The sequence below is a fragment of the Eschscholzia californica genome, unplaced genomic scaffold (assembly GCF_041429995.1).
Source record: "Eschscholzia californica isolate CP2 unplaced genomic scaffold, dmEscCali1.0.p SCAF_4, whole genome shotgun sequence".
Lineage (NCBI taxonomy): Eukaryota > Viridiplantae > Streptophyta > Magnoliopsida > Ranunculales > Papaveraceae > Eschscholzia > Eschscholzia californica.
Genome location: NW_028238461.1, coordinates 24,700,470 through 24,772,558, shown reverse-complemented (window position 1 = coordinate 24,772,558; position 72,089 = coordinate 24,700,470). Strand labels below are relative to the sequence as shown.

Here is a 72,089-nt window from a genome sequence, read left to right as displayed (position 1 = left end):
AATCGGAAGACTCAGCGATATAAGCAGAACTAGAATTATTATTAATTTCTGAATCGACGTTCACTACAAAGAACCCCCCGCTCAGATACCCCTTCCCAACAAAGACCCATTCTTAGAAATTATAATTTTGTCAGACTCAAAAACTAATTTTAAACCAGCTTTATTGAGAAGAGATCCTGAGATGAGATTCCTCCTAAGGGTGGGCATGTAGAGAACATCATTGAGAGACAAATTCTTTCCAGAGGTGAGTTTCAGAAGAACCTTTCCTTTGTCCATGATTCCATCCTTTACAAAATTGCCCATGAAGACGCTGGACACATCTCTTGGAAAGTCTGGACCATCTCTCTGTTAGCACACATGTGCCTAGAAGCTCCTGTGTCCAACACCCATTCATGTTTGCAGTCCACCAAACAGGTCTCAGCTACTGCAACAATGATCTTTTCAGACTCAACAATAATCAGCACAGCACCAGAGTTAGTGGTCCTTCCTCTAGTTGCATTGGTATGCCTTATGTCCTGATTTTCCACAGACATAGCATAGACCCTTCGATTTCTGGATCTTTGAGTTGGACTTGACTTCTCCCGTCTTTTTGTTTCCTTTTTTGTCTTTCGCATACTTCTTCATCTTAGTAAATTTTGACCTGTCTTTAATTCCAGAAGGGACAGTTTCAACTTAGTTTGCATCAGAAGAATTGAAAGAAAGGTTAGCAAACTTATCCTTTATCGCGATTTGCCTCTTCAGTCCTCATGTGACCGATCAGCTCCTGAAGGGACATGTCCTTCTTCTTGTGCTTCAGATGGTTTCTTTAGTCACTCCAGGATTGGGGAAACTTCTCCAGAAGAACATTAACTTGAACGATTCCACACATCTTCATGCCTTCATCAAGTATTTTGTGGCAACCAGGTTCTCAAAGTCGACATGAACCTGATCCATCATTGAATATCCATCATTGATTTGGAACTGCTACCACTTTCTCATGATGTACTTCTTTCTTCCAGCATCATCAGCTCCATATTTCTTTTTAGGAGTATCCCATATATCCTTAGCAGATTTGTAGTTGACAAACAAGTTGAATAACTTGTTATCCATATGATTCAGAAGGTGACCTCGAACGATTTTGTTGTCTTTTTGATGTTTGACAACATCACAATTCGAGACAGAGGACCTATCCTTGATAGAGGTAATGTAGATGTCGATAGGAGAACCAGTAGGTAAGCTTTTAAACAAAACATAATCAAGTTCGAGTTTTGAGGTTAACAACAGTCATTGATCAGAGAATCACTTTTAAATTATTGAAAAAATAGGGTTAGATCAATGGAATAGACGAATAGATAAAACTTCTTCGTTGTCTCGTGGTATGGAAGCCACTGCCTTGAAAGTGATTTCGGAGTAACCTCAGTGCAAATTACTTAATTCCGATCACTTCCCAAGGATTTACCACAACTTACTTTCTTTGACTGCACTGAAGAAGATAGTAATGAAGATTGTAGAATTCTAAACTTAGTAATCAGAGAGAAGATGGTAACCAAATTTCTGTGTGTCATCTCTATTGATTTCGACCAGAATATATAACAACGAAGGAAGACTTAACCGACTAGGAAATGTGGTAGAGAAGATAGGTAAGTTGGAGATAAACTCGGAAACTGAATAGATCAATCCTACGAAATCAGTTAGAGATTGTCTCAAACACTGATTAGGTTAATCCCATTATCTCAGTTGTAATCCGAGTTAAGTGAAGTTGTTCTTCGTGGCAAAAGAGTCTTTTCACTTTAAGCTCCCAAGCACCCGAGCACTTGGGCACCCGGACTCATGGGCCACCACCTAAAGGCCCGAATGCCCAAAAAGCCCAGCAGCCGCGCGTATGTGTGTGCGGGTGTGGGAACCTTCTCTACTCCACCAAGTTCTTTACAATGAGTTGTCAAGCTACTCATTATAAAGGCTCTCTAGTTTCTCTAGTTCAATGATGCGGGACAATGGATTATAGGAAGAAATGGTTTTGAATGCCATCTTCTCTCTAGAGGTGGACCCCACCCATGTTCTAGATGGACGACAAGATAGTCTTGACTAGTAGTAAGTGAACGAGGCTCACTCTCAATTAATTTCAAGAGGGAAATGAGCCCAACATGAAATAAACCCAACATTTTTCACCCCTTTAAGGAGATGTCCTTTGACCAAAGATGCAATGCGAGCAATTTGTCGGATAGGACAATTGATGAAGAAGATCATCAAGTCCAGATGATTTAGGGGTCGTAGTTTTTAGCTAGAAACCAACTACGATCGGCGAATCGCAAAGCGATTCGCGGCTAACTTCGTCTGGATCCTACAACGGGTTACACAAAAGAATGTCAACTTGATCGAAAGATATGACTAGAAGGATGAGACATATATGCATGGGTAAGACCCATAGATATGTCCAAAAGGCTTAAAAGAAGTTTGGGCAAAGATAGTACAAAGGGCCGAAATAATAGGGTTTTAGGTCGGGCACTTAAAGGAGTTTTAAGGCCCATTATAGGGGTCGGCCAAGCTTAGACCTCGTGATTTCAAGAAGGTAAGTGGGAGTAACAAGCTTTCTAGGTCCGGTATGCAGAGTATATACCAAAAATTGAGAACAACATACAGATGTTGTAAAAACAGTTAAGAACTGACTCAGAAGGACCACACACAAAAGGATAAAATGCTTTTGGGCATCAAAGATCTATAAGCATATATCGAAAAGATGATAGGATTGAGTTAAGAAACTTGGTACGCTAAAATTCTTAAAATCCGAACTCGAAAACTCTATAAGAGAAATTGAACCTGAAACTCATGATAGAGAACAAAGCAACACTCAGAGTCTAATAGGCACTGATGAGCAAGCACACATGAGAAAGATGTTTATGCTCAGAACATAAAATCTGTCATGTGGGACATGATTAGCATTTAGACATCTCGAATACTGAAGAGTAGATGAGACGTCGACATCCGAAGTTAGATTAGATAATCTGAACCACTACTTGAGAGCATCCTAAAAGACTGTAGGATGAAGTAGTATAAAAGTTAACATGTCACACATTGGAAACTTCAAAACATGGAAGGAAAGTAGGCTAGAAAGTGTTTCGAGCCGGGAACTATTACAAACTCTATAAAAGAATGAAATTAAAGCCGTAACGCTAGTAAAGGGTTACTAGAATTTATCAAAATTGAAGAAAGCGAGCTTCAATTAATTGATAATTAGCAAAGTTTAATCAGATTACATCCATTGTCAACTAAACTGTCACCTAAGACAAAGTATGAATGAATTCATACATGGGTCTAAGACATAAGGTATATTTTGAGAATAACCTTGACTGGTAAATTGATTGAGTAAAGGAGTTTACGGGAGAGACTCAACTTTACAAACTCTCGTTATCGGAAATAAATTAATTATTTCGTCGTCATCTAAATTTGGTTTAGTATTTAAACGACAGTCCATGGATAATAAAACATTCCAAATAGGTTTGTCATATACTTGATCTGATGACTGAACCCCTATTAAGTGAACTTGGAATATTTCATTATCATCTCCCTAGTCCAGGTCATTGCATGGACAACAATGACTCACGAAGACTAACACATGACGTCGACGAGATAACATTTTTTCATGGGCTATAGGAATAGATTATTCAACTCGACTACGTGGGTGTATTATTAGGAATATACATTAGATAACCCACTAATGAGAAGTACATCAACGGTGATGAACGTCAAACACTTCTCATTGACAAAGTTGAAGAGATTCCTTAAAACATGAGTGCTTCACTCATCTTATGTAAGGAATGTCTGGCTTCAGTTCCGTTAAACGCTGCGCCATAAAAGGAGGTTATAAAGGCGGACACTAGGTCATGCATGATAGATATGAAGCTGAGTGGGAGTACAAGAATGGATTATGTGGCCCTAATTAAATTAGGAGAAAGTATATCAAGGCCACTTGATGAGTAGCAACTGAAAATGCGTGGCCTTGCGTAAATGGATTAAAAGTTAATCATTTGTTTTGGCAGTTGTGCTCGGGATCAAGAAAGTCTGAAAGATGTGACGTATCAGATGGGATACAAATTGACACGGGAATCGAGCATTGCACTTGTTCTAAGTACAAGTGGGAGACTGAAGGAGATGTCCTTCGACCAAAGATGCAATGCGAGCAATTTATCAGATAGGAAAATTGATGAAGAAGGTCATCAAGTCCAAATGATTTAGGGGTCGTAATGTTTAGCTAGAAACCAACTACGATCGTCGAATCGCAAAGCAATTCGCGGCTAACTTCGTCCGGATCCTACAACGGGTTACACAAATGATTGTCAACTTGACCAGAAGATATGACTAGAGGGATGAGACATAGATGCATGGGTAAGACCCATATATATGTCCAAAAGGCCTAAAGAAGTTTAGACAAAGATAATACAAAAGGCCGAAACAAGAGGGTTTTGGGCCGGGCACTTCAAGGAGTTTTAAGGCCCATTATAGGGGTCGGCTAAGCTTGGCCAACCACACTATATGGACTGGAAATATCTTCCTTTCTGGGGCATTTGTTGGCCGGCTAGAGTAAGGGAATATAGAAAATGGAAACTAGTTTCTATTTTCGACTATTTCCTTAATCTTATTCAAAAGGGTCTTTTAGGAAACCTAATTAGGATTTTACTCTAACTTAGCGTTTTACATAATGTCTCTTGAGTCTCATTAATTCTCCTCTGACTTGGTCAATTCTTAAGCCGCGATTTGACGCCTAGTTATTATGACTTAGTGCATTACCGAGGTACTTTATTTAATGTCCTTCTCTCGTTGAGAAAGCCCTTTGATCTCCTTCTTCCACTTTAAATAGCCTCCCTTGTGTTTGAGTTTTCTTCAAGAACTAATTTTCTCAGTAATTCTTTACCCTTTGATATTTCTTGTTAGCTCTTGATCTTCAACAAATTCACGATGAAACCCTTGTTCGAGTTTCGACTTGAAATTTTTTCGAATGACCTTTGTCTGTTATGGTAATAGCGAAAGATGGAATCATCCGCAACGGGAATGGCGACCCAGGATGCCATTGGGGGTCTTCCCACCAAAGGAGGATGGTTCTCGACGCCACTCACATTTCGGCCATTGGAAGGAAGGTGGTGCGAGTGGTGGGGAATTTTTTCCACAGTTTGATCTCTTCACGGAGTTCAATCGACGGAATGTTTTCTAGGACCAGATGAAGTAGGTAGTCCATCCGAGCCATTTCCCTGCTGTTTGGGTTCCTCCCTTTCTCCCTTTTGCTATGTTTCTTCATTTTCTCCTGTTTAGTGGCTCTTGGGGGAATGATCAATTCTCTTCCCTTCTGCAATTTCTTCTATAACAGACCTAAGCGGTCGCACTTGCTTTGGTGATCCTGATTGGAATTTCTTCTGTAATGGATTTTCTTGAGGATGAATAAAAGTTGTAGTAGTTGTTCTTAATCACCGTCTTAATTGCTTTGTACATTTACGCCTCTTCGTCTATCCACGCGGAAGGTTCATCGATCTTAACTTTGGATTACTGTTTTATTAAGATCTTTCGGGGGCAGTTCGATCCGCTCCGACTCCCCTTCTGCCTGGCCCTATAAATATTGCCTGAATGGAGGAGGATAATTTCATCTTTCATTATTGTTGATCTAAACTCTTTCCAGAGGTGGTATTGGGGTAGGCTTCTACGTGACCCTTGAGGGTCCTGACCCTTGATAGAATTAGAGAGAAGAGATAATTCTTATTCCATACTCATTGTTGATTATCACCAAAATATATATTGTCTCAGAGTCACTCTATAAGGTAAGAAGACAACTAAGATATATTCTCAATATTACAATATATCTTTCATAGATACAATAGAGAATAATATATTTGAAAGATGTATAGATAATATTATGTAAAGTCTTCATCATCTAACGGTAGATGTGGTTCATGTCTTTATGATCCAATGGTAGATATTAATCTAATTTACACGCTGTTACCCTTATTTTTCAATATATGAATCTGGATGAGACGATTCATCAACATATTTCTCATTAAGGAAATTGTGGAATTGGTTGATGAACCACTTTTATTTGGTTTAGATCGGTAGAATTATTATGGTAGTATTAACTAATAAAAATGGCGTAATCACTCCGAATTCAGAGGCCAGTTACGAAAACATGAGCTTAATTAAATTAGATTTGGAGGCCCTTTGGACTTGAGAGACGACTAGTTCGTGAAGAGAAACGAAACAAAAAAACCAACTAGAAGACAACAACCTTGCACCTCAAACCACGATAACAATGACGACCGATGCTATCGACTAGCGAAAAAGAAGACCAAATTATAGCTGATACTTTTTTTCTTGCGTTCTTGCACAAAAAATGAAGTAATTTTGAACCAACTTGAACACCAGTGTAACTCTCGAAGCATCCACGACACTCGGTAAGATTGAAGATCCCCTTCCCACGATAAATAATCCATCCATCATTATTATATAGTCCAAGTACATAGAAGAATTGTCATCGTCAATGTTATTTTTGTCTCGATAACAAAAACCTTCAAAAATCACAACTGTATACTATAATAATGATAACTTATAAATCTTCACCGTTGAAAACTTATTTAAAAACATCAAACTTTGGCGGTAAACCTTGACTTAATTTATTGAAAATGTGAACTAAACTAATTTAAAAACTAGAGAAAAACGATACTTGTTAGAGTCTTTTACGCTCAGAAACAATAAAAGATTTAATTTTTGGTTGAGAAAAACGATACACATTCATGTTTATTTGTAATAGAAAAGTATTAGGGTAGATGGAAACAAATAAAGAAAGATAACATAAACATAGAAGCAACCCTGATTCTAGTGTGTTCAATCAGTTTGTAATTCCGGAGATATATGTGGGAAAATTCTCCTTGATTTGTATCTTGGGTAGGACTCTTTTACTTGAGTACTCTCACCTTCACCTACATTACCTAGAAAAATACTATTATTACATCAAATGTCATGAAATGTGACGTCTTGGAGGAGTTGGTAAAATTTTATAACGTTTGGTGAAACTTGCAAACCAAAAAAACTCCCAAAATAAAACAAGTGAAAAAGATCATAACTTTCGTGAAACTTTTTGTTTCACTACTTTTAGATAATAATAATACGACGTAGTGCAGTCCATTATTAGTGACGTTTTGTTTTCAATTTTAGCAGTCAGTTTTGAAGTAACACGCCAAATGAATAATATGACATGATGTTTTAAAGCACTAGGTTCCCACCGCGTCCTACGGACGCGGTAGATCCCTTTTGGCTGCGCCGTCGTGTTTACATTTAGATAAAACAATAATTATACATTAAACAACCAAGAGGAGCAATCAAATATTAAGCTATTTACATTTATTATATTTAAAAATGAAAAATAACATTTCATTGTACATTTAAAAAAAGAGAATTACATTTAAAAAAGAAAAATAATATTTCATTGAAGCCTGAACTATAAAATAGATCATAGATGTGAGAGATTGTTTTTTTCTTACAGTGAAAAGATATCAGTCTGGCAAGAGTTCTATTTATATATTTTTCGAAGTAGTTACTTTGAGAAGTTTTTCATAAAAAAACCGATCAAGAATGTGGAAGAGAGACTTTCTCCCCACTAATTTCTCATCCTCCCACGTTTTTCTACTGAATAGAAAAAAAAAGGAGAGAAATATATGGGTAGTAGTTACTCTAACCAATTTTAGTTGATTTACATAGATACCCTTCTTTTTGTAGTCTATTTACATAAAAAAAATTATATCATCCGTCGGATATGTTCCCAACCAAATCTCTGAAATAAAATGGACGGTCAGACTTATCCCCTGGATAACCGACTGACCTGTTTTAATATAATAGATTTGTAGTCTATTTACATAAAAAAAATTATATCATCCGTCGGATATGTTCCCAACCAAATCTCTGAAATAAAATGGACGATCAGACTTATCCCCTGGATAACCGACTGACCTGTTTTAATATAATAGATGTTTTAAACCTTTTGCCAAAAGAAATCGTGACTCATTTAGGTGCAGTCTCATGTTGCTGATATTTCGTACTTAGGTTTAGGAGTCAAATGTGAAGTAAAATATCAAATTAATGATATAACATGATGTTGTACTATATAATGCGGGCAACATTGGGTAAAAATTAAAAATCACTACTTTACAAAAATATTTGTGTCAATCAATATCTATAACTAGTAATTGCACCTCTTCATATATAACATTATAGGACTTTTAACCCTAAACCAAATCCCAGGACAACAAGAAACTACTGAAAACCATAAATAAAACGAAAATCGCCACTCAAACGACCTAAACAGTGGAATGCAGCATCAAAAGTGGAAAATGCATGACATAGTCTTGATCAAAATACTATTTATTTTCCATCTAGACAATTGGTTTTTTAGTTTTTTTAATTAATAATGGTAATTAAAAGTTAAGTTAGGCATACTTTAACTATACCTTATGCCATCTTTTACGTAATATTTGGACGAAAACTTCAATGCATGACTTTAAGAACAATCAGACCTTAGACATATACGATATACCCAGGTTTTAGTTATGACACAATTATCTTACTACCATCGTTGAGCTATTGAGTTTAGAGCCAGGAAGCACTCGAGTCTGATTCTGGATGAATGAGATATTCACGTTTAATTTAAAGTTTTGACGAAGTTTAGTGGTTTTTAGGGACATATCCAAGGACTTACATTTCTTATGTGTTTTTTAGCCGCATCTAACAGTCAAGATTGCAGCCGACCATGATTAAGTGAATAGTAACACTCTTCCAACAGATATGTCCTAAGAACTTATATATGTGTCCCTAAATTAGGTTTTTATTCCATTGTTATAAATTGGACTCGAAACAACTCTAAAATCCATTTTGTTTTTTCCTAGTCCGTTGAATACTAAGACTTTTATATTCTTGGGTTTCAAGAATATCAATTCTATGGAGAAAGTCAGAAGCATTCTAGTGTGTCTAAATTAACACCAGTGGAAATGTTAGAAGGATCGCATTCACTATCTCCTATTCTCCTTCTTTGCTAAACTATTTCTGGTGTTTGTTTTTTCTAATTGTCTGAATCAGACTCCCCAAAGAAATGGCCAGGAATTTTAAACACGAAAGAGCGCTTTGTGCTTCTGATGAAGGAACAACACTTGGTCTGGAGACCTATTCATATGTGCACAAGACTGCTAAATTACTTGTGTGGTGTATCTTTTTTTTTCTCATTGTTCAACAAAAAAAAATTGTCCAAATACGACTCTGAGTCCCACTTGTAGTAACCTGACTAATTTAGAAAAACACAATAATAATTTCAAGTTCATACAGACGACAAGGCTATTTTATATATGACTCAAATGAGCTCGAAACAAGACTAAATTTTTCATTTGAACGAGTGGTCAGACTTTAAAAAGTGAGATGAAAACAAACATTCTGAAATTAATTTGAGTTAGCTTGAAGATTTGGAAGAATTCAATCTAAATTAAGAAAAACAAATAACACTTAAAAGAATAAACATCCAATCAGAATGGGGTCCACTCTCTTTCCCTTCTAGAATGATCAACGTATTATCTGAAACTTTGAACAACAAGCAACAAGACAAAGTTCCAACACATGTGTTATTATTAATTGCTCTCTGAATGGAGAACTTAATTTGATCTTCCTTGTTATAAAGATCTTAAAAAGCAATTAACAATCACATATGTATGTGTCGAAGTCTTTGTTGTCGTGTCCATTTGAAGTCAAAGCTGAAAAAGTCTATAAAGGTTGGCCATATTTTATGGGGAAGTTCAGTCCCCATAAAAAAAAAAAAAAAAAAGAAAAAAAAAAATCTCCCATCTTAGTAGTTTATTGTCTTCGATGTATTTATTTATTTTATTTTTTTGTTGAACTAATTGTCTTCGATGTAAGTAAAGTAAAAATAATAAATTAAAGGTTGTTATCGTTGTCTGTAGGGTGTTCCGGCTAGGGGTGTACTCGAGTCGAGCCGAGCCGAGTAGTAAAATGTTCAAGCTCGGTTCGTGTATTTGACTGTCGAGCTCGAGCTCGTTCGAGTAATTGTCCACTTGTTCAAGCTAGGCTCGTATAAGTTTGAAAGAGCTTGAGCTCGAACTCGAGCTCGCATTGTTTTAAGCTCGTTTATCAAAATACTTCAAATTAAAACTTTCTAAATCATCAAAATACTTCAATGATCATTTGTCACATACAATAATAATGATTAATGATTCATATTCCGATAATTTTTTAATGGTTGATATTTCATGTACAAGTTTCAATACTAATACGTAATTATGTACTATACTATCATAAAAGCATGTTAAACGAGCTGTTCACGAGTAGCTCGTGATACACTAAAGAATGTTCAAGCTCGGCTCGTTTATGTAAACGAGCTTGATTTTGAGCTCGTATTAAGCTCGGGCTCGTTAATATTCGAGTCGAGCACGAGCAATAGTCGAGCCGAGCTCGAGCAGCTCGTTAAGAGCTCGGCTCGTGTACACCCCTAGTTCCGGCTGGAGAGGAGTTGGGGATAGACGGCAAATACCAACGACCCTTACAAAAAAAAAATCTTCTCTTCCTCCTCCTCTCCTCTGCCATCACATAATTGGCAAATCACCCCCACCATTGCTCTCCTTCTCTTCCCACCCATCCCCCCTCCCTCGCCTCAAAACGTTCACTTTCTCGCCCTCTCTTGTCACTGTTTTGGTTCTTATTGTCGGAACCCCTTGTTTCAAATGAAAGGGATTGGTTTCACGTGAAGTAATTAATGCAGGCGTATAACATGTGGGCCCACGTCCACGCGTGCCCGTGTCCCGGTCGGCCACAATAGTTGTCCTAGTTAGTATAGGATTAGGAAATTACCTTAAGTTGGTATTTCTATTATTTAGGAGTTTCTATGTTTTAAGTATCTTTAATATTTAGGAATCCTAGTTTGAGTCTATCTAGGAAAGTCTATTATCCTATAAAAGGAGGTCTAGTCTATTTTGTTATTCATATTGAAGAGAAAAACCATTGAAGTTAATGAAGTTTTAGTTTATTTATCGTTTTCTTTACCGTTCTTCGTTTATTTTATGTTCTTATTTTAATTCCGCTGCGTCTACATCAAGTGGTATTCAGAGCCATTTGTTTTTAACCAATCACAATGGTTAATACTACCGTTCCTGCTACAACAACTAAAGAGAGGACACCAACTTTTGCCTCCGAATGGGACAACATCAACAAGAAGTTATCCTCGGTTACAAAATTGGAAGAAGCTTTCGATAATTACAAGAAGGAAAACATGGAAAAATTTGACCATATCGATCATCGATTCGATTAAGTCAATGAATCCATCATGAAGTTATCTAAACAACTCGAAAGCATATGTAAGTCTCCCTCTTCTACCACCATCCCTTCATCTTCCACTACGATCCAAACCCATCACAACAACCACCTCCAAACACCACCAACACAACCGTTGGCATTACCACACCAATCCCAAAACCCATATTCGGTCACACTATTACCCACCCGTGCCCGACAACTCCACTCCCACCGGTTTTTCCGTTGACATACACCAACCCCCTTAACCTTCCAACCTCACCACCATTCTCCTTCACCGACTCATCTCTTCCAACTTTCGGTACAAACCGACTAGACAACATCTCCTCACCACTCGAACAACTTACACCAATACGACCCGACAACTTCTCCCCTCACCAATACATATCCCAACACCTCACTCCTACCCGAGGGGCCTTTTCCTCAAACCGACAACCCGAAATCAACCAATCCTATCACCCTCATGAACCGGAAACTTTCACCCACACCGACCACCGTCTACCCGACAACCAACCACCATACCGAACTCGTACAACCGAAACCCTCACCAACCCCGATCGTCACCTAACCGAGACCCATCACCCTACCCGAACTCGTTCAACCGAACCTTTTCACCACCTCGAAAACCGTCTCACCGAGACATACCCTCCTGTCTGAACTCGTCCAGCCGACTCATTCCTCCACCACCAAACCGAATTCCCATCTCCTCATCGACATCAGGAAATCTAACTTCACCCCAACCCGTATCCATTCTCATAACCGAGACATTGATCCCTCCTTCACCAATCACCATAACCGGGAATTAACCCACAACACCAACCGAACCACCTACCGTGAACCAGCCCCTCCCTTTCCTCGCCATTACACACGACCAATGGGGAACCAAACGGCACTTCATTACTCGAGAACTGACACCGAAATCCCTCCACCGGACTACGACAACGATTACCAACAAATCTCTTCTTATCGTATCCGAATGGACGTTCCTACTTATGATGGTTCAATTAATATTGAACACTTCTTGGATTATATTTCCCGTTTGGAGATATTTTTTGATGATATGCAGGTCCACGGACAAGAACAAGTACGTTGTGTTACCGGATATTTATCGAAAACCGCTCTTACTTGGTGGAAACATGAAACCGAACAACGACGACTGTTGAAACTGCCACCTATATCTTCTTGGTCCGAACTTAAGCCACTTATGATGGCTCGATTCCTCCCTCCTGATTATGAGAACCAATTATGTTTGGAATATCTTCGTTGTCGACAAGGGCGACGATCAGTTGAAGAGTATGCTTCCGATTTTCACCGTTTGAGTGCACGGCTTAATCTTCCAGATACCGAAGCCATGAAATTGGAAAAATTCAAAGATGGTCTTCGAAGTGACATAAAAGATCTTCTCAACCTACGTCCTTTCTCTTCCGTCTCTGAATGTATTGGTGTGGCTGGTTCTTTTGAGTCCGATTCTCGATCAATCTATCAGGGAAACTACAATCGTTCCAATTATGTTAGGCCACCTCCAGATGACTCCGATCTATCAAAACCAACGGATGACGGATCTAAGAATATAATTGAGAATCCTTATAAAAAACCACCTCCAGTTAAGTGTTTTCGTTGTTTTGAAACAGGTCATTATTCTAATAATTGCCTGTTACGTGGTAAAGCAAACTTAGTGGAGAAACATCCTCCCTTGGATTCAGACGGTGAGGAAGTCGATCATGTCAATATTGACCCCGATTCAGGTGAACGTGTTATGCTAGTGACTCGTAGGGTACTTTTTACTCCACTTGAACCCGATTGTTCTCAAAGGAAACATTTGTTTGTTACACGATGTACAGTTTTAGACAAAGTTTGTACTATCGTTATTGATAACGGTTGTGTGGAGAATTTGATTTCAGCTAGACTAGTTGCTTACTTGGGTATAACTACAATTCCAAAACCACATCCTTATCAAACTGCTTGGATTCAATCTGGTACTGCTACACGTGGTGATCGCATGTGTACATTTTCACTTTCTATTGGCTCTTTCTATTTGTCTGATATTACTTGTGATGTTACCGACATGGATCTATGCCACATTATTTTGGGACACCCTTGGCAATCGGATGTGGATGCTATTTACAAAGGACGTTTGAATGTTTATGAGTTTCCATGGAAGAAGAAGATTATCACCTTGTTACCGATTGCAGAAGGATCTACTGAACTAACTTCCATCCAATGATCGGTTCGGGACGAACCTTCTGGGGAACGGGGAGCTGATGCAGGCGCATAACACGTGGGCCCACGTCCACGCGTGCCCATGTTCCGGTCGGCCACAATAGTGGTCCTAGTTAGTATAGGATTAGGAAATTACCTTAAGTTGGTATTTCTATTATTTAGGAGTTTCTATGTTTTAAGTATCTTTAATATTTAAGAATCCTAGTTTGAGTCTATCTAGGAAAGTCTATTATCCTATAAAAGGAGGTCTAGTCTATTTTGTTATTCATATTGAAGAGAAAAACCATTGAAGTTAATTAAGTTTTAGTTTATTTATCGTTTTCTTTACCGTTCTTCGTTTATTTTATTGTTCTTATTTTAATTCCGCTGCGTCTACATTAGTAATGGAACCACCGATGAGGATTCCTGGCAAAATCCTTTTTGAGGTTTCAGACCTTAGATCGAGGAGTTCGTGGGTGGTTGACCGCGAGATCATGTGTAGCCGACTGGCCACGCAACATCTCCTGGCCAGTCGACCACAAGATTTTTTTTGCTCGGTTGCCCATCCAACCTTCGAAGAGGGTTCCGTCAGATATTTTCCTCGAGGGTTTTAAGATTTCATACGAAACCCTCCATGACGGTTTAAGGCGAAACCATCCCCCTTCGTCTGAAATGAAAGGGGTTCCTGCGGAATCCTTCCCCTCTTTAAAGATGAACGGGTTTCGGTGCAGGTAACTTTTCCTTTCGTCGGAAAAGTGAGAAGAGAGACAAAAAAAAATATTGCTGGCGAAGATCGAAAGGGGAGGTGGTTGTGGTTGGACAGTGATTATGGTGGTGGGATTTTTCTTAAATAGGCTACCTAGTACCTATTTCTGACATGAAAAGAAGAACTGGTGGTGAGGGCTGGCTGGCAACTAATATAGTGGTGGTACATCTAAGATTTTTTCCAACAAATTTTTTTTTATATATATACATATATATATTTATACATTTAATAACCCAAGTAATTAAAGGGGTCTAAATCCCAACAACATGAGACGTAAAACTCGACAAACTTATTACTTATTTACAGAGCCGTGGCTGAGGGGGGGCGGCAGGGCATCCGCCCTGGGCCCCCACCACAGCAAGGCCCATTTTTTCTAAAAGTCTACATATAGATAGTTAACAACATCATCTTTAATAGCAAAAGCTTAAGAGCTTTATTGGTAATGGTCACGGGTTTCCAAAGAATTGAACTGGGATCAAATCCCGTTATGCTACTTTTTTTTGTTTTTTTGTTTTTTTTTTTCAATTGCTAAAGGAGCCTTTCTTTTTGCTCAGTTATACTTTTTTTTTTTTAATAATTTTATTATTTTGAGTGAATTTCTTTCATTTTTTTAAAGTGTTTTTAAAAGATAGAAATCTAGGTGTTTTAAAAAAAAAACACCTAGACTCTAAACTACACAATCTACGAAGAAATTATATTTTTTTTATCATTTTGTTCGTTAATTTTTTATTGTACAAAAGAGTCAAAAACAAATTTCGCCCAGGGCCCTCAAATTGTCAGCCACGGCTCTGCTTATTTATACATATAATAACCCAAATTTAATAACCATGGATTCCAGTTCATTTAAGAATCGAACCTGAACTTCTAGAATTTAAAGTTTATGTCAACACCATCAATCACTTGGTCAACCCAGTGCTGACTCCAACCAAAAGATTGGAGGCATCACAACCAAAAACCGGTTGCTTTTATCAAGACTACCATTGGGATTACCAACCCAATTAGGATTCTTTTTGAATTTTTTGTAGTTGACCAATCATTTCCCGTGGCATAATCGTTAAATTGTTTACCTCATGACACCATTTTGATATCCACACAAATATAAATTCAAACCGTTGAACAAACACGCTAACCACCATTTCACACTAGTAGAAAACTTCCCGGCAAAACCATAGCTCTGTCTCCTTTCCTAAATGTCGAAATTGCCCTCAGTTTCTTGTCGAATTTTCATTTCTTACCCTCTTCTTCTCCTTCTCTACTCTCAACTCTTCTTCTTCTTCCTCCAAGTTCAATCCCTATCAGAAACTGAAGAACAATCACTCTTACTGAAACTTAAACAACAATGGGGAAATCCACCTTCAATTCAATCTTGGGATCCATCAAATGGATCTCATTGTAAGAACTGGATTGGAATCACCTGTGTTAACAATTCAATCACTGAAATCATACTTCCTGATAAGAACATCACTGAAAAAATCCCACCCTTTATTTGTAACCTTAAGAATCTCACGAAAATCGATCTCCAATGGAACTACATCCCTGGAGAATTCCCTTTCTCTCTCTACAATTGCTCCAGCTTAACTTACCTCGATCTCTCTCAAAATTATTTTACCGGTAAGATACCCTCAGATATTGACCGGATTTCCAATCTCCGGTACTTAAGTCTCTTAGGCAACAACTTTTCTGGTGATATCCCAGTGGAAATCGGAAACTTACAGTATTTGCAAAGTCTTCTTCTCAATCAGAATCTTCTTAATGGTTCTGTTCCAGCTGAAATTGGTAAACTCTCATCCCTTCAGACTCTTCAATTAAATGATAATCCATTAAAACAGTGGAAAATTCCATTAGAATTCAGTAATTTGAAGAAATTGAAGTCTTTTTGGGGGGCAAAATCGAATTTGACAGGAGAAATTCCGAATTTTGTGAGTGATTTTGCTGATCTTGAACAATTAGATCTTCACTCGAATGAATTGATTGGTAAAATACCCAATCGATTACTTTTACTTAAGAATTTGAAACAATTGTTTCTCTTTGATAACAAATTATCTGGTGAAATTCCTCGACCAATTCAAGCTCTGGGTTTGACTGATCTTGATCTTTCAATCAATCAATTAACAGGAACAATACCAGAAGATATAGGAAACTTGAAGAATTTGGCTTACTTCTTTTTATATTATAATGAATTGACCGGCCAAATACCTCAAAGTATAGGTCGTCTTCCATCTTTGAAACAGATTAGACTCTTCAGAAACAAATTTAATGGAACCTTACCTCAAGAACTAGGGCTTTTTACAGAACTCGAAACTTTCGAAGTATCAGAAAACAATCTCAGTGGAAAATTGCCGGAAAATCTCTGCTTTAATGGTAAATTGATCGGAATTGTTGTTTATACTAACAATCTCAGTGGTGAATTTCCTAAATCACTTGTGAATTGCAGTAGTTTAACAACGATTGAGCTTTACGAAAACAGATTTTCCGGTGAAATTCCGGCCGGAATCTGGTCATTAAAGAACTTATCAACTGTAATGATTAGTGATAATTTCTTCAATGGTAATTTCTCTGTTGATAAGTTTGCTAGCAATTTGAGTAGAATTGAGATCAGTAACAATAAAATTTCAGGGAAAATTCCTTCGGAAATTTCTCAAGCGACTCGACTTTCAGTCTTCAATGCTAAGAACAATCTCTTTTCTGGTGAAATTCCTTTAGAACTAACCGAATTGTCGAATCTTCTCACTTTATCACTTGATGGGAATCAGCTTTCAGGTTCAATTCCGTCGAAGATAATCTCATGGAGTTCTTTGAGCAGTTTAAACCTTAGTAACAATCAACTTTCAGGCGAAATACCCGAAACTGTAGGTCTACTTCCTAACCTAATCGCTCTCGACGTGTCCGAAAATCGATTATCCGGTGAAATTCCATATCAACTTGGGAATTTAAAGCTTACTTTTCTTAACCTATCTTTCAATCAGCTCATAGGAAATATACCAAGTCAGTTTGACAATCTTGCATTTGATCAGAGTTTCTTGCATAATTTTGGTCTTTGTAGTAATAACTTTCAACCAAATCTTCCTTCTTGCATTACAAAACCCTACCAAAACCCTAATAAGTCACCTTCTAAACTTCTTATAGTGATTTTAGTAGTTGCTGCAGCGATATTTATACTCGCTTTGTCCTTCGCGTTTTTCGTGATCAAAGATTTTAGGAGGAAAAAGCTTGGAAGAAAGATTTCTACTTGGAAACTAACATCTTTTCATAGATTACAGTTTACTGAATCAGACATTATATCTAGTTTGATTGAAAGCAATTTGATTGGAAGTGGTGGATCAGGAAAAGTTTATCAGGTTGCTATTAATCAATTAGATGAGATAGTTGCAGTTAAGAAGATAACTAACGGAGGAAAGTTAGATAAGAATTTGGAGAAAGCATTTAATGCAGAAGTTGAAATTTTGGGTACAATTCGACATTCGAATGTAGTGAAATTGCTTTGTTGTATTTCTTGCGACAACTCGAAGCTTTTGGTTTATGAATATATGTCGAATAGAAGCTTGGATCGATGGCTTCATTCGAAGAAATCCGGGGTATTAAACTCAGGTTCAATCCCTAATGTTGTTTTGGATTGGCCTAAGAGATTACAGATAGCCATTGGAGCTGCTCAAGGACTTTCTTATATGCACCATGGTTGTTCTCCTCCGATCATTCATCGTGATGTAAAATCAAGCAATATTTTGTTGGATTGTGAATTCAAAGCAAAGATTGCTGATTTTGGGTTAGCTAAGTTGTTGTTTAAGGACGGCGAGACTCATACGGCGTCCGGAGTTGCTGGGTCTTTTGGGTACATTGCTCCAGGTAAACTTCTTCCTATAGCCAAGGGTTTGTTAACTGTTTTCGCTATCATTTTGTTTTCAAAATTTTAAATGATTTGAGCTTTAGATAAAATTTTGTTAACTAAAGATACTTGGTTTTAATTTCAGAGTATGCTTACACAATGAAAGTGAGCGAGAAGGTCGACATTTATAGCTTTGGGGTAGTTCTTCTTGAACTAACAACGGGGAAGGAAGCTAACAAGGAATATGATGGAAACCCAAGTCTTGTTGACTGGGCATGGTATAAGTACAAAAATGAGGAATCCATCAATGAGGCCTTCGACGAGGAAGTCAAGGAACCATGTTACTTGGATGAAATAAGTGTCGTCTTCAAACTAGGCCTCATTTGTACCAATACATTGCCTTCGACTAGACCTTCCATGAAAGAAGCATTAGAAATCCTTCTTCAATGTAGTTCGCCGAACATAGCTAATGGATTTAAGAAAATAACCTCGCCCGAAGATGATGTCAATCCTCTCCTCGGTACCACCAGTGACTGCCTCACTCGTTACAAAAGTAGACGATCAATAAGACATTCAAATGATTATGACGATAGTTTGGCATGTAACAATGTGTAACGGTCTTAAAGACTTCTATTGTAACTTGTAAGACATTGCTTCATTCACGCTGCCTCTGTTTGAAGCTTCAGCCAACGAGTATGCAACACCAAAGACATACATGAAGATGAACTGGTCTTATGGTTACTTAGATATAGCAGCTTTTGGGTAATTAGTTCCTTGTAGTAGGTAGTAAGAATATCCAGTTGACATCTTGTTCTACTAGGGATTTATAAAATTTAGGGTTTTGGTTTGAATCATCATTTGTATAACAGAATATAATACAAGCTATATAAAAGCAATTCTAGGAATTAGAAAAATTTGTAGCTTTATTAACCTCAGAACCATCTTCTAGCTCTCCCTTTTATTCTACCAGCTCAGGATACACCGAAAATTACACTCAGTCATACCAACGACGAGGCAAATCCTCAAAAGAAAAGGGAAGAAATGCAGGCTGAAGTGAGGACAGTATTCAAGGTCACTTCTTGATCCTGCAATTATACAGCTTAGTCTAGACTCTTGTTACAATTACGTTCTGCATGAACCGTAAATCATGCTGGAACTTTCTTGCAACTCTGGCGACAAAAGATTGCAAGTAGAACATAACATATGATTATATGAGCGAACAAAAAAGAAGACAAAATTGAAAGGTGAAAAAAGTACTCGATGAAAAGAACAGGCGGACTTTCCTGCTTCATTTTGACTGTTATTTTAGCTTTCTTGAATGGCGTCGTCGACTTCGGGGTATTGGGAATGAGAAGCAGCAAGAAGGGCAGCTCCGATTCCTGAGCCATCATTAGCATGCTCAACAACAATGTTTGCTGCAACTTCATCTCCAAGCAACTCTTTGAGTGTGCTCTCTAAACAATTGCTAAATTTCGTATAATGCTCAAAAAGACCGCCGTCCATGGCTATCACGGTTTTCTGTTGCTTCTCTCCCTCTTTTACTGTGTCTCTTCCCAATTTTTTCAAGATACCAATAATCCCTGCTGCTGAAAGTCGAGCTCCACGTGTTGCTACAATGTCACATAGTTCAACCACTGCTCTTCTTGTTTTCAGGGATGTATTAGATATCTGAGGTATACAAAGGAAAAAACAATTAGATAAACAGAAACAACTACTAGAGACAAACTAGATAATTTATAATGTAATTTTTTGCTTTTGGCGTTTTCTGCCACAAATTTTTACAGTACATAATGGTTTTATAGGTTCCGAAACAAGAAAACATTATACCAATACAGAGAAAGTCCCATGTTGTTTGAGCAAGAAGCTAATGTCGGGTATTAACAGCCATTATGATGTTAAAAAAAAGGTGGATCAATTAGTTCATAAAACATACCAAAAATTGAAATCAGAAAAATAACTTTAAATCGGCTCAATTTAAATTTTGGTAACAAAATTCATAGCTGCAGCAAAACATTGAGCAAACTCAGATCTTCGTGGATGGTTGGAACTAGTACATTCTTATAAAACACTGCCGGAGTAGCAAACATCAAGTGCCAAGTCAAGTAAATGGTTGATGTTCAAATGAATGAAAGCTATTTGAAAAAGGCTTACCCCTAATATATCCTTCAATTTGCTCCCTACCACCCTGAGATCGGCCGAAGTATCATGATGCATTGCTGACATTTCAGGAGTCCTGCAAATTCCACAACTCAGAAAGTACGCATTTTGCAGACTGAAAATGGTAGAAGACATATCTACAGGCCAGAAAAAAACTATGTCTACCACTTCCAAATATCACTCTACAGACTAAAACAAGCTCCAAGAGTTCGGTTTGATAGGTAAGTTCTCTAATCATTCTATGTTTATCTACAAGTTCGGTATATATCTTATTATTCTCTTACTATATGTGTATAAGCAACCGGCCCCCTTTTTTTTTTTTTTCTTTGCCTCTTTACTTTTCATGTTCAAAGAGGAAGTCCTTCTGTCTACAAGTTCGGTATAGATCTTATTTGGACGATTCACATATTGCGCACTTACTCTCTGTTTTAAGATGGGTCAAGCGAATGACGTACCTTAATACGAATGGAACTTTAAGTTTCTCAGGAACAATATCACCAAAGAAAGTAGCTTCTTCAGCCATTTTGAGTAAGACTCTGCGCACAATGTCTCCCAAATACATTCCTGAAATTATCTTCTCAAAAATCTGTTGACATTAAACATAGATGTCATCATTCAATGTGTCTTCATGCTATTTTGGTTTAAGAATGACATACAAGAGGACCAACTAAACCAAGACATGTATAATTACCTGTTCACCAACATTTAGACTCTCAACATCCAACGCGTGATCATATTCGGTTACAGGAAGATGCGAAGATCGGAAGTTGCCCCACTCCATATTGATTACCTGCCAGGTGACCACGAAAGATATAAACTTTTCAATCTGCCGCTTTTGATATTAACTAAGATGACATCGATTAGAATTTTACTAACCATCTCTCCTGATTTAGGTAAAAGACCGTGCCACTTAGGAATAGCATGAGCACGTTCAACATATGCTGCATTTGTTCCAGTGCCCAATATCACTGCAGCAATGACATCGTTATTGAAGTATCTTCCTCCAGCTAATGTACCAATAGTGTCATTAACCTGCATCAGCATCCCTAAGAAAATTTGTTTTGATAGCATAAAAAAATATATTTTTAGATATCTAAACCAGCTTAGAAGACGAAATAACATTACCCACTGAACTAAACACTGTTTACCAGAATATCTCAATAAGATGAAGCGTTTAATAGGTTTCAAGCTAAAAATAGGTCATAGTAAACTTACCAGGGCAGCCACACGCATATCAACACCCTTCCTTTCCATGGCTTCGGTCAGTTTGGCTACCACATCTTGGTCAAGCTGTCATGAGAAAAGAATCCAAAATGAAACTTCTTGACTTGATCAACGTTTATCAGCTTTACAACAAAAAGTATGCTACATTTTTCAATAGGCAGCAAGCCAGCAAGAGCTGGAGGCTTGCACCACCTTGTACAAAGCCTTCGACAGTGGCTTGGACAGATATAATGAGCTTAGCGGTCCCATAGGACAAAGTGACACATCCTAATGGAAGGTACCTCCGATATAATCTATTATGGTAGGTAACCGTCGGGGTATGATCCCCGACCTCGGGGAAAGGGAAGTCGACGCCTTATTCACAAGTGGTCATTGGCCACTTAGATAACAACATGTGAGTTTGGGTATTAATATGTTCTATACACCGATTTACGGTATCCTCGTCAAGGATTAGTACTTTGCTCTAAGTAGATTACTAGAATAGCAGGTGAATACGTAGAAACACGTTAACTTGCATATATGGCACAATTGATAGGAGACAGTTAAGTGCTGCCTATGTGCTCTGTTAGAACTTCGACAATCGGATTCTGTATTCACATACTCTCACTGACATGGTTCCCAAGTAAATCGAGACCTTTACTCTATATCAAAGATTCAAGACTAAGAAATTGTACTTTGTTTCCAAACTTAATGTCGCCTCCATATAGTAAAAAACAAAGAATTAGGTCCCAGTAGGTAAGGAATGGATCAATATCTCATAATAGGGAAGGAATGAAAGTGGCCTCAAAAGAATTACGATTACCGCATCTTCAATTGAGAAGCCTTTAGTCCACCTAATAAGATTTCCAGATGCAATTGATGACTGCTTCACTGGGAAAGAGAAAGTAAAACCTAGTTCTCTCTGCCTACCAGCTGCAAGCTGAAAACCTTCACCCTCTGTTGCGACAAACTTCGCTAGTTCTTCGGCAATAAAGTCAAAAAGTTCCTGAATAATCACAATCATAAGAAGTGTTAAATGCTTATCTGGGAGTCGAAATCAGAAACAAACGCAGTATCAAATGACGTAAGTAATTGCTATCTTCGTATGGACACGGAAAATCAGTCATTAGTCCCTTGCAAGTCAAGATTATTTCGGAGAGAAGCCATTCCCCCAAGAATTAGCTTTCTTATATGGGCATTACTGATCAAGAGATTCCCAACAGTAGATGCTTTAAATCATAGAGGGTTCAAGATGCCAAACAGATGCATCTTATGTAAAGCTGAGGAGGAAACCATCGACCACTTATTCCTTCACTGCAAAGTGGCTGACAATCTCTGGAGCTACTTCTTTTCATCCCTCAAGTGCAATGGTAACAATAATAACCAAATGTTGGAACAATGAGAAGGGTTAAGCAAAAAAGAGAAACAGGAAGGAAGTATGGCAGCTAGTACCAATTGCCATCAATTGGAATATTTGGAAAGGTAGAAACAACAAGATTTTCAAGGATATGAACCTATCAAGCAATCTAGACATAGAAGATATCAAAGGAACTATATTTTTTGGGCCAAAAGATTGGAGTCCTTTAGATTTATATCTTTCACAGATGTTGTAGACTTGTAGTGAACTGGGAGACTTGGATATATTCATTCAAAGTTTCAAAAAAAAAAAATATCAAATGAAATCAGACTTACATCTGAAGTTCCAATCATCAAATGTGGAGGGATCGACACCTCTGTAAATTCTTGCTTAATAACCCGTTGTTCCTTCCCACCCAATTGTACACGCAATACACGAAAGTTGGTTCCACCAAGGTCCAAAGCATAAAATAGTCCATGCTCGGCCCTAAAAGAAGGGAAGAAAATGAAAGAAAGCTTTATTCAGTAATTCATCTTTCATACTTTACATACATATACACCACTTCTCACACGGCCTATCTGTAAATACTATGACATACTAAAACCCAGAGTGGTTCCACTTCTGCCAATTCAGTAAACAATGGATTTACTCCTAAGTGATTCCACTTTCAGGCATCTGATCTCCTGTAACCCTGTTACAGTTCCAAGGGGCATCGAAGTAAGGGAATCCAAACCATGAGCCTAGCAAATCTATTGCAGTTTCATGATCCTTCTTTCTGCATGCCAAGAATGACTAAGAGATAGGAAGAACCCAAGAGAACGATACATATCGAAAACTAAGCAGATGGGAAATAAGCACAAGTAGACACTGAAGATAGATTTTGTCCTTCGGAAAGGATACATCTTTTCTATTGTAACAACAGTACATAACAAATCCAGTCTTTCAGACATTTGAGAATTAGCAGTATAAATAGCACGCGGAGGAAGCTAGACTGTAACTATCAGATACCAAGACTAACCTTTTCTATTCTATATATTTACAACTCTAATGATTGATACAGATATCAAGAATTTTAGTCACTGAGTTATGAACGAGACATACCAGCTATGGCCCACGATTTATAAGGATTAGTGGTAATGACAAATTTATTATCGATGTTTTCTTACTTATATATCCTATATTCCGACTTCTGAGTTCCCACATCAGAGAAAATCATATTTCCGTGGTATTCATTTCCCATGGCCTCTTTGCGCAAAATTCATCTCTTACCATTTAACTAAACCATGGAATTCAATTTAAACTTTTAAAGGTAAAGAAGATAGATATACTATAAGAATGGAAAAACGGCAATTACCCGGTACAACTAGAACATAAAGGAAGAGAACCATCTAAACATAGTCTGAAATTCCTAACTTGATCAAACCAATGCATCGCAATAAAACACCAAGTACAAAGTTTTAGCGGTATCGGACAATCAAAATCAGTCAAGGACCAACAGAAATTAAAAAAAAAAAAAGTATATTGACATGGAATACGCGAAGGAAAGAAGAGAAGGTAGGTAATAGACCTATACTCCACAACGAAAATAATACAAGAGTTAAGAATGAACCATTAACTTTTAACCAACTTCTTTTGGAGTTGGATCCAACATAATGTGTTCGAAATCTTTCACATCTTAACATACTAAAAATTAGCTACTGACTTTCTACCTATCAAGAGGAAAGGAAGTAGATTTCACCAACTATTAACTCGTGCAATTCTAAACAGATTGGAGATGATTCTCGAATGAGATCTTTGAATCAAAATTTGACATGAACTACTAAAAGCAATGACTTTTATCCCTTAATTCCCATATTAAGTAAACCTTCATGAACTCACATTACAAAATAATACAAACCACTCTAACTCATTCAAGATATATCTTTCTTGCCATCATTAAATTAAGAAAAGACAGAAGAATTGATCACCCTTTTTCGAAGTAAAGAAATCATCTTTTCAATTTTCAATGATCATTTTTTAATAAGAGATATACCCAAACCTCAAAACAGGATTAAGAAGAGGGTGAATCTAGAGAGAGAGAGAGATTGTGAGTTGATACCCTGTGGGAAGATTATCAACGTAGCTGATAAGCATCTTGAGCTTGCTTCCTCCTTCAGAAGCTAAACCAGCATGCATCTCAACGGTCATGGCATCAGCTACCTGCCTCAGCTTCCCAATTGGCGTTCCACATTTCTCCTCAAATTCTCTCAATATCGCCATCGCCCGTGCCCATCTGCCGGAGCTCCTCATACGGTGGCGCACGATTAGCGCCGCCGCTGCACACACCGTCGCCGCGCATATCACCGCAGCACCCACTGCTACTTTCCCCATCACCAATAAACTCAATACAGATTACAGATCTACGTTAAAATAAAAAACCCAACTTTCTCTCTACAATTACAGATTGAAATCAAAAACTTCTTACGAATTCAGTGTTCAAAATGAAAATCCCTAAATTGGATAAGAATTGACAAAATTTCAGTTCCTACAACTTTGTTTGATCCACTGTTGTCGTTATTACAGGTGTTGATTATTCAGCTTCAGAGATAGTCTGAAAAGTTAAAGACAAATTTCGAATCCAAAAACAAAACCCTTTACTGAGAATACAATGTTGTTAATGAGATTAATAGGAAATTCAATTCTCAATCGCGTATTTTTTTTTTTTGAAGAAAATGGAGAGGATTTCACTTGTTGTTTAGAGCATCTACAAGGGTTCCCCTCCAAATAAGCATCTTGTCCAAATTTTAGGCCCACTTTTAGAGGGACACTCCCAAGTCCAATGGTTCCAACAGTAAGGGTCTGTTTGATTCTTGTGAAAACGTTTGGATGTGAAAATGGTTTTTTACTAAGGGTCTGTTTGATATGTAGGAAAATAGGGATGAGAAAATCGTTTTCGCGAGAAAATCGTTTTCGCGAGAAAATCGTTTTTCCGCTGTTTGATAGACTAAAAATGATGTGAAAACCAATTTCTGATGGAAAAAAAGTAGGAAAAATGTATGATTTATTTTACCATTAAAAAGGTGGTAAAACCATTTTCTTACCCACCTCAACACGCTCTCTCTCCTCTCCGCTCTTTCTCCCGACAATCCTCTCTCTTCAACAAGAAAAAAAACAAAAACCCTCTCTACTCTTCTGTGCTTGCTGCTCATGTTATTTCTCTCTTACTCTCTCCAACCATGGCACAAGTTATCATCAATTTAAAAGATCTCTCACACTATGAGATTGATACAAATTAGGATCACAAAAAATGATGCTGGGTGAAGATTTCATACCAAAAAAATATGTTGGATGAAGATTTATGATGGAGACCATCAAGATGGGCCTCACGGCCGAACTAGTTAGAGGGCCTCATGGTCGAGCCCATTAGGGTTAGAGTTTAGGAGTTTCCATGTTTTAGTATTTTCTACTAAGTTTAGGTTTAGAAGTTTCCATGTTTGAGTATCTTTGATATTTAGGAATCCTAATTTGAGTCTATCTAGTAGTTTCTAAGTTCCTATAAAAGGAAGTCAGGTCTGTCCTTGTTATTCAGATCAGAGAATATTATGAATCAAGTTTATTATTAATCAAGTTTATCGTTTATTATTAATCAAGTTTATCGTTTTATCGCTTTTATCGTTATTTCATCAGCTTTATTTCATTAGTTTAGTTCAATAACAATGGTGGATTCCATTACTTTTACGCTTCTGCAACAATCTACATCAATTTGATACCAAAAAACTTATGGAATCTATACATATTAGGGTTCCATACATCTTTTCCTTCCTTTCTCTGCACCCCAAAAAAAGTATGGTTCCATACAAATTAGGGTGTTATATATGGTTGGTTTGGATTTGTCCATTTCTCTTTCTTTATCTTTCTTATGGCAGGATGCTGCATAATAACTTAATAAGATTGGGAATCTATACAAAACGTATGAAATCTATACAAATTAGGGTTTCATAAAGCTATACCAAAAAAAAGTGTCATGAATCATCCATTTGAAAGTGGTTATGGTGATGGAGGTAGATCTGTTATATAGGGTTGTGGAGGAATTGTAATAGATGGTGGTGGAGTAGTTTTTGCTGGTGGTGGAAGTTGGTTTAAATTCATCACATCGATTAGTCAATTGGCGATTGTCGTTCTTGCAGTGATCCAAAAGCTAATCATGGAGATGTTAATCGATTAGTCAATTTGGAGTTTTTGATACCAAAATTTATAAATTAGGGTTTCTGATGTTAGCATCCCAGCAACAAGAAGATAATCACGAAATTTTAAAGGCACTTATGATTTTATTGGTGGATAAATGAAGGGAACATGGTTTTTTTAAAGGCACCCACTATTTTACTACCCAATCAAACACTTAAAAAACTCAATTCATATGAAAATATGGTTTTCTTTCCCGTTAGAAAAAAAATGGTTTTCTTTCCCATCAGAAAAAAAATGGTTTTCACACATATCAAACGGACCCTAAGGGTCTGTTTGATACGTGGGAAAAGAGGATATGAAAATCGATTTTCGTATGAAAATGGATTTTTAACTGTTTGTTTGTTTGAACCAGTGAGTAAGAAAATCCATTTCTTATGGTAAAAAGGTTGGAAAAAGAGTTGATAAATTTTCTTCAAAAACAGGTGGGAAAGTGGTTTTCTTACTCACTCTAAAAAAACACGCTCTCTCTCCTCTCTCGTAACTTTCTCTCCTCAACAGAAATCCTTTATTCTCTCATCACTATTAGTGTTCGTCCTCTTTCTCTCATCCTCTCTCTACTTCCCCAACCTGAAACAAATTGAAAAACTCTTTAATTCTTCACCTGAAACAATAACAACAACATCACTTTGAGTGAGATTTCTGAACTGTTATGAACCCTAGATTTATGAAACTCTTTTAAAACCCTAGATTTATGTAACTCACTCTTTCTTCAAACCTAGACTGGTTAATCTCTCAATAGAATCAAGGGAAATTTTAAAAGGCCCCCCCGTTTTTGTTAAAAGGCCTCCCCGCTAAAAGCGCCCCTCATTATAACCCATTTGGTTATAGGGCCCCCTCTGCAAAAGAGCACCTCCTTCATCTATATTTGACCTAACGGCAAAGTTAACGCCGTTAGGTCAAACTTAACCCAAGACCAAAATAGACCCTAAAACCCTTGACCATCTCCTTCCCTTTCATTCCAGCCCTTTCTCTCTTTCTATCTCCCGCCCTCCCTCTCTCTCTCTCTCGTCCTCTAGGTCTCTCTCGTCCTCTCTCTCAGAGTATTGTATCTCTCGGTCAGTATATCTCTCTCTCTCTCCTTGTATATCTCTCTCTCTCCTTGTATCTCTCTCTCTCCTTGTATCTCTCTCTCTCTATCCCTGTATCTCTTTCAAAATGAAATAAAAAAAAGCCCTAGGTTTTAGTTTTTTTGATTTTTGAAATTAATGACTTAAACATCTCAATTGATTTATTTGCAACAGAAGTCAACAAGTTTCATACCTAATTTTTAGTTCATTGCGTCTGGTTGTGGGAGAAAAGAAAGAGAGATAGAAAACCCCAAAATTTTCCAAGTAAACCATTAAATCTAAACTTTTTATGATTTTATTTCGTTGTTTTTGATTTGATGATGTGTGTTGTTATGATATTCATGATTTTTGTTTAATTTAGTTTTAGTTAGTAATTTTAATGTTTAAAAATCATAATACGGTCGCACCAGACCGTAGGGTTTCAATTATTTATTACTGTGCATATTTTCGGTCTCACCAGACCGGTTTTTTGACATCATACGGCTCGTGGCCACCTTAAATATGCATAGTAGCTACTGTGCAAAATTACGGTGGGCACGAGCCGTAGGATGGCAAAAAAACGGTTCGTGCCAACCGTAAATATGCACAGTAGCTACTGTGTATATTTACGGTGGCCACGAGCCGAATTTGTGACATTTTACGGTTCGAGCCCACCGTAAATATGCACAGTAGCTACTGTGCATATTTACGGTGGGCTCGAACCGTTTTTTTGCCAGTTCACGGCTCGTGCCCACCGTAATTTCGCCAGTAGGTCAAATCTTGGTGACTTTATTTATGCTTTCTAATGCCATTTTTTCCAAGTTGTTTGACTTTATTTATATATCCTATTTTACCTTTAGTCATGTCTGAACGTTCGCACAAACTGTAAGTGCGAGAAAGAGGAAGGAGGATGCTAGGAAGCAGATTGTCGACGGTTCGACGAGTGAAGCAGGTGCGGATCCTTTTCCAGGAGGGCCGACGGACCGAAGCGTTCTCAAGAACTAGGAGAACCATATTGCATACCAGATTTGGAATGGCAAGGTACATGTATGTTTTTTTATTTTTCGCACTTATCAATGTTTAATATAATGATATATTGTTAACTTTCAATAAACGTAACTTTTATGTTTGTTTACGTAGGATCGTTCTGTTTTGAAACTACATAATCACGCAAGTGGTGTGCTAGTGGGGGCCCTTGAAAGTAAAAGTATACGAGATTCAAAGAAGGAACATGTTTGGGACCTAGAACTCGAGTGTAAAGTAGTTCGTGAGAAGGTGCAAGCATCAGGACTTCTGCAAATCGCAAAGTACTCTTACCAGAAACTTGTCAGGGTTCTTATCACGGCTTTCACGGAGAGGTGGCATGAAGATACTAACACCTTTCACATGCCATTTGGAGAAATGACGATCACACTAGATGATGTGCATCGTATTACAGGACTTCAGATTACAGGTCACTCGGTTCCTCTTGATAATGATCATGTAAATGAATGCGCACTTCTGGTGAAAGGTTTAGGGGTGACACCTGAGGCTGCAGAAGCAGAATTGAAGGTGACTAAGTGCAAGAGTGTCTGAATGTTGTGGTTGAAGGAAATCTGTTCGGGTAGCTTAGACAAAGATGACACACGGAAGAAAGACTTTTGCGTCTGAGGGTACCTTCTCCATCTTATGGGCTCGACTCTTTTCTGTGACAAGAGTGGTTCGAAGGTGCCTGTTTGCTACCTTACATATTTGATGGACTTGACGAAGGCCCCTAAATATTCGTGGGGCACGGCTGTGCTTTCTTACCTTTATAGGCAGCTCGGTCATGCTTCCACTAAGGGTGGACAAATGGCGGGTTATCTGCCCCTCCTCCAGGTATTTCTCACATTATTATAAGTTGATTAATTTAGGAGTCTATCTTCTTGGTAGTAATAATTGTTTTCTTGTTTAGGCATGGATTGACGAGCACTTTAAACTTGGTCTGTCGGATTTGAAAAAGGAATTCGACATTAGCCCGGATTTGCCTCTGATGGGTAGATGGACGGAGCATGATGCACATGGAAATCTAGATGACAGACTGGTTAACCTCCGAGAGATGATCGACGATTTGGAGGAGCGAGAGGTAAAATTCTATATACTATGGTATTTTGCATGTTAATTTGACATTGAATGAGCATCTAGTATAATAATTGTGTTATTTAGGTTATTTGGGACCCATATAGACTCATGGGCATTGGTGAGTCATCTCCCCACTATACGTCTTCTACAGCGGTTGTATCGTATTTGATGATATTGCCGAGCCGTATCAACCCGAAAGGGTGTTGAGGCAATTTGGTGTGGTTCAACATATTCTGTCTGCGCCCATGAGAGCAACAAAGAAGAGAAGGAGTGAAGCAAAGGATTATGGAGAACATACATGATATTGGGATAACTGGAAACATCATATCCTCAACGAGAAAGACAGGTCGCAACGGGTTAGTTCGGCTTGGGAGGTCGATGATACATATGCTGAGTGGTTTAGTCGAATTTCACACCCGAAGGTCCAAAACCCAATCCATTGGAAGACGAACCAAGCACAAAGCTCACTCGGTTCGATTGCTCACTACGTAAGTACACATAAAGCATGTAATCTACTTTATTTAGTATTGATGGAAATACATGTTAACAGACTTGATTTTTTTTTTTCAGAGAGAGGGTATTCGGCATGCCCTTGCTGCACTAGATTTGTTTGAGGTGGATGCAGGAAAGGAGATTCTTCAGCAAGTATTGAGGGAGGAGCAACTTCCAGAGGCACCCCAGAGGGTTCAGGAAGAAAATACAAGGAAGAGGACAAAAACAAAGGCCGTGGGCAGGAGGAAGACCTAGAACGGCTTTAGATACTTTTGTATTTTGAGACCATGTCGGAAACTTTTGAATGATGTCGGATACTTTTATATTTTGAACGGCTTTAGATACTTTATCTTTTGATATGTTAAAACGGTTGTTTTTTTATATGGTTGAAATGTTATATTTTGATATGTGCCAAAAGAGAGAGAGAGAGATACAAAACTCCGATAGCACCAAGAACTCCGATAGAAAAGAGAGAGAGATACAAAAGAGAGAGAGAGATACAAAACTCCGATAGCACCAAAAACTCTGATAGAAAAGAGAGAGAGATACAAAACTCCGATAGCACCAAGAACGGTGCGAAAACACCGATAAATTGCACAGTACTTACTGTGCAATTATTCGGTGGGCTCGAGCCGTTTTTAGCACCATAAACGGCTCGAGCCCACCGAATAATTGCACAGTAGTACTGTGCAAATATTCGGTGGGCCCGAGCCGTTTTTAGCACCAAAAACGGTGCGGGCCCACCGAATATATGCACAGTACTTCCTATTTAAAAATATAAAACTTTACCTTGATCGAAAAACTTTACGTTTAAAAAATAGCTTTACGTTTTAAAAAAAACAACTTCAACTAACAGTTACTACTAAAAAAAAGAACTTCAACTAAGTTTTCATTCCATATCTATTGTTATTGCATTCGATGATGTGTCCCCTTCCTTCTTTATACTTGATGGAGTTTCTTCCAATTGCGGATTGAAATTATCGCCACTATCAATTTTATGTTCGCAAATAGTCAACCACCTTCTTGCATCTGAAGTAGCGTATCGAGACCATTGCCTAGCAATCGGAGGAAGTATAGTTTCGTTTTGTAGCTTAACATTAAGGAAATGACAGTTGTTTACATAACCAATGCATACCATTGTATGTGGTTGAGACAAACCTTCGGAAGATGGTGGTGGTGGACCGGTGATTAAAGGTAAAAATGTCGTTGAATCATATTTCGCCAAATGAATCAACATTATATTAAAATGAGTGGCAATTAAATAACTTGTCTCTCCGTGTGTATACCAAAACTCATCTTCAGCTGGTATATCAAAATTGTTGGTTGAAACCAACAATCGGTCATAAAAAGACCCAAACATGGCTTTGTATAACTCTGGACGTGTTTCGAGTTCATTAAGAGCACCTTTTCGGATCTCAATCCAACCTACCTCCGACGGATACCCGAGACCAAGAGCGACGGCTCTAAAACCACAATGGCCGTCTCCTGGAACGTTTGTAATAGTACTGATAAACGGATAAATCACCTCAGGCATTAGACGTAAAAATGAATCACCACTACCGCAAGATCTCCTATTGGCTTTCCGTGCACTTTTAACCGATGGAACCGATGTTTCCGGAATACATTGTGCATACTCCCAACGAGAAGGATCTCTCTTAGTAGATATGGCTGCTTCCTTCTCTTTTCTGTTCCTTGGTTTCTTCGGGGATCCTCGGGTTTTCAATTTTGCCAAAAGTTCTGTCATGGATGTCATTGAAGAACAAACAATACTCCTCAACATTTCTAATATGGCTTTTCTCTCAGGACCGGTCAACATATCCCACATGGAGTACAACAATCCTAATTCGTAAGAACTCTGAAGTTCGTTATATACCTCAGGAGTAGGAATAATTGAGAGTTTAGTCCATTGTGGATCAATGAGTGACAAAGATATCACCTCACCGCGTCTCATAATGATTTCCATCTCGTGAGCACAAGGGAGACCATACACAGACCACGTTGTGACGAAATCTTCAACAGCGCGATTATAATCCGCCTCGGTTTCCGCAAACATGATTAGTCGAAACATTGACATGAACTTTCGGAATGGTTTGTTTTTCAAGTGTGGTTTAACCTTTCCAACCACACACTTATCTATACGGAAAGTACATAATAAACGATCTGCATGTGGGAAGACTTCACCTATTGCATTGATTAATGCTTGTTCCCGATCAGTCAAAAATACCTTCGGCATAGAGTTAGGAGGAAATAATGTCCTCAAACGATTCAAAGCCCAAGTGTATAGATGTTCTGCCTCTCCATCCATAAAAACCATGGCCGCGGTGAATGATTTCATAGTCGAAGTCATCCCAACAATCTCAAGCAATGGTTTCCCGTATCGGTTTGTTTTGTATGTACAATCAAGCATTAACACCGTGTGGAAGCACTTCAGCAATTGGATAGATTTTGGGTGTGTCCAAATAAGTTAGTAATCTCCCCTGTTTCATTCTTCATTGAATGCCAATAAACATAATTGTGTTGCACTAACAACTTCATCAATTGTTGCATAGGAGTTCTACCTTCTTGTTGACTATGCCGGATTCGTATCCTTTCGTTGTATATGGTACGCATTGTCGAGGTATTATCGTTGAATTTTTTCTTTATTTGAGAAAGAATTTGTCGTGGTTTTGTACCACATACCACATTGATATAGTTCTTCAACAAAAGCTTTTTCTTCATTATTCAATCTATTGGCATGTGTATGCCCAATTAAGGTCACTGCAAGTTGATGATTATGGATCCCACACACAACTTCCACCTTCCACTTGTATCCGTCTATCGGTATTCCTTTTAACTTGAAGGGGCAATTGCATTTCTTAGTATTCGTTTTTCTCTTTTTGGTGGACGGTTCTTTTGTTTTAGGAATTATTTCTGCCTTAAGATGAGAACGATACTCTCCACTTCTTTCACATCGTAAATCCATCTTCGGTTTTTTACCACCTTTTCGCGCAATAGACTTACCAATCATAACAACCATCTTGTTTTTTATACCAATTTCTTTTGCCCATTTAACTAACTCGTCTCTCGTTTCAAACACTTGTTCAGTTTGAAAATACTCACTAACATCAATGCTGACAAAACCTTCATATGGTCTATTTTCTTCTTGATTTTCTTCTTTCTTATCAGGAACTTCAAGGTTGGGTTCTTCTTCTCCACATTCACGATTTCCAATTTTAAGACATCCAAATTCCGATGATGCTTCGTTTTCTTCGGCTGCATCATGCCACCTTTCTTGTGTATTAGGACCTCCAAAATCCCAAGTGTCTGTAGTAATTTGAGATGAAAGTTGAGAAGAAGCCACAACAGCAAAGCCCTATAGGGGAAAAAAGAATTTTAGTCAAAACGGCCCGAGACCACCGTTTTATGTAATATTTTCGGCCTGAGGCCGCCGAAAAAATGCACAGTAGCTACTGTGAAAAAAATCGGTGGGCACTTGGGCCATTGGTCCAAAAAGGGGACCAAAATGAAAATCCCACCCAAAGTTGCCTAAAAATGAAAGGGAGGTCCAATGTGTCAGTTTGAGGGTCAAAATTACGTAAAGGGCCCTTAGAAAATAAAGTATTTACTGTTCATGCCATCAAAAATTACAAAATTGCCATTGAAAATTACAAAATTGCCATCGAAATTTTTCGGGAAACGATTTTTTTTTTTGAAAAATAATCTGACAACCCGTCCATCAGAATGTGTACTGTTTAGAAATTTACGGAACTGCCACCGAAAAATTCTCAGGAAACGAAAATTTTTTTCGGGAAATTATTTTATTTACTAGAAATTTTTTTCTGTACTAGACATTTTTGCTGGGTGGGAATTTGAAATTTCGTAAAAAAAATTAAAAATTTGGGCGGGAATTTGAAATTTCGTTTGAAAATTTCAAAACTTCGAAAAAAAGATTTTGTGACCGGGAAATTATTTTATTTACTGGAAATTTTTTTTCTGTACTAGACACTTTTGCTGGGCGGGAATTTGAAATTTCGTTTGAAAATTTTTTAAAATTTGAAATTTCAAAAAATTTTCAAAATTTCGAAAAAAAAATTTCATTTGAAAATTGGAATTTTTTGTGTACGGGAAATTATTTTATTTACCGAGAAGAGATGTTTGTTGGGCGGGAATTTGAAATTTCGTTTGAAAATTTCAAAATTTTGAAACTTTGAATTTTTCTTGTACTGGTAAATTATTTTATTTACCAGACATTTTTTTTTTCAGGGAAACGTCAGCATGTCGTCCAAGGGCAAGAGGGGAATAAAGAAAAAAAAAACTAACATTTGGACCTGCAACTAATTTTTGGGCAAGAGTGGATTTTTTTTGGGTTTACCCCCTGATTTTGGACTGTTGACTCAAAAATCCCCGAACCGAATTATTGCCATTTTTCGGCTCGAGCCCACCGAGTTTTTGCACAGTAGCTACTGTGCATAGTTTCGGCGGCCTCGAGCCGTAAAATGGCAGAAATTCAGTTGTATGATAGACCCAAAATTAGGTCTATTCCCGCAAGTATACGGGGTCAAGTTATAGTATTTCTAATAAGTCCGGTATCGTCCCAAGAGACAAGCTATTTTATCTAATCTCGAATTAAACCCCCCCCTTTCAAACTTTTGATTTGATTTTGAAACTACTTAAAGAGAGAAAACAATACTAATACTAATAAGGATGAAATCAAGGAAGAAGAAGAATCTAGGGTTTTCGATTTCACCACATAAATGGACTACTTAAAACATGCATTAATTAACAAATCCTTTTTCTCATGTATAACTCAAAATCTAACATAATAAACTATTTAGATTTCGGAATATATTCTTTAATAACACAATTCAAAATCAAGAATGTATGATTGGCTATCATATAAAACTAATTTCCTACACTATCATTCAAGATCTAAAAGGCATATCTCATCTAATAAATCAATAAAAGCATGAAATATCTAATTATAATACATGAATGATAACAAGGTTATAGAATCAACATGAAATGACAATCAATAGGCATTGAAGCTCAAAAATAAGGATTAATTGATTTATAACATATCTCAAAATAAGCCCAAATATGGGTTTCCTCTACACCCTAGATACAAAATTTAGCTACTCATGGAATCTAAAATAATATTCATTGAATTCATAAAATAAATGGAATTACAAAAGATTAATGGAAAGAAATCACCAAGAATGTTCCCAATCCATATTCCCATGTATCTCCATTTTGATGTCCAATTTAAGCTCCAAGTATCTCAAGAATATTGCTCAAAACTCCAAATAATAGCTTATTGGAAGATAAAAGAAGAGAAATTTAGAAGAGAGATAGAAGAAGAAGAGATTTTAGAGAAGAGGGTATGGAGAAATTAGAAGGTTAGAAGAAGAAATTAGAAGGAGAAAGTAGATCTAGAGAAAAGATGAAGGTGGTAGAGAAAAGAATGGTGGCTAGGGTTTTTGGTTGAGAAGAGGTAGAGAGAAAAGGAGGCTAAAGAAGAGAGAGAGGCTAAGGGGGGAGGCTTTGGTTGGTTCTCAAAAAGGGTTTATATAGAGTTAGGGTTTAATTGGGGTTAAATGGTAGAAAGGAATAAAGTGAAGGGTTATATTTGGAAAATGGGTTAAAGATATAAAACCCTAAACACACAAGTGTAGTGGCCGCTAGGGTTTGGGTAAGGAATAAGAGGGAGCGCCATGTGTCGCAAGGAGAGAAGGGAGTCTGATTCCTAAAAGAGAAATGGGAGGTGACACTTGTCGGTTCCAGGTACCTGCTAGGGTTTCTCACAAAAAAACACGCGGATTTGGTGCTTCGCGGTCGGATGAAGAAGTGATCGGCAGCAACAGGATCCGTCGGATGAAGAGAACGCGGGATCTGGACGTCGGGGAAGCAGACACGAGGCCCGGAGCGCGGTGCTTAAATTGCTTCGGGTGCATGGGATGATAACTAAAACACGGGATGAACAGGAGCCGTCGATCTTGATGACGCGGGAACTTGCGGCTGAGATTAAAAGGTGGGTACGGGGCTACGGAAGCACAATGCAACGCGCTACACCGAATCAGACTTATAAGGGCCACTTCGTTGTCCAGCGAAAACACGGGAATCGCGTATACCAGCCTACATACATCGACACGTGTCCTTGAGCGTACCGCGGGCCAGAAACTTGCCCGAATGTGTCCCACCTAGTCAACAGACTTTGACCCATCTTTGACTTTGCATATTTCTCTCATCCGGACTCCGATTTGACTTCCGTTTTCTCCTACGGACTCGTCTCGACCTCTACTTTTCAACCATGCACTGACTTTGGCCAAATTACCAGAATGTCCTTGACTCCAAATGACCAAAATACCCTTCATGCACCTTTTCCTCGTTTTTAACCGTTTTTCACACCTAACTCTCCAAAAGACACCTAATCAAGAAAACCAACCATTTTATTACAATAAAGACTCGAAACAGACTAACTCGGCTAATTTAAACGACTCTGATGGGACATTTTCATGACCCATCAAACATCCCCAAACTTAGATTTTGCTAGTCCTCGAGCAAAACAAAATAAAAGAAAAACCCAACTCACTGTCGGAGGAATCCCGGTTGCATTTAGCATATGCAACAAGCCGTTAAACCCCTAGGTTGCCCTAGTGGACGAGTTTTGTCTCGTGAGGGTTTCCAGAGAATATACCCACAAAATTCAAAAACATTTCAAAAATACAATAGGGTCCAAAAGCACTCAAAGTCAACTAAGACGGACCAAAAATGTTTATCTCCTAGAAAATTTTAGCAAGCTAATAGGAATCAGTCAGAGTTAACAACACTATACAGACGCTAAAGATCTCTTCACTAATAATCTAGACTCAAAGTGTACGTGACTAGCCACAAAGAGAATCACTTCAGTTCCAAGCAGACAGACCCTTGATCCCTATCTTAATACATTTCGCCTCGACTTTGGCCTCACAGACATACGCTCTAAAAGATGAAATCACTCAGAAATGGTTCGCTCGTATGTGTGAGTGTGATCACGACTATAGACTCAACACATAAAAAGGGGTGAGGACAATATTTTAGAACGAATGATCTACGAAAAGGAATATAACCACTAAATGGAATGGGGAAGCTCACTTACCCTTCTCACCTACTCTACCCTCTAATAATGCTTCCTAAAGGTCAACGGATACAAGTGATGAGATGGATGGTGATGAGATCCCGAGAATGTCGACGCCTTCAATGCTAGAGAACTTCAAGCAACTTCCATACTTAGCTTTTTGCTTCGAACACTTATTTTACATAACAAACTAAAGTTCACATGAACTTTTACACACACTTTCTGTTTTTCAAGGATTTTTTTTTTTTTTTTTTTTTTTTTTTTTTTTTTGAATCTAAAATAAACAATACAAACAATGCAATACCAACACTAGTATTCTCAACAATCAACTTTTCTATTTTTCGCACTTTGCTTTCACATTCTTCTTTCTTTACTTTTCATGCCTTCATTCTCGGGAGTCATATGATGAATGGATGGTGGAGTATCCGTCTTCCTAAAGTTGACACTATCATCGGGTTTCATGGACTACAAGAGTAAGGTTTATTCGCTATCCTGATGTCACTCCTAGTGGCTATGGAAGTTGAGCACACGAGATCAAATGAGCTCTTTTTATAAAGTTGCGAGGTTGAGTAGCTCTTCACTCTACTCGGAATCAGCGCAGAAGAGTACACTCAAAGGTAATAGAAAGGCTCAGAAATCTCACAAGGGTTAAGTCTCCACTAATGATTAATCTAGTTCTCTCAGAACCGTCTACCCTTCACTTCCATAATACTCACATGGCTAGCACACAAACGACCTCAAGACTCGAAATTCATGAAAAAACCTTTAACAACCGGATAGTACGATCAACTCGACTCTATAACTATTAACAAGCCAAAAACAACCATTAGACTCACATTTTTCGGTCCAAAATTGAAAAAATTTTGAACCCTCTCGAATTTTTGAAATGAAGGACTTAGCAAAAAGTTCTTCCCTATCCCCAAACTTAAACCGAACATTGTCCTCAATGTTCTGAAGACCATGCCAAAATAAAAAGATGAGAGGGAAGATATTACCAGACTCCACTGTCCTATATCAGAAGCATGGGTTGCCTCCCAAGAAGCGCTAAGTTTAAAGTCTTCAGCCAGACTAAGCTGATCATCGGGAATCACTTCTGATATACTGGATTTTCAATAAAAACATCCACGGTTTCGGGCGATATTTCTAAAAATGGTTTTAAACGTTGACCATTGACTTTAAAACAAACACCATTTTTATCCTCAATATCAACCGCACCGTGAGGATACACAAATTTGACAACAAAAGGCCCCGACCATCTAGAACGAAGTTTTCCAGGAAATAAATGCAAACGAGTGTTGTATAAAAGAACTTTTTGACCTGGTGAAAATGATTTTCTCAAAATGTTTTTATCATGAAACACCTTCATTTTATCCTTATACACTCTAGAACTCTCATATGCATCATTCCTCAATTCTTCTAACTCACTAAGTTGGAGTTTTCTCTCTCTACCTGCGTTGTCAAGCGAAAAGTTCATTTGCTTGATAGCCCAATATGCTCTATGCTCTAACTCTACAGGGAGGTGGCAAGCCTTGCCATACACCAATCTATATGGAGACATTCCAATGGGAGTCTTAAACGCTGTACGATAAGCCCATAACGCATCAGTTAGTCGTAATGACCAATCCTTTCTATTTGGATTGACTGTTTTCTCAAGAATGCGTTTAATTTCCCTATTGGAAACCTCAACTTGACCGCTTGTCTGTGGATGATACGGGGTGGACACTCGATGAGTAATACCATACTTTTTCATTAGAATCTCAAACTGCCTATTACAAAAGTGTGTTCCCCCATCACTAATAATCGCACGCGGAGTACCAAAACGAGAAAGGATGTTTTCTTTTAGAAACTGGATCACAACTTTGTGATCATTCGTTTTGCAAGCAACCGCCTCTATCCACTTAGACACATAATCGACCGCGACTAGAATATATAGATTGCCGAAGGAGTTCGGAAACGGACCCATGAAATCGATGCCCCATACATCGAAGACCTCAATGACAAGAATAGGATTTAGGGGCATCATATTTCTACGTGAAATACTCCCCAACTTCTGACATCGCTCACAAGCTACACAATATACATGGGTATCCTTGAATAAAGACGGCCAGTAGAAACCACATTGTAAAATTTTGGCGGCCGTCTTCTTGCTACTAAAGTGACCTCCACATGCATGGTCATGACAAAAGGAGATGATATTGGTTTGTTCACTATCAGGGACACATCTCCTAATAATCTGATCGGGACAATACTTAAACAAGTATGGATCGTCCCAGAAGAACCGCTTTACCTCGGACAAGAATTTATCACGATCTTGCTTAGTCCAATGTTTGGGCATTTGTCCTATAACAAGATAGTTCACTATGTCTGCGAACCAAGGTAATTGGGAGACTACAAGAAGTTGTTCATCAGGAAAACTTTCCCTAATAGGTAACTCATCATTTACGGACTCCACAACAAGCCTAGATAAGTGGTCTGCTACAACATTTTCGGAACCTTTCTTATCCCGTATCTCTATGTCAAACTCTTGTAGCAAAAGTATCCATCTAATCAACCTAGGTTTGGCCTCTTTTTTAGAGAGGAGGTACTTTAATGCGGCATGATCAGAAAATACTATGACCTTAGAACCTACTAGGTATGATCGAAACTTCTCTAAGGCATAAACAACAGCTAACAACTCTTTTTCAGTGGTCGAATAGTTGAGTTGTGCATCATTCAACGTCTTACTAGCATAATAGATTACGTGAAGTAATTTGTTTTCACGTTGACCTAAAACGACTCCTATTGCATAATCAGATGCATCGCACATGATCTCAAAAGGAGCTTTCCAGTTAGGCGGTTGAACAATAGGAGCAGTAGTAAGCAAAAGTTTGAGTTTATCAAAGGCCTCTAGACAAGCATTATCAAAGACAAACTTGTTCTCTTTTGCCAAAAGATTACAAAGAGGTCTTGATATCTTACTAAAGTCTTTGATAAATCGACGATAAAAGCCAGCATGCCCTAAGAAAGATCGGATGTCTTTAACTGTTTTTGGTACAGGAAGACTTTTTATCAACTCTACTTTGGCTTTATATACTTCTATACCCTTAGCTGAAATGACATGCCCTAGGACAATTCCTGAACGAACCATGAAATGACACTTCTCCCAATTAAGCACTAAATTTTTCTCTTTACATCTAACCAACACGAGTGTGAGGTGATGTAGACATTCATCAAATGATGACCCGAAGACTGAAAAATCATCCATGAAAACTTCGAGAAACCTTTCTACCATATCAGAAAATATGCTCATCATACAACGTTGAAAAGTAGCGGGTGCATTACACAACCCAAACGGCATACGACGATAAGCATAAGTTCCAAATGGGCAAGTGAAGGTTGTTTTCTCTTGATCTTCAGGAGCAATGGCAATTTGATTATACCCGGAATAGCCATCTAAGAAACAATAGTAACTATGTCCTGCTAGTCTCTCGAGCATCTGATCAATGAATGGAAGAGGAAAATGATCTTTCCTCGTGACCGTGTTCAACTTCCTGTAGTCTACACAAACACGCCATGCAGTGGTCATCCTGGTGGGTATTAACTCATTGCACTCATTTCTAACTACAGTAATGCCTGACTTCTTGGGAACAGTTTGAACAGGACTGACCCAAGTGCTATCTGAAATAGGGTAAATAATACCCGCATCTAGTAATTTCAGGACTTCAGATCTCACAACTTCCTTCATATGAGGGTTAAGTCGACGTTGCATCTCTCTCGATGGTTTAGCATCTTCTTCTAAGTAAATGTGGTGCATGCAAACTAACGGACTTATACCCTTGAGATCGGCTATAGACCATCCTAGTGCCTCTTTGTGTTCTCTTAGGACATCTAACAATCGACCCTCTTGTTCTTTCTCTAGCTCGGATGCAATAATAACAGGTAGGGTTTCTGAAGGTCCTAAAAACGAATATTTCATGTTCTCAGGTAAAGGTTTCAACTCTAAGGATGGTGGTTTCTCAATAGGCTGAGACGACTCTGAGACAGAGGGTGATTTGGACTCATCACTTGCCGATGGTTGAGTTGTCTCTAAAGTTGATGCCATACTTGGTTCAGAGATTGTGAGGGATTCAGTTTTCGCTTTCCATTTCTCAGTATCTAGTAATGGGGTGGAATCTAATAAAGCATTCACCTCATTGATACTACCTTCCTCATCAAAATCTAAACCAAAGTAGGCCAACAATGTTTCCAACGGGTCATCTGATAAAGTTGTTGGTAAGGAATCCTGAACCAACATATCTATCAAATTTAATTCGTTAAAATCATCAACATCATCGGGGTGAAGTCCAGCATGGAAGATGTTCATCTCTACAGTCATATTTCCAAAAGACAATTTTAACAGGCCGCTACGACAATAGATGATAGCATTGGATGTAGCTAAGAATGGTCGCCCTAATATGACAGGTATTTGACTTTTGGAATTATGGACTGGCTCAGTATCTAAAATGATGAAATCAACAGGAAATAAGAATTCACCAACTTTGATCAAAACATCTTCGACTATGCCACGTGGGTGCCTAACAGACCGATCCGCTAACTGAAGGACCACAGAGGTTGGTTTGATCTCTCCTAATCCCAACTGTAAGTACACAGAATAAGGAAGAAGGTTAACACTAGCACCAAGATCCAATAGAGCACGCTCTATTTTATAATCTCCTATGGTACATGGTAGTGTAGGACTTCCTGGATCCTTGAACTTAGGTGGAATATTTTGTTGGATGATCGAACTAACATTCTGAGTAAGGAGCACTTTCTTATGCACATTCATCTTACGCTTACTAGTACATAAATCCTTAAGAAACTTGGCGTAAGCTGGGATCTGTTTGATCGCATCTAAAAGTGGAATGTTGATACTAACTTGTTTGAACAACTCCATTATCTCCTGAAACTGAGATTTCTTCTTTGACTCGACCAAACGTTGAGGGTATGGAGCTCTAGGAACATAAGGCTCGGATACTAAGGGTGGACTTTCTGACTTAGGAGCCTTTTCAGGCTCATCCCTCGAGACTCTGGTTGGCAACGAAGACGGCTCGTCCTCTAACTCTTCCTCTTCAGGAGCTCCTCTCCTTGTTGCACCTCTTCCTTTGCTCCTTAGCGTTCTACACACCAAAAATGGAAAAGCAAGTCAAAGTGTCCAAAAATAAAAACTTACCAAAAATAAAACTAATATAGAAATGAGATAAGACAAATTCAAGCTTAGTCCCCGGCAGCGGCGCCAAAAACTTGATAGACCCAAAATTAGGTCTATTCCCGCAAGTATACGGGGTCAAGTTATAGTATTTCTAATAAGTCCGGTATCGTCCCAAGAGACAAGCTATTTTATCTAATCTCGAATTAAACCCCCCCCTTTCAAACTTTTGATTTGATTTTGAAACTACTTAAAGAGAGAAAACAATACTAATACTAATAAGGATGAAATCAAGGAAGAAGAAGAATCTAGGGTTTTCGATTTCACCACATAAATGGACTACTTAAAACATGCATTAATTAACAAATCCTTTTTCTCATGTATAACTCAAAATCTAACATAATAAACTATTTAGATTTCGGAATATATTCTTTAATAACACAATTCAAAATCAAGAATGTATGATTGGCTATCATATAAAACTAATTTCCTACACTATCATTCAAGATCTAAAAGGCATATCTCATCTAATAAATCAATAAAAGCATGAAATATCTAATTATAATACATGAATGATAACAAGGTTATAGAATCAACATGAAATGACAATCAATAGGCATTGAAGCTCAAAAATAAGGATTAATTGATTTATAAGATATCTCAAAATAAGCCCAAATATGGGTTTCCTCTACACCCTAGATACAAAATTTAGCTACTCATGGAATCTAAAATAATATTCATTGAATTCATAAAATAAATGGAATTACAAAAGATTAATGGAAAGAAATCACCAAGAATGTTCCCAATCCATATTCCCATGTATCTCCATTTTGATGTCCAATTTAAGCTCCAAGTATCTCAAGAATATTGCTCAAAACTCCAAATAATAGCTTATTGGAAGATAAAAGAAGAGAAATTTAGAAGAGAGATAGAAGAAGAAGAGATTTTAGAGAAGAGGGTATGGAGAAATTAGAAGGTTAGAAGAAGAAATTAGAAGGAGAAAGTAGATCTAGAGAAAAGATGAAGGTGGTAGAGAAAAGAATGGTGGCTAGGGTTTTTGGTTGAGAAGAGGTAGAGAGAAAAGGAGGCTAAAGAAGAGAGAGAGGCTAAGGGGGGAGGCTTTGGTTGGTTCTCAAAAAGGGTTTATATAGAGTTAGGGTTTAATTGGGGTTAAATGGTAGAAAGGAATAAAGTGAAGGGTTATATTTGGAAAATGGGTTAAAGATATAAAACCCTAAACACACAAGTGTAGTGGCCGCTAGGGTTTGGGTAAGGAATAAGAGGGAGCGCCATGTGTCGCAAGGAGAGAAGGGAGTCTGATTCCTAAAAGAGAAATGGGAGGTGACACTTGTCGGTTCCAGGTACCTGCTAGGGTTTCTCACAAAAAAACACGCGGATTTGGTGCTTCGCGGTCGGATGAAGAAGTGATCGGCAGCAACAGGATCCGTCGGATGAAGAGAACGCGGGATCTGGACGTCGGGGAAGCAGACACGAGGCCCGGAGCGCGGTGCTTAAATTGCTTCGGGTGCATGGGATGATAACTAAAACACGGGATGAACAGGAGCCGTCGATCTTGATGACGCGGGAACTTGCGGCTGAGATTAAAAGGTGGGTACGGGGCTACGGAAGCACAATGCAACGCGCTACACCGAATCAGACTTATAAGGGCCACTTCGTTGTCCAGCGAAAACACGGGAATCGCGTATACCAGCCTACATACATCGACACGTGTCCTTGAGCGTACCGCGGGCCAGAAACTTGCCCGAATGTGTCCCACCTAGTCAACAGACTTTGACCCATCTTTGACTTTGCATATTTCTCTCATCCGGACTCCGATTTGACTTCCGTTTTCTCCTACGGACTCGTCTCGACCTCTACTTTTCAACCATGCACTGACTTTGGCCAAATTACCAGAATGTCCTTGACTCCAAATGACCAAAATACCCTTCATGCACCTTTTCCTCGTTTTTAACCGTTTTTCACACCTAACTCTCCAAAAGACACCTAATCAAGAAAACCAACCATTTTATTACAATAAAGACTCGAAACAGACTAACTCGGCTAATTTAAACGACTCTGATGGGACATTTTCATGACCCATCAAACATCCCCAAACTTAGATTTTGCTAGTCCTCGAGCAAAACAAAATAAAAGAAAAACCCAACTCACTGTCGGAGGAATCCCGGTTGCATTTAGCATATGCAACAAGCCGTTAAACCCCTAGGTTGCCCTAGTGGACGAGTTTTGTCTCGTGAGGGTTTCCAGAGAATATACCCACAAAATTCAAAAACATTTCAAAAATACAATAGGGTCCAAAAGCACTCAAAGTCAACTAAGACGGACCAAAAATGTTTATCTCCTAGAAAATTTTAGCAAGCTAATAGGAATCAGTCAGAGTTAACAACACTATACAGACGCTAAAGATCTCTTCACTAATAATCTAGACTCAAAGTGTACGTGACTAGCCACAAAGAGAATCACTTCAGTTCCAAGCAGACAGACCCTTGATCCCTATCTTAATACATTTCGCCTCGACTTTGGCCTCACAGACATACGCTCTAAAAGATGAAATCACTCAGAAATGGTTCGCTCGTATGTGTGAGTGTGATCACGACTATAGACTCAACACATAAAAAGGGGTGAGGACAATATTTTAGAACGAATGATCTACGAAAAGGAATATAACCACTAAATGGAATGGGGAAGCTCACTTACCCTTCTCACCTACTCTACCCTCTAATAATGCTTCCTAAAGGTCAACGGATACAAGTGATGAGATGGATGGTGATGAGATCCCGAGAATGTCGACGCCTTCAATGCTAGAGAACTTCAAGCAACTTCCATACTTAGCTTTTTGCTTCGAACACTTATTTTACATAACAAACTAAAGTTCACATGAACTTTTACACACACTTTCTGTTTTTCAAGGATTTTTTTTTTTTTTTTTTTTTTTTTTTTTTTTGAATCTAAAATAAACAATACAAACAATGCAATACCAACACTAGTATTCTCAACAATCAACTTTTCTATTTTTCGCACTTTGCTTTCACATTCTTCTTTCTTTACTTTTCATGCCTTCATTCTCGGGAGTTATATGATGAATGGATGGTGGAGTATCCGTCTTCCTAAAGTTGACACTATCATCGGGTTTCATGGACTACAAGAGTAAGGTTTATTCGCTATCCTGATGTCACTCCTAGTGGCTATGGAAGTTGAGCACACGAGATCAAATGAGCTCTTTTTATAAAGTTGCGAGGTTGAGTAGCTCTTCACTCTACTCGGAATCAGCGCAGAAGAGTACACTCAAAGGTAATAGAAAGGCTCAGAAATCTCACAAGGGTTAAGTCTCCACTAATGATTAATCTAGTTCTCTCAGAACCGTCTACCCTTCACTTCCATAATACTCACATGGCTAGCACACAAACGACCTCAAGACTCGAAATTCATGAAAAAACCTTTAACAACCGGATAGTACGATCAACTCGACTCTATAACTATTAACAAGCCAAAAACAACCATTAGACTCACATTTTTCGGTCCAAAATTGAAAAAATTTTGAACCCTCTCGAATTTTCGAAATGAAGGACTTAGCAAAAAGTTCTTCCCTATCCCCAAACTTAAACCGAACATTGTCCTCAATGTTCTGAAGACCATGCCAAAATAAAAAGATGAGAGGGAAGATATTACCAGACTCCACTGTCCTATATCAGAAGCATGGGTTGCCTCCCAAGAAGCGCTAAGTTTAAAGTCTTCAGCCAGACTAAGCTGATCATCGGGAATCACTTCTGATATACTGGATTTTCAATAAAAACATCCACGGTTTCGGGCGATATTTCTAAAAATGGTTTTAAACGTTGACCATTGACTTTAAAACAAACACCATTTTTATCCTCAATATCAACCGCACCGTGAGGATACACAAATTTGACAACAAAAGGCCCCGACCATCTAGAACGAAGTTTTCCAGGAAATAAATGCAAACGAGTGTTGTATAAAAGAACTTTTTGACCTGGTGAAAATGATTTTCTCAAAATTTTTTTATCATGAAACACCTTCATTTTATGCTTATACACTCTAGAACTCTCATATGCATCATTCCTCAATTCTTCTAACTCACTAAGTTGGAGTTTTCTCTCTCTACCTGCGTTGTCAAGCGAAAAGTTCATTTGCTTGATAGCCCAATATGCTCTATGCTCTAACTCTACAGGGAGGTGGCAAGCCTTGCCATACACCAATCTATATGGAGACATTCCAATGGGAGTCTTAAACGCTGTACGATAAGCCCATAACGCATCAGTTAGTCGTAATGACCAATCCTTTCTATTTGGATTGACTGTTTTCTCAAGAATGCGTTTAATTTCCCTATTGGAAACCTCAACTTGACCGCTTGTCTGTGGATGATACGGGGTGGACACTCGATGAGTAATACCATACTTTTTCATTAGAATCTCAAACTGCCTATTACAAAAGTGTGTTCCCCCATCACTAATAATCGCACGCGGAGTACCAAAACGAGAAAGGATGTTTTCTTTTAGAAACTGGATCACAACTTTGTGATCATTCGTTTTGCAAGCAACCGCCTCTATCCACTTAGACACATAATCGACCGCGACTAGAATATATAGATTGCCGAAGGAGTTCGGAAACGGACCCATGAAATCGATGCCCCATACATCGAAGACCTCAATGACAAGAATAGGATTTAGGGGCATCATATTTCTACGTGAAATACTCCCCAACTTCTGACATCGCTCACAAGCTACACAATATACATGGGTATCCTTGAATAAAGACGGCCAGTAGAAACCACATTGTAAAATTTTGGCGGCCGTCTTCTTGCTACTAAAGTGACCTCCACATGCATGGTCATGACAAAAGGAGATGATATTGGTTTGTTCACTATCAGGGACACATCTCCTAATAATCTGATCGGGACAATACTTAAACAAGTATGGATCGTCCCAGAAGAACCGCTTTACCTCGGACAAGAATTTATCACGATCTTGCTTAGTCCAATGTTTGGGCATTTGTCCTATAACAAGATAGTTCACTATGTCTGCGAACCAAGGTAATTGGGAGACTACAAGAAGTTGTTCATCAGGAAAACTTTCCCTAATAGGTAACTCATCATTTACGGACTCCACAACAAGCCTAGATAAGTGGTCTGCTACAACATTTTCGGAACCTTTCTTATCCCGTATCTCTATGTCAAACTCTTGTAGCAAAAGTATCCATCTAATCAACCTAGGTTTGGCCTCTTTTTTAGAGAGGAGGTACTTTAATGCGGCATGATCAGAAAATACTATGACCTTAGAACCTACTAGGTATGATCGAAACTTCTCTAAGGCATAAACAACAGCTAACAACTCTTTTTCAGTGGTCGAATAGTTGAGTTGTGCATCATTCAACGTCTTACTAGCATAATAGATTACGTGAAGTAATTTGTTTTCACGTTGACCTAAAACGACTCCTATTGCATAATCAGATGCATCGCACATGATCTCAAAAGGAGCTTTCCAGTTAGGCGGTTGAACAATAGGAGCAGTAGTAAGCAAAAGTTTGAGTTTATCAAAGGCCTCTAGACAAGCATTATCAAAGACAAACTTGTTCTCTTTTGCCAAAAGATTACAAAGAGGTCTTGATATCTTACTAAAGTCTTTGATAAATCGACGATAAAAGCCAGCATGCCCTAAGAAAGATCGGATGTCTTTAACTGTTTTTGGTACAGGAAGACTTTTTATCAACTCTACTTTGGCTTTATCTACTTTTATACCCTTAGCTGAAATGACATGCCCTAGGACAATTCCTGAACGAACCATGAAATGACACTTCTCCCAATTAAGCACTAAATTTTTCTCTTTACATCTAACCAACACGAGTGTGAGGTGATGTAGACATTCATCAAATGATGACCCGAAGACTGAAAAATCATCCATGAAAACTTCGAGAAACCTTTCTACCATATCAGAAAATATGCTCATCATACAACGTTGAAAAGTAGCGGGTGCATTACACAACCCAAACGGCATACGACGATAAGCATAAGTTCCAAATGGGCAAGTGAAGGTTGTTTTCTCTTGATCTTCAGGAGCAATGGCAATTTGATTATACCCGGAATAGCCATCTAAGAAACAATAGTAACTATGTCCTGCCAGTCTCTCGAGCATCTGATCAATGAATGGAAGAGGAAAATGATCTTTCCTCGTGACCGTGTTCAACTTCCTGTAGTCTACACAAACACGCCATGCAGTGGTCATCCTGGTGGGTATTAACTCATTGCACTCATTTCTAACTACAGTAATGCCTGACTTCTTGGGAACAGTTTGAACAGGACTGACCCAAGTGCTATCTGAAATAGGGTAAATAATACCCGCATCTAGTAATTTCAGGACTTCAGATCTCACAACTTCCTTCATATGAGGGTTAAGTCGACGTTGCATCTCTCTCGATGGTTTAGCATCTTCTTCTAAGTAAATGTGGTGCATGCAAACTAACGGACTTATACCCTTGAGATCGGCTATAGACCATCCTAGTGCCTCTTTGTGTTCTCTTAGGACATCTAACAATCGACCCTCTTGTTCTTTCTCTAGCTCGGATGCAATAATAACAGGTAGGGTTTCTGAAGGTCCTAAAAACGAATATTTCATGTTCTCAGGTAAAGGTTTCAACTCTAAGGATGGTGGTTTCTCAATAGGCTGAGACGACTCTGAGACAGAGGGTGATTTGGACTCATCACTTGCCGATGGTTGAGTTGTCTCTAAAGTTGATGCCATACTTGGTTCAGAGATTGTGAGGGATTCAGTTTTAGTTCATTGCGTCTGGTTGTGGGAGAAAAGAAAGAGAGATAGAAAACCCCAAAATTTTCCAAGTAAACCATTAAATCTAAACTTTTTATGATTTTATTTCGTTGTTTTTGATTTGATGATGTGTGTTGTTATGATATTCATGATTTTTGTTTAATTTAGTTTTAGTTAGTAATTTTAATGTTTAAAAATCATAATACGGTCGCACCAGACCGTAGGGTTTCAATTATTTATTACTGTGCATATTTTCGGTCGCACCAGACCGGTTTTTTGACATCATACGGCTCGTGGCCACCTTAAATATGCACAGTAGCTACTGTGCAAAATTACGGTGGGCACGAGCCGTAGGATGGCAAAAAAACGGTTCGTGCCAACCGTAAATATGCACAGTAGCTACTGTGTATATTTACGGTGGCCACGAGCCGAATTTGTGACATTTTACGGTTCGAGCCCACCGTAAATATGCACAGTAGCTACTGTGCATATTTACGGTGGGCTCGAACCGTTTTTTTGCCAGTTCACGGCTCGTGCCCACCGTAATTTCGCCAGTAGGTCAAATCTTGGTGACTTTATTTATGCTTTCTAATGCCATTTTTTCCAAGTTGTTTGACTTTATTTATATATCCTATTTTACCTTTAGTCATGTCTGAACGTTCGCACAAACTGTAAGTGCGAGAAAGAGGAAGGAGGATGCTAGGAAGCAGATTGTCGACGGTTCGACGAGTGAAGCAGGTGCGGATCCTTTTCCAGGAGGGCCGACGGACCGAAGCGTTCTCAAGAACTAGGAGAACCATATTGCATACCAGATTTGGAATGGCAAGGTACATGTATGTTTTTTTATTTTTCGCACTTATCAATGTTTAATATAATGATATATTGTTAACTTTCAATAAACGTAACTTTTATGTTTGTTTACGTAGGATCGTTCTGTTTTGAAACTACATAATCACGCAAGTGGTGTGCTAGTGGGGGCCCTTGAAAGTAAAAGTATACGAGATTCAAAGAAGGAACATGTTTGGGACCTAGAACTCGAGTGTAAAGTAGTTCGTGAGAAGGTGCAAGCATCAGGACTTCTGCAAATCGCAAAGTACTCTTACCAGAAACTTGTCAGGGTTCTTATCACGGCTTTCACGGAGAGGTGGCATGAAGATACTAACACCTTTCACATGCCATTTGGAGAAATGACGATCACACTAGATGATGTGCATCGTATTACAGGACTTCAGATTACAGGTCACTCGGTTCCTCTTGATAATGATCATGTAAATGAATGCGCACTTCTGGTGAAAGGTTTAGGGGTGACACCTGAGGCTGCAGAAGCAGAATTGAAGGTGACTAAGTGCAAGAGTGTCTGAATGTTGTGGTTGAAGGAAATCTGTTCGGGTAGCTTAGACAAAGATGACACACGGAAGAAAGACTTTTGCGTCTGAGGGTACCTTCTCCATCTTATGGGCTCGACTCTTTTCTGTGACAAGAGTGGTTCGAAGGTGCCTGTTTGCTACCTTACATATTTGATGGACTTGACGAAGGCCCCTAAATATTCGTGGGGCACGGCTGTGCTTTCTTACCTTTATAGGCAGCTCGGTCATGCTTCCACTAAGGGTGGACAAATGGCGGGTTATCTGCCCCTCCTCCAGGTATTTCTCACATTATTATAAGTTGATTAATTTAGGAGTCTATCTTCTTGGTAGTAATAATTGTTTTCTTGTTTAGGCATGGATTGACGAGCACTTTAAACTTGGTCTGTCGGATTTGAAAAAGGAATTCGACATTAGCCCGGATTTGCCTCTGATGGGTAGATGGACGGAGCATGATGCACATGGAAATCTAGATGACAGACTGGTTAACCTCCGAGAGATGATCGACGATTTGGAGGAGCGAGAGGTAAAATTCTATATACTATGGTATTTTGCATGTTAATTTGACATTGAATGAGCATCTAGTATAATAATTGTGTTATTTAGGTTATTTGGGACCCATATAGACTCATGGGCATTGGTGAGTCATCTCCCCACTATACGTCTTCTACAGCGGTTGTATCGTATTTGATGATATTGCCGAGCCGTATCAACCCGAAAGGGTGTTGAGGCAATTTGGTGTGGTTCAACATATTCTGTCTGCGCCCATGAGAGCAACAAAGAAGAGAAGGAGTGAAGCAAAGGATTATGGAGAACATACATGATATTGGGATAACTGGAAACATCATATCCTCAACGAGAAAGACAGGTCGCAACGGGTTAGTTCGGCTTGGGAGGTCGATGATACATATGCTGAGTGGTTTAGTCGAATTTCACACCCGAAGGTCCAAAACCCAATCCATTGGAAGACGAACCAAGCACAAAGCTCACTCGGTTCGATTGCTCACTACGTAAGTACACATAAAGCATGTAATCTACTTTATTTAGTATTGATGGAAATACATGTTAACAGACTTGATTTTTTTTTCAGAGAGAGGGTATTCGGCATGCCCTTGCTGCACTAGATTTGTTTGAGGTGGATGCAGGAAAGGAGATTCTTCAGCAAGTATTGAGGGAGGAGCAACTTCCAGAGGCACCCCAGAGGGTTCAGGAAGAAAATACAAGGAAGAGGACAAAAACAAAGGCCGTGGGCAGGAGGAAGACCTAGAACGGCTTTAGATACTTTTGTATTTTGAGACCATGTCGGAAACTTTTGAATGATGTTGGATACTTTTATATTTTGAACGGCTTTAGATACTTTATCTTTTGATATGTTAAAACGGTTGTTTTTTTATATGGTTGAAATGTTATATTTTGATATGTGCCAAAAGAGAGAGAGAGATACAAAACTCCGATAGCACCAAGAACTCCGATAGAAAAGAGAGAGAGATACAAAAGAGAGAGAGAGATACAAAACTCCGATAGCACCAAAAACTCTGATAGAAAAGAGAGAGAGATACAAAACTCCGATAGCACCAAGAACGGTGCGAAAACACCGATAAATTGCACAGTACTTACTGTGCAATTATTCGGTGGGCTCGAGCCGTTTTTAGCACCATAAACGGCTCGAGCCCACCGAATAATTGCACAGTAGTACTGTGCAAATATTCGGTGGGCCCGAGCCGTTTTTAGCACCAAAAACGGTGCGGGCCCACCGAATATATGCACAGTACTTCCTATTTAAAAATATAAAACTTTACCTTGATCGAAAAACTTTACGTTTAAAAAATAGCTTTACGTTTTAAAAAAAACAACTTCAACTAACAGTTACTACTAAAAAAAAGAACTTCAACTAAGTTTTCATTCCATATCTATTGTTATTGCATTCGATGATGTGTCCCCTTCCTTCTTTATACTTGATGGAGTTTCTTCCAATTGCGGATTGAAATTATCGCCACTATCAATTTTATGTTCGCAAATAGTCAACCACCTTCTTGCATCTGAAGTAGCGTATCGAGACCATTGCCTAGCAATCGGAGGAAGTATAGTTTCGTTTTGTAGCTTAACATTAAGGAAATGACAGTTGTTTACATAACCAATGCATACCATTGTATGTGGTTGAGACAAACCTTCGGAAGATGGTGGTGGTGGACCGGTGATTAAAGGTAAAAATGTCGTTGAATCATATTTCGCCAAATGAATCAACATTATATTAAAATGAGTGGCAATTAAATAACTTGTCTCTCCGTGTGTATACCAAAACTCATCTTCAGCTGGTATATCAAAATTGTTGGTTGAAACCAACAATCGGTCATAAAAAGACCCAAACATGGCTTTGTATAACTCTGGACGTGTTTCGAGTTCATTAAGAACACCTTTTCGGATCTCAATCCAACCTACCTCCGACGGATACCCGAGACCAAGAGCGACGGCTCTAAAACCACAATGGCCGTCTCCTGGAACGTTTGTAATAGTACTGATAAACGGATAAATCACCTCAGGCATTAGACGTAAAAATGAATCACCACTACCGCAAGATCTCCTATTGGCTTTCCGTGCACTTTTAACCGATGGAACCGATGTTTCCGGAATACATTGTGCATACTCCCAACGAGAAGGATCTCTCTTAGTAGATATGGCTGCTTCCTTCTCTTTTCTGTTCCTTGGTTTCTTCGGGGATCCTCGGGTTTTCAATTTTGCCAAAAGTTCTGTCATGGATGTCATTGAAGAACAAACAATACTCCTCAACATTTCTAATATGGCTTTTCTCTCAGGACCGGTCAACATATCCCACATGGAGTACAACAATCCTAATTCGTAAGAACTCTGAAGTTCGTTATATACCTCAGGAGTAGGAATAATTGAGAGTTTAGTCCATTGTGGATCAATGAGTGACAAAGATATCACCTCACCGCGTCTCATAATGATTTCCATCTCGTGAGCACAAGGGAGACCATACACAGACCACGTTGTGACGAAATCTTCAACAGCGCGATTATAATCCGCCTCGGTTTCCGCAAACATGATTAGTCGAAACATTGACATGAACTTTCGGAATGGTTTGTTTTTCAAGTGTGGTTTAACCTTTCCAACCACACACTTATCTATACGGAAAGTACATAATAAACGATCTGCATGTGGGAAGACTTCACCTATTGCATTGATTAATGCTTGTTCCCGATCAGTCAAAAATACCTTCGGCATAGAGTTAGGAGGAAATAATGTCCTCAAACGATTCAAAGCCCAAGTGTATAGATGTTCTGCCTCTCCATCCATAAAAACCATGGCCGCGGTGAATGATTTCATAGTCGAAGTCATCCCAACAATCTCAAGCAATGGTTTCCCGTATCGGTTTGTTTTGTATGTACAATCAAGCATTAACACCGTGTGGAAGCACTTCAGCAATTGGATAGATTTTGGGTGTGTCCAAATAAGTTAGTAATCTCCCCTGTTTCATTCTTCATTGAATGCCAATAAACATAATTGTGTTGCACTAACAACTTCATCAATTGTTGCATAGGAGTTCTACCTTCTTGTTGACTATGCCGGATTCGTATCCTTTCGTTGTATATGGTACGCATTGTCGAGGTATTATCGTTGAATTTTTTCTTTATTTGAGAAAGAATTTGTCGTGGTTTTGTACCACATACCACATTGATATAGTTCTTCAACAAAAGCTTTTTCTTCATTATTCAATCTATTGGCATGTGTATGCCCAATTAAGGTCACTGCAAGTTGATGATTATGGATCCCACACACAACTTCCACCTTCCACTTGTATCCGTCTATCGGTATTCCTTTTAACTTGAAGGGGCAATTGCATTTCTTAGTATTCGTTTTTCTCTTTTTGGTGGACGGTTCTTTTGTTTTAGGAATTATTTCTGCCTTAAGATGAGAACGATACTCTCCACTTCTTTCACATCGTAAATCCATCTTCGGTTTTTTACCACCTTTTCGCGCAATAGACTTACCAATCATAACAACCATCTTGTTTTTTATACCAATTTCTTTTGCCCATTTAACTAACTCGTCTCTCGTTTCAAACACTTGTTCAGTTTGAAAATACTCACTAACATCAATGCTGACAAAACCTTCATATGGTCTATTTTCTTCTTGATTTTCTTCTTTCTTATCAGGAACTTCAAGGTTGGGTTCTTCTTCTCCACATTCACGATTTCCAATTTTAAGACATCCAAATTCCGATGATGCTTCGTTTTCTTCGGCTGCATCATGCCACCTTTCTTGTGTATTAGGACCTCCAAAATCCCAAGTGTCTGTAGTAATTTGAGATGAAAGTTGAGAAGAAGCCACAACAGCAAAGCCCTATAGGGGAAAAAAGAATTTTAGTCAAAACGGCCCGAGACCACCGTTTTATGTAATATTTTCGGCCTGAGGCCGCCGAAAAAATGCACAGTAGCTACTGTGCAAAAAATCGGTGGGCACTTGGGCCATTGGTCCAAAAAGGGGACCAAAATGAAAATCCCACCCAAAGTTGCCTAAAAATGAAAGGGAGGTCCAATGTGTCAGTTTGAGGGTCAAAATTACGTAAAGGGCCCTTAGAAAATAAAGTATTTACTGTTCATGCCATCAAAAATTACAAAATTGCCATTGAAAATTACAAAATTGCCATCGAAATTTTTCGGGAAACGATTTTTTTTTTGAAAAATAATCTGACAACCCGTCCATCAGAATGTGTACTGTTTAGAAATTTACGGAACTGCCACCGAAAAATTCCCAGGAAACGAAAATTTTTTTCGGGAAATTATTTTATTTACTAGAAATTTTTTTCTGTACTAGACATTTTTGCTGGGTGGGAATTTGAAATTTCGTAAAAAAAATTAAAAATTTGGGCGGGAATTTGTAATTTCGCTTGAAAATTTCAAAACTTCGAAAAAAAGATTTTGTGACCGGGAAATTATTTTATTTACTGGAAATTTTTTTTCTGTACTAGACACTTTTGCTGGGCGGGAATTTGAAATTTCGTTTGAAAATTTTTTAAAATTTGAAATTTCAAAAAATTTTCAAAATTTCGAAAAAAAAATTTCATTTGAAAATTGGAATTTTTTGTGTACGGGAAATTATTTTATTTACCGAGAAGAGATGTTTGTTGGGCGGGAATTTGAAATTTCGTTTGAAAATTTCAAAATTTTGAAACTTTGAATTTTTCGTGTACTGGTAAATTATTTTATTTACCAGACATTTTTTTTTTCAGGGAAACGTCAGCATGTCGTCCAAGGGCAAGAGGGGAATAAAGAAAAAAAAAACTAACATTTGGACCTGCAACTAATTTTTGGGCAAGAGTGGATTTTTTTTGGGTTTACCCCCTGATTTTGGACTGTTGACTCAAAAATCCCCGAACCGAATTATTGCCATTTTTCGGCTCGAGCCCACCGAGTTTTTGCACAGTAGCTACTGTGCATAGTTTCGGCGGCCTCGAGCCGTAAAATGGCAGAAATTCAGTTGTACCAGACCGAAAATACCCTCTGTGTTCAACAACCAAAAAATTTTCATACAACCAACGAATATATCATATAACTTGAAAAAAAGTGTTAGGATATGTTCATCTACCTTTTGGGAGACTGAATCTTGTCCAGAAATTGATGATTTAGGATCCTTTGATATTTCTCCAAAACTTTTGAAACTTGGTTCATCCATGGTGGTTTAAGAGTTTAGAAAGGGATAGAGAAGTGGTTTAGGAGTGCAACAACAATGTGAGATTGTTGCACAACTCCGATGAACTTTTCCCGTTGATGATGGTCGCCGGTGATGTTGACAATTCCGGTGGAAGAAGAGGGAAGAAGAATAAAAGAGAGGAATTTCTAGGGATTTGGGTTTTAGGAAGTTTTATAATTAACAACTAAAATCCTAATGTGGGTGAAATACACCTTTAAATGGGGTTTTTTTCACCCATTCAAAGTGGGGGCCCTTTAACCACGCTAAGTCAAAGGTCTTTTACTAACTCAACGAAACCATGGGGAGGCCTTTTAACAAAAACGGGGAGGCCTTTTAAAATCTCCCTAGAATCAATATACATCCAATTTACGGCTTCAACCATAATCAAGTTTGAGAACTACCAAGGTATGGGATTTCAGCTTCTTCTTCATCCTTCATTGGTTATCTCTAAAAATACTACATGGAAGACCTTGTAAATCGTATAAATCATATTATTCATGTAATTTAAGAAAAGAATTATAAGATCTAATCTCTCCCTCTCTCTCCTAGACTTGAATTCATGTAATCGAGTAGGTGAATACTCAAAAATTGTTGAACTCATTAATGGTTTTAAAACCCTAATGTGAAATTGGGATTTATTCAACCCAAATCTGAAATTGCAAGTGATTTTGAAGATCACAAACCAAATTGAAGGATGGTGATGGTATCACTTGCATAACTTGAACTTCATTTTCTTTCTCTCGAACAAAATCCACAAATTTCATCAACTCTCTCTCCATGTCTCTGGCATGATTTTAAAGAACAGAAGAGAACATGTATCATTTACCCCAACAATGAAGATGATGAGACCAAGACTTCTAGAAGCACCTCTGAAAAGTCCAATTACTATATCACTCTCTAAAGGCACCTCAGGTTTTCCTACAACCAAATCAAACAGTTTAATTTGACTTTCTGAAGTGAAAACAATTGTTTTCTTTCCCATCAGAAAGTAATCTATAGATTAGATTTTAAGGAGTGCCTTTAAAAAACTAAGATATTGATTTGCTTTTTAAAGGGGTGCTTTTACGATTTCGTGAACCTGTCTTCCTCTCTTCCTCTGTACTTCATCTTCCCAAATCCCATCTTTCTCGTCTTCCCCCTTACGTGAAGGATATACCCATGTCAAAATCATGAATCTCATCTCGATGTCTTTTCTCATTTCTTGCTCTCTTTTATGCTGTTTAGATCGATCGCTCAATGAAGAACGAGACTGAGACATAAATGGGATTGGGGTTTTCTTCTTCATGAATTAATTAGGGTTCATAGAAACTAGGATTTCTAATTTCACATCTTGTTTGCTACAATTACTTGTGTTGCAGATAACCTAGGGTTCATAGGATCAATTATGTGAATACTTAAATCAATTATCTTGCAGGGATAGTCTAGTCCGTCATAGAGAAATTGGACTAGTCTGCTCTTTTCATAACCATGGTGTGGACACTGTAGTTCCAGTTCTTTAAATCTCTCAAGATATTTGTAGAGAGATTCTCCTTCTTGTTGCACAAAATTATTAAGACTTTGCCTTAAAGAGGTGGTTTTGTGCTTAGGAAAGAATTTTAGAAGGAATAAACTGGTTAATTCTTCCCATGTGGTGATGGAGTGAGGTTGTAAGGCATACAACCAAGATTTTGCTTTCTCTCATAAAGAGAAAGGGAACAACCTAAGCCTCACTATTTCATTAGACATATTGGGGAATCTTATAGTCCCACAGATTTCTTCAAAATCCCTAACATGGTGGTAGGGATTCTCGTTCTTAACTCCACGAAAGAGTGGGAGCATTTGGATAATGCTCGACTTTAACTCGAAGTGAGCCGTGGAGTGGGGGAACTCTATGCATGATGGTTGAGATGTTCTAGTAGGGTTCATGTAATCCCTGAGTGTCATAGGTGGATTTCCATCCCTGGCTTGGTTTAGATTTTCACCCATAGTGTCACTCAAAGAGAGATTGGCTAGAAGATTACTTAGATGGATTTCTCTACTGATGAAACGACCTCTCTTATCACGATATCTATCGGGCATAAACTAGAGCCCAATGACCAAGGATATTCTCAACAAATTTTTTTTTTTTTTTTTAAATCGAAAACCGAAGAATCACTACGAAGACCCTAGAGGAAAGCAAACACAATCAGTCTGACTCCACCAAGCAACCTAAACAAAATCTAGACGAAAGACAAGTTGGTCAGATTTACCTTAAAAATCTAGACAGCTCCTATTTCGTAACAAAGCTTGAACTATAATGTTTATGAGGGTTACTCCAACCAAGTACTACGATCAAACAACTCTTGGAGACGACCAACGATAAACGTTGTGATAGCCGTCCAACCTGGTAATGTTTCCTCTTCTCGAGGCGACCTTATAAAGAGTTGAGTGAACTTTCCCTTTAGGAATGTCCAAATAAAAATCGAGTCCCCGAATTGTTTCAAAGATCCTATGAGCTCGAAAACCTTAGGGGCTAATGTCTAAATCAGATTTTAGTTTTTAGGTGAGGTTTAGGATCGTGAATGTTCTTACCTATTTGGGCGAGAGAACGATGATGAAATCCGTCTCCTATCTTTCAATTGGGTTATTGCCCTTACTAGAATGCTTATACTAAACAATTCGATCAAAGCAATTAGGCACACAAAAACACACAATTACCCACTGACAGGGGCTTCGTGGGTGATTAGAGAAATTACCTCCCGTTCAAGACGGGCGATGACCCTTGCAGACGACCCGGGCCACTCTCCCGTGAGTGTTCGAACCCGAGGCTTCGTTTTGGTTTTCGGTTACAATTTATAAAGCCCTCCAATTTAGGGTCAAAACTTTAAAACCAAAATAAGAACTAGAAAGTCTAAAAGTCTCTCTCTCACCAAAAATAAAAAAAATACTAAAAATAAAATTGTAAATTTCTTTTCTTGAGCTCCTCTCCTTGTTGCGCCTTCTCCTTTGCTCCTTAGCGTTCTACACACCAAAAATGGAAAAGCAAGTCAAAGTGTCCAAAAATAAAAACTTACCAAAAATAAAACTTTCCAAATATAGAAATAAGATAAGACAAATTCAAACTTAGTCCCCGGCAGCGGCGCCAAAAACTTGATGGGCCTAGAAAGTTTCCTAAATAGGTCACCACCCGCAAGTATACGGGCGTCAAGTAATAGTTCCGGTTAGACCGGTTCGTTCCTCAGAGACTAAGTCAATCTATTCTGACTCCTATAACTAATTTGGATTTTCTTCAGATTTTGATTTTCTTGCAATTTCAAACAATAATACTAACAAAGACAAATAATAATGGTAAATGATTTTATGGGAGAAGTAGCCTAGGGTTCAGAATCCATTCTAATCATGCATAGACCTCGAATTAAATTTTATATCTTTTATGAATCAAAATACTAAATTCTTATCAACTCTAACTATTATCTATCAACTAGCAAGTATCCACAATTAAAGAACCTAACCTAAACATGGTGGATCAAGCTTCAAGAAGCATAGGTAATGAAAGACAAGTCACGATTCAATGATCGACTAACAACTAAGAAGTATAAATCATTAAAGGTGTCAATCTAAATATGATAAATCAACTCAAGAATATTAATCGATGAATAAATCATGAACAAAGTTTGAAAGAAATCAATACATGAAACATTTAATTTATCAAAATAATTGTGTAATATGCATAATTAGAACTTCATCAAAACCCTAGACTAAAGGAAAATTAGCTACTCATCACTAAAGAGATCATAATCATGGTGGGATAAATGAGAAATAATAACATTAAAGAAAGGAAAAGAATCGGAGAAGAAAACACATTTTTTCTCGCAAATTTCCCTCTGTGCAGCCAAACAGACCCTTAGGGAAAATAATTTTCTCGTCTTCCCGGAAACCATTTCCTGGTGAGAAAATTAGTTTCCTCGACTGGTTTTTCTCTCTCTCTACTGTTTTCTCCTTCTTTCTTCCTCTAAACCTTCTCTTTCTCTCTCTATAAACCAGAAATATACTCTCTCTTTCTCTCTCTAACCGAACAGTAAAGAAAGGAGAAAAAAAAAGATAATGAAATTTTCTTTGAGTTTGATAAAATTGATACAATCTCTCTCTCTACAGTATTTCTCTCTCTCTCTCTTAACTCTTTCTATCTAATCTTCTCTCTCTCACAATGAGAAGAATTAAAATATGAACAAGAAACAAAGACAAAAAAAAATTCAAACTCTCCCTCTCTCTAGCTCTCGGGTTTGATCGTTAATGGAGGCTCCTTCTCTCTCTCTAAACCTTTTTTTTCCTGTCTCTCTAGCCGTGGGAAGATGCCCTTACTGGTCCTCTCCATTTCTTTTTGTACTGTCAAACCCGAGATCTCTTCTTTCTTTCCTTCTCTGTCTCGGTTTTCCTTCTCTCTCTAAACAATCTTCCCTTCACTCCTCTCTTTCCTTCAAGAGTGGCCCTGAGCCAAAGCGAACAAAGCGTCGCTTCGGGCCACCGGCTTTTAGGGGCCACCAAAGACATTAATTTCTTTAAGAAGCATATAAGAAGCCTAACTCTCTAAGAAAATTATAAGGGCCACATTTAACAAATGTTAAGTTAAAAGGGCCACCAAATTTGATGATCTTTAAATGAATGGTGGGCCCAACAGTTTGTTTGACATGAAAAAAAATGTTTTTTGAAATTTGAACATCCAAATCATGAAATCCTAATATCATTTTCTTTCTTCAAGTCAAAGTGTCAAATCGGACCTGAGAACACCCTCTTCTTCTCCACTACGGGATGAGAGATCCATTGTCATCTACTCATCTCACCTAGTCCCCTTCTTGGATTCTTCAAAGTCATTGAGTTATTGCTTTATTTAAGATTGAACAAATCTTATTTTCTACTATTTATTTACTTTTTCTCTCTCCTTCCTATTATATATAAATATATGATCTTTATATGTTGTAGAGTTTATTAAATTAATCTAAACCTAAAAATCTATTTATTTACTCTCTCTCTCTTTCCTGTTATATATAATAACAAAATTGACAATATCTAGATGGTGTAGGGTTTATTAAGTTAACGAAAAACTATTGATGAAAACCTAATCTTTAATCCTAATTACTAGGAACTTTAGAAAAATTGGTGGAGACAAGTGATGATTCAAAAACAGCTCATGTGCCGAAAATATATTAGAACAAGACATTGAAAATTTTGAATTCCTTTTGAGCATGGTTATTTGGCATAATATATTGTTTGCGGTAAACTCTGTTAGTAAAACACTTCAAATTGAAGATATAAATATTGATGTGGCATTAAAGAAATTGAACGAGCTCATTCGTTTTCTTGAAGATTATAGAGAAGTGGGGTTTGAAGAAGCCACGTTTGAAGCTAAAGAGATTGCCATTAAGATGAGAGTTGAAGCAACATTTCGGAAAAAACGTATTATTCGAGGAAAGAAACAGTTTAACGAGAATGTGTGTGAAGATCCATCAATGTCGTCTGCAGAAGCATTTAGTTTATTATTTCATATACATATTAGATTATGCTCTTTGTTCATTTAAGCGCAGATTCGAGCAATTCCAGAAGTACAAAGAAATATTTGGTTTTCTGTTTGAGTTAAAAAAGTTAAACTCCCAAGATGATGGCGATTTGAGAGATTCATGTGTTCGGCTTGAAACCTTTTTAAGCATAATGAGTCATATGACATAGACGGACTAGACTTATTTTCTGAACTGAAAGTGTTGAAGCGTCTTTTACCAAATGAGATCAAAAGACCAATGGAAGTGCTAGATTTTTTGAAAGATAAGAAAGGTTGTTACCCGAACACATAGGTTTCTTATAGAATTATTTTGACTATACCAGTTACCGTTGCCTCTGCAGGAAGAAGTTTTTCTAAGTTGAAGTTGATTAAGTCTTATATTCGATCTACTATGTCGCAAGAAAGGTTAAACGGGTTAGCTATATTATCAATTGAGAAGGATATGTCTGACAGTCTTGATTGTTCGACGATTATTAGTGACTTTGCATCGAAAAATTTCAAAAGAACAAAATTTCAGTGATTGTAATCATCAGAAAAACTATTTTGTTTATAAATATGATGAAATTATTTTGCAGTACTAGCGGTTTTCATGTAATACATTTTACAATTCGATAGAAAGGGCCACATTTTCAAACCTCGCTTCGGGCCACCGAAAAGTCAGGGCCGACCCTGCTTTCCTTCTCGGTTAAACCACAATTCTCTTTCTTTCCTTTCCTGCTAATCTTTCCTTTTCTCCCACTCTATTAATCTCTCTTTCCTTCTCTATCTTTTATATCCATCCATGTTTCCTTTTTCGTTTTGAATAAGAGATAATGGAAGAAAGAGTTTCAGAAATTGGGCTTAATCACGTGAAGAATATCGGCTGGAAAAGAACTGTCAAACATGGATGATTCAGTGCTTCCCGGCGCTATTTAAAACCATGCAATGGGCATCCGGATAGAGCCACATGCACGCGAGCTAAATGGGTCGTTGGATCTCTCGGGAGCACCCAACAAATGATACGCGGTTGTACCTGATCTTGCCCCTTTAAAAGATATACTCCCAACTGTGCCCGAAGACATCCCACATCTAATCTGAACCGTCACATTAATGCCACGTGTAACTAGATGTTCTTTAGTCACCCGGTTTGAACTAAAACTTTGACCCTCTCTATTTTTCTCATCCGGACTCCGATTTGACTTCCGTCTTCGCCCACGAGTTCGTCTTGAACTCTAGTTTCATCTGAGTATCAATATTTGCCGAAATTTCCAGAGCACTAATACCACCAAATGACCAAAATACCCCCAACACGTCTTTATCTCGATTTTATTCGTTTTTCACACCGAACTCTATAAAAGACACCTGGGAAAGAGAAATACACAATTCATCAGAGTAACTGCTCGAAATAGACTAATTAACCCAAATTAAGAGATTCAAATGAGGCATTTTCATGACTCATCACTACGAATGCTACAAGACTTTTGGAAATAGGTGAAGAACGAGGATTTTCTAGAATGTGAAAGGACCACCACGTTTTTGGAATAAAAACCAACACCACTATATAATGTGCATTGAAATCGTAATTGTCGGTTAACTTTGTCTCTGTTCGAATTTTACTGTTTTATTTCTATTAATGAAAATTTAGTTGTGTTAATATCCATAAAATAATATTGCAATATATTTCTTCTATTAACTACATTATAAATTGACATGAAACCTAATTACTATAATGAAAATAAAATTAAAGGCATAAAATAACTTCATAAATTAAAGTAGGGACTTAAATAGAAGAAAATAAGAACTCATACAATAAACTTGGACTAACAAAATAACTACAGGGGCAAAAAACTAAAACAAAAAGTAAAAAAAGTGTCAAAAATAAAGTATCCCTTCAAATTTGGAGGGTCATCACAGTTCATAGTGCTCTAAATCTTTGGAGATTCGGAGCACCATTAGAGCTCTAGTCCTCCAAAGCTTGTACTTTTTGGAGGCACAAAGCTCCCTTTGTAGAAGCTCTTATGCGTTTCTAGTTTTCCTTAAGGTACCATAAGAGTTAATTACGATAAACTAGTCATACAAAGTTGCCTTTATTTGACCAAGAACCACTTCGTTGTTTATTTTGAGCAAAAATACTTTTCGAGGTACAAACTTTTGAGCAATATTTTTATTACTTTGTCTTTGTTCCCCCAACACCCACCGCCATTCCTTCTCCACCCTGAAAATAATCGCAGACTATAAATATTTCTCCTTTGACCACTACCACCTGCCACTACCATTTCACTCTCAAACTCTCTCTATTCTGACGAAGGGGAGGGTCTTCTTTGCCAGAATAAATGGAGGGAAAGAGAGAGAGAATGAGAGAGGTTAGAGGTATGAGAGAAATAGAGGTGGAGGCCAGAAATGGGTGGCTACAGATGGTAGCCAAAAATGGGTGGTCGAACGCGGTAGCCGAAAATTAGGAAGAAGTTTTGTTGCTCTGAATTTTTTAAAAAAACTAAAATTTTGTACTCAAAAAAATTTACAAAAAACATAATTTCCCTTTAAAATTTTGTACCTCGAAAATTTCTTGTTTCTCCAATTTGTCGGCCTTATGATATTGAGGGTTATTTCCTTCCCTAATTCATGACATGTTGTCTGCCTTGCCCCTATTTTATATTAACATCCAAATGAACTTGTTTTTTTTCCACCGAAGCTCTTTTAGTGCATTCACAATTTTACCCTTGCCATCAATAGAGGTTTTTGCGTTTGTCCTTTACATATGTTCATCTTAGCCCTATCATTTTTTTTATATTCATTATAATCATTGTTTGGAAAAGCCATTAAATAAAAATTAATTGAACTATATTGAACGAGATAGGGAAATTCTTTAAAAAGAAACTAGAACAGGATGAAGAATTGGGGCAAATCCCCCTTTAAATAGGGGTGCCCCAAAGAGAGTAGATGAGATTCATACTAGTTTGTTTCAAATAAGATAGACTAACATTGAAATATGAGTATTCTACTAGTTAATTTGTTTGTCGAATTTAGTTTTCTAATCGATGTCCAATAATAGAAGAGAGATTCACACGGCATTGATCATGTGATAAGCACAATAATTGTCGAATTACTACTGGCGTAAAGCCTAACGAAATTAAATGGCCTAAAGACGACGAAATGGTCTAATTCCCATAGAAACTACTTTATTTATACCAAATTTCAATGTTCCTGGATTTTCACTTCCATGGGATCGAACCTGAGACCTCTGAATTGCGGAGTAGATGCATTTACCAAATGGGCTACCAGTTGTTGGTTGTTTTATACCTACGTTACCTTGATCTAAATGCAGTTCTTTTTCTTCACCGAATACAGATAAAAAAACATCTCATTTTTGTATAGCTAATATTTTTGTATCTCTTATTCTTGGTTGTCTAACTAGGGAAGAAACAAGAAGAAAACTATTGTTTTGACTTTTAAATTTTGGTGAAGTCGAGAAGAAGTTGATGAATAGTTGATCATTTCGGTAATATGATTTATATATTATGATCTCTGATAAGACCAAATCTCTCTTACCGTTTATTTTCAATATTGCAATATTTTATTTTCAGTATTGCATTTTGTATTTTCGTAAAAAATTATATTGTTGTCATGTAAAACAGTTACAATAATCTATAAATTCACGTCAATTTGCCTAAGAGAGGCAACCACGACTTCTCACTCTTTTATGGTATCTCAACTTTAAGCTTTCTAGTGGTTTCCACAAAAACCACCACCAACTCCTCTGGTTTTGCCGATCAACAACAGCCCAACCATCTCTCTCCCACAACCACCATTCCCTCTCTCATCAACTTGGTCCCTCTTGTCTCAATTAAATTGGACCACACCTACTTTTTTACATGAAATAAGCAGGTATTTAACATCATGAAGTCACAAGACCTCTTCCGTTTTGTTGATGTCAAAATTTGTCATTCTGAAACCAGTGAGAATAGTGAGACTGCTGCATTGAATCTAGATCCGCTCCTCACGAACATGGCGTGAAACCTGCAAGAAACTCGGAAACCTCTCCGACACTAAAGATAGTCAGATTGCCTTTGCAATTAAAATAATGAATAATGTGTGAACCTTAGAGACTTACTCGTTGGGCTTCTGGTCCTTTTCTTGACTTATTAACCTTAGTAAACTGATGACCATTTTTTGGATCATCACATTTCATTTCTAATGATGCTGCACCACCACCACCACCACCACCACCACCACCACCACTTTTCTTAGACGATTCCATAAATCAACATCTCCAAATCCGACATTTCACCATTGGAATCGTGTGGATCGTACTCTGATAAGTCCGTTAAACATTACTTTCTCACTGTCGATTCTTTCCCAAATACCGAAGTTTTCGAAAACCAATGGTCTTTTTTCTCACCTTGAGTCCACCTTCTCAGCGCAAAATAAGGCATGCAAGTCTCAACTATTACTCCATCTTCAGACTGTCCAAATCACACTGCACCGATGACCGAATATGTGGGTAAGATCAAAGGAATGTTGGATGCCATTGTTGCCTCCAATGCAACAGTCCCTGACACCGAACTTGTCATGCATACTCTCAAAGGACCCGGCTCTGACTATGATGCACCCAAAAAGGTTGCACACCCAAGCGGAGGTATCAAGTAGTAACCGGTAAAACTGGAGTCGATCCAAGGATATGTAGGTGATTCGGATAACAAAGGAGTCTCGTTCGCCGGTCTAGGTATCACTAGCTAACTTAGACTAAAAAGGAAAGGAACAAAGATAAATGGGGGGGTTTTGGATTGAAAGAGTAACAAAACAAGAAAGCAAGCAAACTAATTAAACAATATAAGTAAAACGGGCGAGAGAGATTTGAGAGAAATGTCGAAGGAACAAGAGTCGGGAGGCAACAAGAGTCGGGAGACAGATAAGTGAGCGAGGTGTCGAACCGAGAATCCGATGTGATAAACCTACGACTATGTGTGGTCCGATCTAATGTTTTAAAGTATATCGATGTTCGACTCCTAAAGTAGATGTCTCTACGTACTACGTATATCCGGAGATCATATTTAGTCAAACAAGATGGAAATGCGATCAATTTGTCAGCTAGGATAACGATGACCATACTTTGAAGATCATCCTGTCTGGTCCAATTAGGGTTCGTAGCACTTTGCTAGAAGCCAACTATGATCGTCGGATCACTTCGGTGATTCCTGGCTAACATAGACCGGATCCTACAACGGGTTACAAATAAGAGTGGTAACTTGATCGGAGAGACTTGACTAGACGGGAACAGGTTAAAGATGGATTGGATCCAACTAAATAAGTTGAAAAGGTTCGAACAGAGATTCGGAACAAGATAGAAAGAACTAGGCCTAAAAGAGGTGCCCGGAGCAAGGCTTTTTGGGTCGGCCATATGATGACCGACCAAAGTAAGTGGGCCGGCCATGTAAAGCCCATAGTGGGCTGCCCTGGCCGGCCACACTAAAGGGGTTATGGCCAAAATACCCTAAAAGGGTATTTTGGTAATTATCTTTTCTGTGACCCGAAAATAGAAAGACCTAATTTGAATATGATTCTAATTAGGGTTTCTCTATATATAGGGTCATTAGAGAACAAAAAAGGTGTGGATTTTTCTTGTGATTTTTCTAAGGAAGGAAAAATATACAGCTCTCTCTCTCTCTCAATATACAACTAGTGGAGAGAGAGGATTGTAGAGAAAAAGCTCCCGTTCTATCAATCTAGTCAAGAAGAAGAGTTATTCTCAACCTTCTATTAAGTCCTAGCAGTCTGAAAGGAAGGGAGATCAAGTCAACACACTCGGTGTCTCAAGTAGAGGAGTGACACTTGGAGCTCTCGATCTTCACACGCGATTGGAAAGGTTCAAGGGAAAAACGCGTTCAAGGTATTTATCCCACTTCTAGTTCATTGATTAGTTCATGCTATAGATCCTAGGTATTCTAGTGTTAACATATGATGTTTGAGATTCAGCTTAAAACACTACATAGTTGTATTAGATACATACATATTCCAACACAAACGTCATAATCGGTTAAATCCGAGTCATCGAGGGTGTTGTCTAGTCGCCTAACTATGTGAAGTGCATGACAAGACACATGAAAATATGACTTAGACTACGATCGACATCGAATACTTCGTTTCGTCTATTAACTATGCGAAGTGCTTGACAAGACACATGAAAATACGATCGAAACGATAATCGAAATAAATGAGCATCAATTTATAATCAAAACATCAAATCATATTAAACATAATCACGTATTCATCACATTTCATCTCATATAATCGACACACTAAAGTTAGCTAAACATGGTGATTGAATAAGAAATTGAAAGAAAATGATGAGAGAAATCCCCCTTTTTCGATGTATTTCGAGGCTAAGATCGTCGAAAAATATGAGTCTTTAAGGTGCAGCCGATCTCCTCTTAGCAAATTCAGGGTTCCCCATAGCGACCATCATCATCTTCTCCATCTCAAGAACATCCACCATTAAAGCTAACTCTAGCTTTCTCTCTCTAGAAATTTCTAACCCAAAATGAAATCAAACCACATGGGTAGTTAACCAAGGACATGGGGAGTAAAAGCCCTAAGGTTTCCGGCTAAGAAAGAGGCCAGAAACCCTAGAAATCCGGCAAAAACAAGTCTCGGCCAAAGTATGAAGTTTTTGGCCAAAATAGCTTAGATCCGAGCCGGATGCATCCTGTCTCGTGCTAGTCCGACCTGCAGCCGCGTCCCGTGAAGGCAGCCGTGCACTGAGCAGCTTGCAGCCGCGTCCCGTGAAGGCAGCCGTGCACCCGAGCAGCTTCCATGGTTGTCTCACCCAAGCTCTTGTAGTGCCGGCCTTGCTTGGCTGGCCAAGCTAAGGCCGGCTACTCCTACATCCTTCTTCTCTCTTTTCCTCTCTTCCACTCAAACCCTAGAAGCTTAGAGCTCAAGAACACCCTAACCTCTTCTTTTCTCTCTCCTCCTTGGTTGCTTGGTTGATGAATGAAGAAGAAGATGAATAGTAACCTCTCTACTACTAAAACCCTAGATAAAAATTTAGTCAAATTCTTTAGACTTTGTTGACTTGGATCCATAAAGAGAGGGTGCCCATAAAATCTTTACTCCTTTCTCTCTTCTTCTTTTTCTTTGTGGGCTTTTGGCTTGTCTTTGGGCTTGAGTTTGATTTCAAATTAGAAACAAAGGAGAGTGTCTTCAAATAAAGACCTTGGATTCTTTCTTTCATATCTTCCCCGTCCGAACTTCGAATTGAATATCGTTTTCACCGTCGGACTCGTCATTGACTATACTTGTCATTTGATTTGCTTGAAGTCTTTTTCTCTCGTTTTCGGCACATGAAATGATAGTGATAATTTGCTCTCTTATTCCAGATTACATGTTTAACTCCAAAAATGATACCTAACAAGAGAAACACATAAAATATTATTGATAACACTCGAAAAGGACTAATTAATTCAGGTTAGGCTCTCCAAATGTGACATTTTCGTGTCACATCAGACTACACCTCTTTCGTGACTTCCATTGAGACTAGGGAGAACCTCCCAATATTTGCGCAACTGTTGCCTTTATTATTTTATCACGAGATAAGGTTATCCTTACTACAATCTCAATCTTCTTTGGTTTAGCCATTGACTTTGATGGATAAAATCCAGGAGCCATCGACCCCGACTTGCAAAGGAAATCAGCCACGGTCTTCTACTTCTGGTTTCTCTCGCCTTAGACTTCGCTGTGGGAGGAACGGTCCTGGTCGTGGTTGGTCTACTACAAACCCAAAATTTTCTTGTTCTTTTGGTAATCAGCCTCAAAAATCAATACTTGGCTTTCCCTTCACCTTATCCGAATATGTCATCTTCCATATTTGTGGATGAACAGGGAAAACTGCTTTATGTAGTAACGCAAAATCAAAATTATCAACAAAGTGATGTTCCCCAAAAATAATTTGCATATCAAACTAACCCCTAATATGATCCACGTGTTTATGCAGATTCAAGAGCCTCAAGTCACAAGGTTAGTGATGCATCGATGATGACTAACTTTCATTCTTATTATGGACCTGATCAAGTGGTTGTAGGAAATGGTTCTCTTGTACCTGTAAGAAATATTGGTAAGCTCACTCTAAAGTCATCCACTTCTTCCTTTGCTCTCAACAATGTGTTTCATGTTCCCTCAATCACGAAAAACCTACTTTCTGTTTCCTAGTTTACTTTTGGTAATGATTGTTTTGTTGCATTTAACCGTGATTTGTTTTCTGTACAGAATCAGCAAATGGGAAGCATGTCCTCACGGTCGTAAGAGAGGTGGCATATATCAATGCTCGACAACATCACTTCTTCTTCTTAATTCCTTAAATAATCTACCTTTTAATTTTGTAAGGACTAAATTTACCTCTAATGCATGGCATATGCGCGTCGGACACTGAAATAATCGCATTTTTTCTCGTATTATTAATAATAATGAAGTTGCCACTACCTCTAGTAACCATTCCTCTCTTTATCCAAGCTGTGTATCTAAACATCGCCGCGTCCCTTACTCCCCCTCGACTCATCGGGCAACTACGCCTTTATTTAAACTCCATTACCACTTGTGTGGTTCGTCACCTACTACATCTTGTATAGGTTTTAGTTATTTGTTATTATTGTAGATGATTACACATGTTTTACATGAATTTTCTTTCTCCATCAAAAAATATCAAGTGCCTGAAATTTTCATAAATTTTCTTTCTCCTATTGAAAATCGGATTACTTCAAAAATTAGTATTTTGTATAGTAAAGGGTGGTGAGGAATTTATTTCAAACTCTTTCAAAAACTAGTTAAATAATTGTGGTATTACTCAACAATTTTCTTGCCCACATACACCACAACAAAATGGCATTGCCGAACGTAAAATACGACATGTCGTTGAAACGGGCTTAACCGTCCTTCATCAAAGCCACCTCCCTAAAAAAATTTGGCTCGACGCTTTTGGCACCGCAAATTTTCTAATCAATATACTACCCACAATGCTTGCCCCTTGTTTCTTGTATTTAATTATACACCATACTACCACTTTGTACTTGTTTTTTGGTTGTAGATGTTACTGAAGGATGTATTCATTCGGTCTAAAGGAGTGTCCTTCCGAAGGAGTGTCCTTCGACCAATGTGGCAATGCGTTCAATTTTTCAGTTAAGATAACGATGACTTTATCCAGAAGATCATCTAGTCCGGTCCAACTAGGGGTCGTAATGCTTAGGTAGAAGCCGCTTACGATCGTCGGATTACTTTTGTAATTTGCAGCTAAAATAGACTGGATCCTACAACGGGTTACACCAAAGAGTGGTGGCTTGACCGGAGAGAGTTGACTAAGTGGGAGCTTGCCTATAGATGGATATGATCCAACTAAATAGGCTAAAGCAGTTCGAATGGCAATTCAGAACAAAGATAGAAAGAACCGGGCTCGAAAGGGGTGCCCGGAGAAAGGTTAAAGGGGTCGGCCATGTGATGGCCGACCTAGGCAAGTGGACCGGCCAGACAAATCCCATAGTAGGTTGATCTGGACGGCTACACTTAAGGGAAACCCTAATTTTCTTTAAAAGGGTATTAAGGGAAATTCAGGGTATTTATCTTTTCTGGCACTCTTATTGAAACCTAATTTGAGTGAGACTTCTATTAGAGTTTCTCTATATAAGGGTCATTAGAGAACAAAAAAGGGATGGATTTTTCTCAGGAGAAAACATCACCTCTCTCACAATATACAACTAAATGGAGAGAGAGAGGGTTTTAGAGAAAAAAAAAAACTCTCA

At 38.1% G+C, this 72,089-nt stretch overlaps 4 protein-coding genes across 4 annotated transcripts; 1 reads left to right on the top strand and 3 right to left on the bottom strand.

Moving 5' to 3' along the window:
- The first annotated feature begins 15,364 nt into the window (after nucleotides 1-15,364).
- LOC147543824 (uncharacterized) lies at nucleotides 15,365-19,018 on the top strand. Its single transcript, XM_086633192.1, has 2 exons — nucleotides 15,365-18,124; nucleotides 18,250-19,018. The coding sequence occupies exons 1-2, from the start codon at nucleotides 15,472-15,474 to the stop codon at nucleotides 18,717-18,719; spliced, it is 3,123 nt and encodes a 1,040-aa protein (XP_086489318.1). The 5' UTR covers nucleotides 15,365-15,471; the 3' UTR covers nucleotides 18,720-19,018.
- Nucleotides 19,010-25,651, bottom strand: LOC147543823 (hexokinase-1-like). The gene is made up of 9 exons (XM_086633193.1): nucleotides 24,920-25,651; nucleotides 23,157-23,307; nucleotides 22,288-22,470; nucleotides 21,477-21,551; nucleotides 21,138-21,293; nucleotides 20,953-21,051; nucleotides 20,717-20,847; nucleotides 20,256-20,337; nucleotides 19,010-19,772 (listed from the first exon to the last, which is right to left on the bottom strand). Exons 1-9 carry the CDS (start codon nucleotides 25,189-25,191, stop codon nucleotides 19,410-19,412), a joined length of 1,512 nt encoding a protein of 503 aa, XP_086489319.1. The 5' UTR covers nucleotides 25,192-25,651; the 3' UTR covers nucleotides 19,010-19,409.
- A 5,921-nt stretch (nucleotides 25,652-31,572) lies between these two features.
- LOC147543822 (uncharacterized) lies at nucleotides 31,573-32,997 on the bottom strand. Its single transcript, XM_086635520.1, has one exon. The coding sequence runs from the start codon at nucleotides 32,995-32,997 to the stop codon at nucleotides 31,573-31,575; it is 1,425 nt and encodes a 474-aa protein (XP_086491646.1).
- A 20,003-nt stretch (nucleotides 32,998-53,000) lies between these two features.
- On the bottom strand, nucleotides 53,001-54,425 carry LOC147543821 (uncharacterized). The gene has a single exon (XM_086635519.1). It carries the CDS (start codon nucleotides 54,423-54,425, stop codon nucleotides 53,001-53,003), a length of 1,425 nt encoding a protein of 474 aa, XP_086491645.1.
- Nucleotides 54,426-72,089: the final 17,664 nt, after the last annotated feature.

Coding starts and splice junctions, on each gene's coding strand:
- LOC147543824 (XM_086633192.1), top strand. CDS start 15,472: ATGTCGAAATTGCCCTCAGTTTCTTGTCGAATTTTCATTTCTTACCCT. Junction 18,125..18,249: donor TTTTGGGTACATTGCTCCAG/GTAAACTTCTTC, acceptor TTTTAATTTCAG/AGTATGCTTACACAATGAAA.
- LOC147543823 (XM_086633193.1), bottom strand. CDS start 25,191: ATGGGGAAAGTAGCAGTGGGTGCTGCGGTGATATGCGCGGCGACGGTG. Junction 22,471..23,156: donor TGATGATTGGAACTTCAGAT/GTAAGTCTGATT, acceptor GTGATTATTCAG/GAACTTTTTGACTTTATTGC. Junction 21,052..21,137: donor TACCTAAATCAGGAGAGATG/GTTAGTAAAATT, acceptor GTCACCTGGCAG/GTAATCAATATGGAGTGGGG.
- LOC147543822 (XM_086635520.1), bottom strand. CDS start 32,997: ATGGTTTTTATGGATGGAGAGGCAGAACATCTATACACTTGGGCTTTG.
- LOC147543821 (XM_086635519.1), bottom strand. CDS start 54,425: ATGGTTTTTATGGATGGAGAGGCAGAACATCTATACACTTGGGCTTTG.